Source organism: Lygodium microphyllum, chromosome 27 (assembly GCF_053477565.2).
Source record: "Lygodium microphyllum isolate KBCC chromosome 27, Lygodium_microphyllum_v1.1.10, whole genome shotgun sequence".
NCBI classification, from domain to species: Eukaryota; Viridiplantae; Streptophyta; class Polypodiopsida; order Schizaeales; family Lygodiaceae; genus Lygodium; species Lygodium microphyllum.
The window spans coordinates 116,053,268-116,125,356 of NC_141161.1; the positions used below are offsets into that span (position 1 = coordinate 116,053,268).

The 72,089-nt window shown below is 38.8% G+C and overlaps 1 protein-coding gene across 1 annotated transcript; it reads left to right on the plus strand.

Moving 5' to 3' along the window:
• Positions 1-30,862: 30,862 nt before the first annotated feature.
• LOC148012738 (putative germin-like protein 9-2) lies at positions 30,863-31,579 on the plus strand. The gene has a single exon (XM_087669209.1). It carries the CDS (start codon positions 30,863-30,865, stop codon positions 31,487-31,489), a length of 627 nt encoding a protein of 208 aa, XP_087525335.1. The 3' UTR covers positions 31,490-31,579.
• Positions 31,580-72,089: the final 40,510 nt, after the last annotated feature.

Sequence of the window (72,089 nt, forward strand, 5' to 3'; positions counted from 1 at the left end):
GATCTTTCAATATTGTTTTTGGCGCCCAATACATATTCATTTGGGTTCTTGGCGCTACTTTTTAGTTCATTCACCCCTCTTTGAGCTTCTTTCTCTGCGCTTTCATTCTTTTCATGGCTTTCTCTAGGCGCCCTTCTCGTTTAATACACTCTTGCGCAGTCTATAGCCAGGGAGTAGATGGAAATTTTGAGCCCAAAACCTTTGTTGTAAACGATTGGGTTACCATGTTGCCATCTTGCAAGGGCTCTCATAAGGTGAAAAGAAGAAAACGAGATGATATAAAACATCACTGGAAGGGGCATATCATTGCCTTCAAAATTATGCCCGAAGGCTGGTTTGTCAAGGTGCAACATGTTTACATGGCCAAGGATATGCACTTGCCTCCAAATGAACGTGTTCCCCAACAAACACATTGTAAGTTATAAGTTGAATAACGTATATAATTCTTTTCCATTTATGCAAGTTCTAACAAACGGTTCGTCATTGTAGATATCTTTCCGTCAACAAGTATTGAATGGCAACCTGTGGAAAGCCTAAGTGGGACTTTCCATGCCATTCATAAGGTATTGGCAGACATTATTTATGCCGATCAAACTGTGTCTTTTTTTAGTGAATGCAAGGTCTTTATATATTATGCACAGTATGTGGTTCCCTCTAAAGCGGATAGGAATGGGAATATCGAAGATTTGCCATTGCCAAGTCTTTCATCTCTAAACTGGGAGATTCCTAACAAGGTAACGGTGCAGAGTTTCAAATTCAAAATATCTCAGGATATTAAAAAGTCCATGACAGCTGGAAGGATCTCAAGAAGAATACGTTTATCATGGTTTGTACCCCTCCATATCTTCGTGGCTTGCTTCAAAACAACAAATTTACAAAGAACGAAGGTATCCTGGCTAAGTAGAAACTTTTCGGAAGAGGATTTGGACAACACTATAGGGACGCATTGGAAATCTAGAGAGTGCGACCATAAGGGTGATATCTTGAGGTGCAGTGCATGCCCTCAATCCTTGGCTTTGGCTTACAGTATCCCTCTCCAAACTCTTGCTTTGGGCTTTGATTACAGGAGATACAAACTAAGATTGGGTATTTGGGTTCCCTTGGATTCCAATACAGATTACACACCATATAAACTTGCGGTGCACGTTTTGTCGCATGAAGAAGTAAAGAAGGTGAATGTTACTTCCAATTGGAGTCTGAAAGATGTGAGGGATACCTTGGAATTGCTAGACAATTGGTAAAAGAGGCGAGCGCTCTTTCTCTTGTACGAGTTGTTTGTCTCCCACAATTGTGAGTTTTGAGCCTTGAGAATGAAAACTTGGCAAGTATTTATCTTAATAGAGTGTCCTTAAGATATTTTTTAATGGGAACTCATAAGCTATCATGAAGCAAGTTGCCTTTCGAATGTATATAAATAAAATGTACATTACATTCGATTTATAAGTGAAAATTTTCATTACACAATGAGGTACAAAAATTTCATATAAATGTACAAAGCCAAAATAATAAGGCTCGTGTATGCTTATGTTTGCTATTTTGATTCTTTATCGATTTCTTCAAAGATATTTTTTCTCACAGGGCCTTTCTTTGATTGTTGAAAAAATTTCACATTTACAGGTAGTCTCTTTTCTTGGGGCTTAAGAGGGGATGGATCAAATTTCAGAGGATAGAGCATTGGCATTCCTTTTTTCTTAGACTCTGCAGCAGTGGTCCCATTGCCTTTGCCCTTGCCCTTGCCTTTACCATTGCCATTGTCCTTACCCTTTCCCTTGCCCTTTCCCTTGCTTGTGCCCTTGGCCATTGAAGTTTTGGGAGGAAGAGGGGAGTTAGGATCATATGGTGTGATTGCCTTGTCTAGAATCAGCTCAATGCATCTCTCCCTTATCCACCAAACATATGAATCAGGATAGTCTCTACACTGTAAGAATAAATGTTATAAGTTAGTGAAAAGAAATCATGATAAGGGTTACACAAACATAAAATGAAATTAGCTTACATTCACTCCTATTTGTAACAACTTTGAATCCACTGTTCTGCAAATGTTTGAGATAACTCTCCATCCACAAGAATGCGCATCGCTTTGCAATGGAACTTCTTGTAGAAGAAAAGTATAAGGCCTTTGAGGATCAGCAAGATCCTTGTATGTTGTATCCAAAAATGTAGAAACGAGTCTACCAGCACTGCAAAAGGAAGCTTTGTAAGTTTATAATATTTTTTATAAATAAAATCAAAGTAAGTAATTTTCTTTCAACATACATTTGTGCTTGACCATGAACACCGCTGAGAGAATTCATAAAGATAATTTCTCTTGAAAGACAATTAATGTAGATGAGACTCCAATGCCCTCTGCAAATTCATAAAAGAGGTGAGTAGAAGGGTGAAAGCAAATGGATATAAATTTTCCTCTACCGAAAAAGAAAAATACATTTCTACATAAGGGAAAAAGATGTGGTAATTTGTCACACTATCGAAGCTACGAAAAAACGGTGAAATATTAGAACCAGATTTTGCAAATAGTTCCACAGAGAGAAGTGGATCAACAATATATATGGTTCTTCGGATATCGAGAGTGAGAGAGGAGACCAATGCCCTACAGTCAATAGCAAAAGCTATTCAATACAAATTTCATCCAAAATATACTTGAACCTATAAGACTTAACTTACGAAAAATATATATATATATAAGCCTTACCTTATGCAACAAAAAACCACGGAGTTAGATAGTTGGACATCCCTTTTTTCCAATATGGGCTTGTCCTTCGGAGATATACTAAGATATTCCTCCTCAGGTTCCACAGAAACATTCACAAGAATCTGACCATATACTTTGCCCATCCTCTCGCTGTTGACGGGAGCAAGTGATGCGGCTTTCCTCTTGTAAACATCGTTTTCAGTTTCAAACACCTCCTGATTTTTTTCACTCAAGAAAGACTCCTGTTGGGTGGCACCCCTTGTAGAGTAAAGGTGAGTAACATCCTCAACCTTTAGCTTTTTCTCTTTCGTGGACAATTTTGGGGGAATGTTAAGGATTTCAAGGGCTTTTTGATCGTTGGAAGACAAGGGCCTCAGCACTTTGTCAAACCTATACCTGACTCTGCTGATAATGCTGAAATCTTTATTCATAAGGGTGATTCTATGAGCATGGGCGGTAGCAATGTAAGCATCGTTCATGAAATCAATAACAAAATCTTCTGCGGCCTCTTGCAGGGCAAGAATGGCTGAGAGTTGCCACTTCTTATTTAGACCAGAGACAGTTGCCACTTGAGACAATCTATCAGAGATCTCTTTAACGACCCTTATAAAAGCAGTTTTCAGAATGACATGTTGTGTAGCTCTCTGGGCTTTCCTGATCTCATTGAAACATCTCTGCATATAGAAGAATCTGGACTTCCTCTTTCTCTTTTGTGGCTTGGGAGGTTCAGTGGCTTCAGCAGATGTAGGCTCAGGTGCAATTGTAGGGGATGAATTTTTCATAGGGAAAGCCTCACCCTTTGCTTTCTCAACTTCAGGAGAAGAAACATTCACAACACTCAAATTCTTTAACTCCATGGAAGATGTTAGGCCAACACCTGGTGTAGGGGGGATTTCTGTTGTAAAATGCTCTGGGGCCTGTGATGGCCTAGCTTCAAGAAACTTGGAAGAGGGCTCCTTCTCAGATTCATCAAATTGTAACTTTCTTCTACCCCCACTGTCCTTCCCATCCAGATACATTCTTCTTGCAGTTTGCTTTGTCCTTGCCATCCAGAAAAGCAAATACAACAACCAGAAGGACAATAACTAAAATAACAAAACTCTGTAAACCCAACAGGCTAATTGGCGCGAAAAGGGACGAAATGAGCAATTCCGATACGGCGCGATATGAACAAAATGATGAGAATGGAACAGCGCCCTTGCTCCGTATTGGAGATTACAAGAGGAGAGATGCCGAAATGGCGCGATAGGAGGAATGCGTAGACGGAGGAACCACTCCCTCGCTCCGTATTGGAGATGACAATGCTGATACGGTGCGATATGGAGGGAACGAAGACAGCGTAGAGACGCCCTCGCTCCGTATTGGCAACGACACAAGGCCGATATGACGCGAGGGGAAGGTTACGAAAGCCTCGAACGATCGTATTCGCTCCATATCGGCACACCTCGTTTTGACCAGCGAAGCAAGGACTCAGCCAAAAGACCACCGATACAACACGAGAGATTAGAAACGGAGAAGACGCAAGACTTGTATCGCACCGTATCGGCAAGCAAGGCGGGAGAGCTCGAGAAATGAAAAGTGTACACGTAGGAAAAAGAACCCCTTATATACCCACGTCAATCATGACATGTGTCGGACACGTGTCCGACGTCGATTGTGCCACGTGTCTATATATATGGTCCGTATGCTACGTAACAACTAACGACCAGTCCACGTGTTTGCCATGTGGTTATCGGCCACGTGTTGGCCAACGGCTACTGCCACGTGTCGAAGACCAACGGATAGTGCCAGGTGGCATAATTCCGTGCCTACATAAGGGTGTGTCCCTAATCCGTACGGCTTTTTTCAGTTTTTTCGGGACCTCTGTCTCTTATCCTAATACGACGCGAGAGCAACTGTTTGCCTTCTTTGCTTTCGTCTCTTCGCATCGTTTTGGAGGTTCTACAGAGTCTTCTTTCAGCTTTCCTCCCAAGCTCATAGTGCCCAAGCTCGTGTGACCACCGTTGTGGCTCTTTCGCTTCTTGCTGGAATCACCGATACGGCGCGAGGGGGCACATCTGTCTGAATCGTTTCTCTCTTATTGCACTGTATCGGCAGAAGCTATAAACATGTCGGAACCCATAGAATTCCTAGGATCCAAGGTTCCTCCAGGAACTGGTAAAAGAAGAAGGCTTTCAAAAGGCTCAAGGGCATCAACATGTGATGATCCTGTGCATTCTTTTTCTTCTCCATCCTCTGCCACCAGTGTGAGAATGCCAAGTACATCTCTAGGGAAGCGAACATCGGTAATGAGAGGTCAAGGAGTATCAGAGCTCACTGATATCACTCCATCAAAGAGGCTATTTGATTTTATCCTTCAGAATGGAATGGATCTCTCATTCTATGGAGTTGTGAAAAATGTGTTTAATCCTGATTGGGACCTTGACAAAGTTCTGAAATCTTGTGAAAAATATATTTTGGAGGACTTTTTGGAGTTTGAAAATCTTGCAGGTCCTTCTGTTGAAGTTGGCACAATTGAATATGTCCATGTTCCCATTGGGTCAACAGGAAATGAAAAGTCAGTATTTACTAAAAAGTGTGGTGCCCACTCTCTGGAGAGGTTTTATTCAAGAGACATATTTTGCTCCACTCATTCCAAAAACTGCAAGATGATGAGAAAATCTACTGCTTTTATTGTTTTCACCCTTGTCAAATACCCTGTGAAAACTGAGGAGCAACAGTTGGAAGGAGCAAAGTCTGCCAGCTTTTGCATGTTAGATGATTTGGTAGATGAAAAGGAAACAGAGGAGGTTGTAGATGCAGATTTTGAGGCTTTTATTGTTGCTGAGAATTTGGATGTTGCTCACTTCAAAGCTGAGACTATCATTGAGGAGAGCCAAGGAGATACAAACCCTCAACCTGATGAGAGTTCTCACCATATTGTTCCTTCTCTACCATCTATACCTTTCAAGGACAAGGAGTATATTTTACAGTCAGATATTCAAAAACTTTTTAATCTTAGGGAAGATTATTGTCTAGCAATTATTGCAGAGGCTTTTGATGCTGCAAATGGGATAATTGACACAGAAAATGAATCAAAGAAAGAGATTCTCAAACTTGATAAAGAAACTCTAGACGATAAGTTTATTGATGCTGGTGAGGCCCTCTCTCTTTGTTTTGAAAAGGCCAAAGAAGCTGAGAAAGAGTTGAGTATTACTGATGAGGACTACGATCGCATTCAAAGCAAACTTGGGATTTCCAATTTTGGAAGAGAGGAGTCTGAATATGTTAAAGAATTGACTAACACCAATGAGACAGCATCATCAATTAATTTATGGAATCCATTTAAATTGGAGTACGATGAAAATCAAGTGGTAAGATAATTTTGAATTTGCTTTTACACATTGGTAGGTTTACATTTCATGCTCATTCAGTATGGGTTTTATTTGCAGTTGGAGATTGCTGATACAGATAACTTCTTGGGGCATGGCAAAGGATTGAGAGCTGCTAGTAACACATTCAAAGGCATTGCACTCGGCCACTACTTGGCTAGGATTGAGCCTGATTCCTTTTTTGTACTTCATAGTAGTTTCTCAGAGGATGCAGCATGGCCCATACTTTGTATTAAAGCTCTTACAAGGCTTCTAGGTTTCTCAGGATTACAATATAATATCCACAAAGTAATATTTTTGGAAAAGAATGCAGCAATTAGGATTTTTGGCTACGGTCCAGGTTACTCTGCTTCTAGAGCAGGATACTTTTTGGCGTTTTCATCCTACGCCTTAGCTACAAACCGAACTGATGTAAAATCTATAGCTGGCTACAAGAGAAAAAAATTTCTACGTTATAGAGGAAAGATTCTTGAGGAGGAAGAGAATGTGAGAGTTTTGGAAAACTAGCTTTGTATATATTCTTTCTTATATATAAAAGTGTGATTACTCATGTGTCATTGCCGTCTTTTATCTGCATTCTTTGAAGTTGTCGTCGAAAAAACCAATTGAATAGCTCCTCCAAAGCATTGCTTTTTGTAACTCCTCCCCCATGCCTTGTGCTTCGAAAATAACTTGTGCATGCTTGATAGTGGGATTTTTCCATGCCTTGGTTACTATAAGTTGCAAAGGGGCCATGCTCCTCCACAAAGAAAGGTCCATGAATATGAAGAATATGCTGCAATAGAAAGTAACACTAATTTTATACCAATTGAAAAACCTATCAAAATAAGCCCATATTAAATAATTATTACTTTACCAGATAAAAAGTGATATCTTTTTCTCTCCATGCCTCTTTTATCACCTGAACAAGCTTTGTGATTGATCTTTTGAACTCTTTCACATATGTATATGTTGTCTTATGCTGCCTGAGGAGTTTCAGAAAAACATCAAGGTGTATCCAGACCTCCATTCTAAGAAACGCAAGCCTCGGCGTGCTTGCAACATTTGTTGTGATCTCGCATAGCTCTCTCCAATACTCCCAAGCCGCATTCACTTGCCTTCCTAAATGGTTTCCTAAGAATCGTCTAGCTTTTGAGCCTCCCATAGAGACATCGGCCAAGATATCTCTTGTTTTTCCTGAAAGTATTGGATCATTTCTCAAGTGAACTTGGCCCCCATGAAATCCCATTTTCGATAGCAATGCCTTGCATTTATCAATACACTCATCTAATAAAGATAATGGCTTAATGGAATATGCGTAGTCAAGATGCAACCTGAGAAGCTTATCGATTATTCTAATCTCTGCATGCAAAGTACAAATATGAACATTCTTAAGAGAGATGGAAAGAATGGGATCCCAGATGTCTTCTATGTTTTTAAATTTACTCAAATCTATAGAGTCTCTATTTGGGGCTCTTCTTATTACTGGTCACAAACTACTCCAATCTTTGGATCCAATACTTTCCATGCAATAAATGCAAGGATATTTTGCATTTGCACCATTACATATTCCAAGCATACATTTGATAGTTTTCAAATCAGCACTCATATACCATTCCACATTAAATTTACCAACCCCATCAACTACCAACATTTCGCCTTCACTTTGAGACTTAATGATATTTGGAATACCTGTATGGTTGAACAACCATTTCAACGTTTGATGATTTTCAATTGGTACCTGGGCTGCACCAATCCACCAAATCTCCATCTCGGATTGGATCTTACGCAATGGAGCTTGGCCCTCACCATTGCCATGGTCCAATGCCATGTTCATGAGGCAAATGCTAATTCTTTCTATCTTCTGTCCCTTTTGAATCTGTGCTTCATCCAACTTCAAGGCAAACTTTAGAACACCATAACTTTCTTCTACTGTGAATTTATACATGTGAACCATTGCAATTTGCACCTTTTTTAGATCAACCCATATATTGTTAAACTCATTGTAATAAAAAATTGCCTGCTTTTTTTGTTTTTCATAGGACATAGACCTTTCGATGTGAATGTAATCTCCAAAAACATGTGGAATCTTGCGATTCATGGAAATTCTTGCAGTCGAAACTGCAAGGGCTTGGGGCAATCCAAATATAGTTACCCTATTGCGTTTAATATTTTTAAACCATAATCCAGAGATAGCACGATAACCTTTTCGACTTATACCCACAGTATCACATCTCTCTAGGATTTCATTTGCTTTCACTGTGCCTTTTAAATCCTTCACTAACTCTCTGAGAGTTGGACCTCTCAAATCCACATTTTCTGGTGACTTAAGAATCCTCAAAATATCTTTCTTATTCATGGTTTCCTTCAAAAGTTTGATTCTTTCCTCATTCTCTCGGATATTTATGCCTAGTATGTTAGAGACATATTTCTTTGTAAGATTTAGTCTCCTTTTCTTTGCTCTCTCACACAAGCTGGTTATATTTTTTAATGGTCTCTTCTTCTCTCTAAATCCTACTAGAGTTTCTCTCAAGCGTGTTAGCTTATCCTGCAATGACTTGTTAACATTTTTCAAAATATCAATCTGACTTGTCAACTCTAAAATATTTGTTTGTGTAGTTTCTAGTGCTTTTTTCATTTCGTGCATTTGAGCTATATATGTGTAAGATGCAGAGTATAACGTCATACAGTAGCCAAGCATTCCATTGTAACCTTTTCCAGCATATCTTATATAGTCATGGACATTCAAAAAAGGAGGTGGTTTACCTGTAGAAGGATCCCTGGGATAGATATTTCCATCCACCCACAAATCTATATGCTTCATTCCTTGTGTTCGCAACCTGTTGGCTTCAATCTCATCTATCAATACTCGATGATGTATACTTCTCCAAGATGTGTAAGTCGGATCTAGCTGAATAGATAGCTTGTATTTACGTGTGCTTGCGCCTGTGTTATTTGAAGTAGTATTGCTAAACATTCTAGCAAATGAACCGAGCAAGAATCTCACAGTGATAGGAAGCAAGTGCAACAAAAGGAATGGTAAAAGAGAATAGTGTGTAGAAAGAAAATGCGGGAGCAAACAAATGCGAAGTTCGTACGAAAATCTCGAAAATACAAAATCTCTCGAGTTCCAAGACAATAAACGGCCGAAAAGGTGACCCCTGACCTGGATTAAAAGATGAGGGCAATGAATGGCCGACCTCTTCAATGAACCAAATATTCTCTCATGAATCACATCTGGACAACCAAATTTAGAGGTTTTATTCTTCCTAAACCTCAACTAATTAGCAACTTAATCACTTTCTTACAAGTGCCATTTTTGAAGCGCTTTTGGCCCTAATGTGTAGTCTCGTAGAACTCTATGCATAGCATTCATCATATGAGCAACTAAGTTGGTGGCACCTTGAGGCAAGGTACACATCCTCACAAGACCAATATGTGTCCGCATAGTAGTAATATCCCTACTTTCCAAGGCAAGCTGAAACTGATCATAACCTGAATACAAGTCACCTAGAGAATAGATGGCTCGTCCTGCAAAAGCCTCAGCAAATTCATCCACAACTAGACCTGCTCCCACATTCCTGATTGTCACTTTGTTCACCGGCTGCATATCCTGAATAAATCTCAAAGTACCATTCTTCTTTGGTACAGTAAACCACCTGTTAGAATAGGGAGCAGAAGAGGGTTCCAAAATCCCCATCTTAATCTTCTCATTCAGCAACTCTATCAGGTTTGGCAAGTGTGCTTTAGGCACAGGTATAGGACGTATATTCCATGGTACATGAGGGACAGTGAAGATGACCATAGGCGCAACCAATTCGAGACTAATGCAGCCAATTTCATGAGGAAAGAAAGAAAATGCCTTACCATGACGTCCAAGCATCTCTCTAAAACATTCTTTTTCCACTGGAAGCAAGAAATCATCATTTCCAATCTTCAATTCTGCAAGAGTTTCAGCTATAAATTTATGTCCAATATTTGCAGGATCTCTCAACATAGGCTGCTTCATAGCTTTTTCTATCTGCTCATCACTATCAAGAGGAAGCGGCCCTACAACCGGATTAACCTTCTTATCAACTGTTTTATACTTCCTGTCAACCTTGGCATCAGTCATGCACTCTTTTCTTTGCTGCAATTTCTGCAAATTTTCAGTAACTCTCAACTTTGTTGGCTGAAAGATTTCAGCTCTTTACTCTATGGACTGCATGGGTGCAGCCTGAAACTCTGTATGCTGAAATTTTTCAGCATTAAACTCTGTTGGCTGAATGGATTAAGCCCTCGGCTCTATGGACTGCATGGGTGCAGCCTCATACTCCATATGCTGAATTTTTCTAGCATTTAACTCTGCTGGCTGAAAGGTTTCAGCCCTCTGCAATTCTGTAAGCTGATCAAGATCAGCCATAAATTCAGTTTGCTGAGTTTTCTCAGCCTCTAACTCTGTTTTCAGCATAAAATCAGAAATTTCCTGAAACATATCCAAGGTTTGCACAGGTATGATCTTTGAACCCTTACATACATCAGTTTTCAGCATTGTTCCCATCTCAAACAATGTATCTGCATAAGACATCCCTTCATACAATCCATCTACATGCTCTTCTGCTTGCAAAATACCTGCAATCTTCAATTCTTTCTCCTTACGACCAATGTACTGCCTGGCAGCTCTGGGAAAATCTGAAATTCTCTGATAACTCACTGAACTATCTGAAGAAAAACCAACAAAATTAGTGGAGAAAGACTGACTGCCAAGAGGCGAGATCTCCTCTTTTCTCCGCTCCATACCACTGGCGTCTCGCAAGACAGCGGTACCTAATGAAAATCCAACTCCTTCGCAGGTAATGGTGCCTCATGCAAGGAGTCCCTGTTTCTCGGATGATTTACCCCAACAGTCATAAACTGAACAGCTCGCATACCATCCTTACTGCGTATCCGTGCATAAGCTAAGCCAGCATCCATCACTTTCATTTCCATTCTTGCTTCTGTAATGAAAGGCTGTCCAAGAATAATCGGATAAGAGCAAAAATCCTGAACAAAGCAATGATAATCCTCTTCAACATTACCAATAGAAATTCTGATGCTTGGACAAGCAGCATACATATCACCAGAAGTATTATTGGCGGCTCTCATGCGCCAGCCATGCTCTGCATCCATAGGCCACTTGCCACTTTCATAAACTCCTCGAGCAATAAGATTAATCTCGGAACCATGATAGACTAAAGCGAACAAAGAAATCTGTTTCTCTCCAATCCTTACCACCGTCTCAGTGGTTGCTCTAGCCCAATGACTACGTGAAAAATGGCTGCGAGGAATGAGAATAGGGGTATCATCATCTTCATACTGCTTAGGCTGAACTATTTTCTCCAATTGCAGATTGACAGAAGCATTCTCAACCATCACTGCATCATCGTGCTCTTTCCCAAGAGCTTCATGCCATAATCCCTGTAAAGCAGGTCCTTCCATCGCATGTCATTTCCTCTGCAAAAGATCCTGCATCTGATCCTGTGTTTCTCTTCTAGCAATCCCAAGAGCTTCTCCAACAGTAAAAGTGACTTCACTATTCAAAATTCTTTCATGAAAAATCTTATTCATATCCGTCTGCATATCAAGGTCTGAGAAGAGCTTGAATCGTGGCTCCTTTCTTGGTTGCCTCTTCTCTTTCATGTGCTTGTCTCCCATAGGTTGTTCAGGACTTGATTGAGCTAGAGAACTTGTCATAGGTGGAGCTGTAATAGGTGGTGAAACAAAGTCACCCCCTCTAGTCTTTTTGGAGGTGCTGAGACCCTCCTCATCTCTTCTTCTCTTTTCCTCAACCATGGCATCTAAACCCTGTGTTTTCGCCATATAGGCAAAAATAGAATACCTGTCAACAGGAGAATCCCATCCCGTTTCTCCTCGAATGCTGGAGCCCACACAAGTCATAGTAGATGACTAAACTTTCCCTCTTCTCGCTATCTCCAAGGCAGAGGACCATAAAGCAGAGTCTCCATCTGATTTCTGCTCAAGCTGGACTTCATAAGCTGAAGCATCTCCTCTAACACTCACATAAGCTGATCGCGCAGCCATATCATCAACGAGCTTCTTCATGCCTCCCTTACCAAAGTTCGTGTCAAGAGGAGCACTAGTCTCTGTCAGCCATATCTTCCCATCTTGTCCCCAGAACACTACATTCTTCTTACGCGCTTCCTAAAAAGCATCACAATCTCTGCAGTGTTGGTGCTCTGTACTATCGCACCAAATACATTGTCTCCCTTTTCTTTGGCTAGCTGGAAAAGCAGTCGCTGGAGCAGGTGCTACAGCAGGTACTGACATAAGTTGCTCTTTTAACTTACCAACTTCAGCTTTGACTACTTCAATCGTCAAATCTGCCAAGCCTTTAATAACATCATCTACAGATAAGGGCACTGGAGTAGCAGGAACTGGTGGATTTACAATAGGAGGAGTAGGCTTAGGCATAGAACTTGCAGCAGGGGTAGAGAGAAGAGGTCTCCAAGGATTTTTCAGAAGCAGATCCTGTATTACGATGCAATCGTACTCTCCTGCGCTGCTTCTTAACAAGAGCATTCACAGCATCAATGACATGTCTCCACTCGGTCTTTAAACTTGAATCGGTAGCTTGATCTTCCAAAAGATCATCTAGCTTTTCCTGTAAATCAGCATCAGCGGCTTGTAAAAATAATTCCACTTTCTGCATCTCCAAAGCTTGCTGCTCAGTCCCATCCAACTGATCATAGCGGCTCTCAAACTCTCACAGAAGGGCGGTAACTGAAAATCCCTTATTAGGCATAGAAACCCATGCTAAGAAATTACTGCGGTTCATAAGACCTGTATCCTCCCGGAAATATTCATCTTTTAATGCCTTCTTAAACTCTGTCCAACCAGCATGTGTTTCTTGAATTTCTAAAATTTGGACTTCAAGAGCGCGCACCATGATCCGCAAGAAGTAGCGGCTCCAAACATCTTGAGAAACCCCAAAAAACTTCATCTTTTCTTCATACAAATGCAGGTAAGTTGGCACTTGTTGGCCGTTAAACTGCTTCATCTCCTGTTGGACAGCTTTCAAGGCATCCATGGCATCACTATCACGTTTCGCGTGAGCTTGCTACTGCATATAGGTTGTAAATGATTGAAACAGGTTCTTCATGACATTGTCATCTGTCATCTCTTCTTGCGAGTCTCCCATCTTGCTGAAAATTGACGCAGCACTTTCACGTCCGGCTCACGAGAAATGTCATAGATTTCGTGTAAGGGCTGCTGAACACAGAGTTCAAGTTGCAACAAGGAAAGAGACTAACAAGAAGAAATCGAATTTTTGATGCCAAAGTTCACTATATTCCTTGTCAAGTTAATTACATGAGGTCCATGTTCAGAAAAATCTGAAGTATCTCATAAACTGTTTTGCATTCAGGTGTATGATGACAGTTACATTGAACAGAATAATGGGCATTATCTAATAATCCAATCAAGCATGTCCCTTAGTGCACTGATAATGAGAGAACCAGCTGTTGTACAACACATCTGATTTCTGATGCTCTCTGAGTTTCCTATCATATACGAAAAACCAGTAATATATGGGATCTCAAAGCAGTGCAACCCCATTCTTAAACAGGTACCAGGAGGTTGGAAGAACCAATCAAAAGCCGTCAGCTGATTAGTACTATTTCAAAAATGATTAGATCTTATCAACAGTACCTCAAGAAGGCTCTAGCACCACAGAATTTCCTGGTACAAAAACTTTATGCTCTTTGTAGATAGTAACAAGACTTTTCACTCCTCACTTTTGAGGGGAAGAGATGAGTGGCTCAAATTTTGAACTTGCCCATTAAGGCTGCTAGCCCCATGGTTTTGAGACTGTATTTCATCTGCACTCAGTGTTGGGGAATCTGCAGTGAACAAATGGAAGCATCCTTACTCTGCAACTGGTTATAAGCTCTGTAAACTATATCCGAAATTTCTTTGCCAATTCCATCTTTCGAGAGTATCAGCTCCCATGCAGCTTTCTAGACCTTGAAGGTTTGTTTCCTCCCAGGAAAACTGTAACAGCAACAGAGTAAACCTATCCATGCTACCCAAGTCTTACTGACATTGTTGATAATTTTACCATTAGCACGCCTCTACCACACATATTGCTCCAATCGAAAGTCGCAATTCTTGGAGCTAAGATGCACATCGACGGTGAACATTAGCTGGATGTCGGATTCTTTCTGAGAGAGCACCATGGGCTACTAGCAGTCATGACAGCATCTTACAATCAATCTCGATTTTTCAAAGAAATGATCTGCGCTCTAGCTCCTGCCCTCTTTACTTCAAATCCCACGGCCCGTGCCTCTGTCATGCCACAGACGGCCGCATAACACAGACAACAGCACTATCATAGTGTTCTCGAAGGTGGAGTTTCTCCTCTCTTTCAGCTCTTGGCTATCTTCCCAAAGGTTGAAAGGTGTCGATGCAACCTATATCCAGCAGTCTTCCATACCAGCAGCAGGTAGACATTTGCTTGTTTGACACAGCTCCCGTATCAGAAAACCCGCAAGAGGAAACAGCCTGTTGTACTACGATTCAGCCGCAAGGACCCGGCCCCTGTACTTGACGAGGGTGATAGTATGTAGAACATGCGGTTTACGATACAGTTCATGTCGATCAGGAAGCTATGGGTGCACTCGACTCCACTCATCCAGCTCCACATTGTAAGCAAAGGCGATGCGATTCGCAGACATCGGATTCAGCCACAGCAAGTCAGCTACCTTCAAGTTAGCTACAAAATGTTGGGCATAAGGAATCCTTTGATTTTGTCTAACGTCTGATAATGATGAAGATGCAAAAGAAGAACAGTCATTCTCCTTTACCACCATCGATGGCTCTCTGCAGTACCCAAATAGAACCAATGCTCCCAATGCAGCAGATTCCCCATCGCCAATTGTCAAAAAAATATCAGTTTTCTTCACCAGATAAAGAGCAGGATCTACAATTGTAGGCTTAACTCATTGAAATTCCTTCCAGCCAATGTCACTGGTGTGTTCAATAAAATTGAGATCCCTGGGGATATACAACAAAGCATCCCATCCATCTAGAAACAGTTTGAATGCTTGAAGTACGGGATGCCCCTGAGTTTCCCAAAATGGACCAGTCCATATTAGTCTTTCCCTTCTCCTCTTTTAGCTGAGCGAAAAAAAAAACTCCTCTTTGATAAGAATAGCTCTAGTTTCTTTACACCAACAGGAGATCTACGCACAAACTTTGATTTTGACCTTGAGGACTATCGTAGGGTATTTTGGGAGTCATCAATTGCCCCATTAACAGTCAGCTTTGTGGATGTCGTGCTGCTGCACATCCGAGCCGTAAACACCTCCATTTTTTTTGTTGTGCATTTTTGTTATTTTTCTGCCTGTGATTCATTGTGTGGGATTGATGCATTACGATAATCCGTCCTTTCAGTACCCACATCCAATGTATATATTCCGCTAGTGTGTGTGTGTGTTTCTGTTTGGATGCATGATGTGTGTGTGTTAGAAAAATATGAAAAACTGATGCCAAAGGACATTATCAAGTTGATAATTTCAATGATGATCTCTAAGAAAAGTGCAGGGAATTATGGAATCAAAGGAAGCTTTGTGGAAGTCGATCATCTAAGTTCAATAGTTCCCATGAAATAGAGTTGAAGGAAGTCTCTCAAAAGCTGCTTAAGCAAGTAAAGCACTAGTGAAGCACCGAGAGAGCATTTTGCCACCCAGTTCTCAAGGCCGAAGTCAAAGTTTGTGTGCATCTAGATCACCCATCACAAAGCTGACTATTAATGGGGCAATTGATGACTCCAAAGATACCCTACGTCAGTCCTCAAGGTCAAAATCAAAGTTTGTGCGTAGATCTCCTGTTGGTGTAAAGAAACTAGAGCTATTCTAGTCAAAGAGGAGTTTTTTTTTTCACTTAACTAAAAGAGGAGAAGGGGAAGACTAATATGGACTGGTCCGTTTTGGGCAACTCAGGGGCGTCCCGTACTTCAAGCATTCAAACTGTTTCTAGATGGACGGGATGCTTTGTCGTATATCCCCAGGGATCTCAACTTCATTGGCACACCAGTGACATTGGCTGGAAGGAATTTCAATGAGTTAAGCCTATAATTGTAGATCCTGCTCTTTATCTGGTGAAGAAAACTGATATTTTTTTGGCAATTGGCGATGGGGAATTTGCTGCATTGGGAGCATTGGTTCTATTTGGGTACTGCAGAGAGCCATCGATGGTGGTAAAGGAGAACGACTATTCTTCTTCTGCATCTTCATCATTATCAGACGTTAGACAAAATCAAAGGATTCCTTATGCCCAACATTTTGTAGCTAACTTGAAGGTAGCTGACTTGCTGTGGCTGAATCCGACGTCTGCGAATCGCATCGCCTTTGCTTACAATGTGGAGCTGGATGAGTGGAGTCGAGTGCACTCATAGCTTCCTGATCGACATGAACTGTATCATAAACCACGTGTTCTACATACTATCACCCTCGTCAAGTACAGGGGCCGGGTCCTTGCGGGTGAATCGCAGTACAACAAGCTGTCTCCTCTTGCCGGTTTTGTGATACGGGAGCTGTGTCAAACAAGCAAATGTCTACCTGCTGCTGGTATGGAAGGCTGCTTGATACAGGTTGCATCGACACCTTTCAACCTTTGGGAAGATAGCCAGGAGCTGAAAGAGAGGAGAAACTCCACCTTCGAGAACACTATGATGGTGCTGTTGTCTGTGTTATGTGGCCTCTGTGGCATGACAGAGGCACGGGCCATGGGATTTGAAGTAAAGAGGGCAGGAGCTAGAGCGCAGATCGTTTCTTTGACAAACCGAGATTGATTGTAAGATGCTGTCATGATTGCTAGTAGCCCATGGTGCTCTCTCAGAAAGAATTCGACATCCAACTAATGTTCGCCGTTGATGTGCATCTTAGCTCCAAGAATTGGGACTTTCAGTTGGAGCAATATGTGTGGTAGAGGCGTGCTAATGGTAAAATTATCAACAACGTCGGTAAGACTTGGGTAGCATGGATAGGTTTACTATGCTGCTGTTACAGTTTTCCTGGGAGGAAACAAACCTTCAAGGTCTGGAAAGCTGCATGGGAGCTGATACTCTCGAAAGATGGAATTGGCAAAGAAATTTCGGATACAGTTTACAGAGCTTATAACTAGTTGCAGAGTAAGGATGCTTCCATTTGTTCACCTGTAGATTCCCCAGCACTGAGTGCAGATGAAACACAGTCTCAAAACCATGGGGCTAGCAGCCTTAATGGGCAAGTTCACAATTTGAGCCACTCATCTCTTCCCCTCAGAAGTGAGGAGTGAACAGTCCTGTTACTATCTACAAAGAGCAGAAAGTTTTTGTACCAGGAAATTCTGTGGTGCTGGAGTCTTCTGGAGGTACTGTTGATAAGATCTAATCATTTTTGAAATAGTACTGATCAGCTGACGGTCTTTGATTTGTTCTTCCAACCTCCTGGTACCTGTTTAAGAATAGGGATGCATTGCTTTGAGATCCCATATATTACTGGGTTTTCATATATGATAGAAAACTCTGAGAGCATTAGAAATCAGATGTGTTGTACAACAGCTGGTTCTCTCATTGTCAGTGCACTAAGGGACATGCTTGACTAGATTATTAGATAATGCCCATTATTCTGTTCAATGTAACTGTCATCATACACCTGAATGCAAAACAGTTTATGAGATACTTCAAATTTTTCTGAACATGGACCTCATGTAATTTACTTGACAAGGAATATAGTGAACTTTGGCATCAAAGATTCAATTTCTTCTTGTTAGTCTCTTTCCTTGTTGCAACTTGAACTCTCTGCCTTTGATTCCACAATTCCCTGCACTTTTCTTAGAGATCATCATTGAAATTATCAACTTGATAATGTCCTTTGGCATCAGTTTTTCATATTTTTCTAACACACACACATCATGCATCCAAACAGAAACACACACACACACTAGCGGAATATATACATTGGATGCGGGTACTGAAAGGACGGATTATCGTAATGCATCAATCACACACGATGAATCACACGCAGAAAAATAACACAAATGCACAACAAAAAAAATGGAGGTGTTTACGGCTCGGATGCGCAGCAGCATGACACCGCGCATCCCATTAGCCCCCTAGTTGCCCATCATCCTCCCCTCCCCATTAAGCCCCATTTTTCCCATTCCCTTTACCCCCTCGTAAAGCCCCCTTCCACAACCCCCATAGAGCCCCTATACATAGCCCCCATAAATCCCCCCCATGTACCTCTCGTAAACCTCCACCGCTAAACTCCCCCACCCCCTAGTAAACCCCCTAATAAGCCCAAGTGGCCTTCCTTGCCCTCGTTGCCCTCTCACCTCCTAGCCACCGTCCTCAATACAAGTGTTCTTTTGGCAAGAATTTCATATGCCTTGTTTACCCCCACTCGCCATTCCATCGGTCCTCTGTAAGAGAGGGGGATTTAATAATGGGGAAATACTAGCTACACTGGCTAGTATATAAGGTGTTAGGGACTTGATTTTTTGGCATCAAATAATAATACAAGTCTCCTTTCATCTTCACCTCTCTCTCTCCAAGCTTTCATGGCTTCTTCCTCTCTCTTTCAGTCTTTCTCTCTCATTTTCTAGTCTTCCTCTCTCCTCATCACTCTCTTTCTCTCTCTTCCCGCAGTCTTTCTCTCTCTTCTACACACACTCTCACTCTCTTCTATCCTCTTCATGATAAGTGGTATCAAAGCTCTAGTTCTGATCCATTTAGTTACCTTACATGCTTAATTACCATCCTTTTCAGTTTAAAAATCCAAGAAGCTTCAGGTACATAGGGACAAGCACTAAAATGGAGGAGCACTCAAGGACCTAGAGGTCAAGGACTAGGAGGACAGCATTTAGGAGCATTAATGGAGTCCTTGGACCAAGTTTGGAGACTGGAAGACTGGATTTGGTAGCTCGTGGGTCATTTTGAGCCAAATTTGAAGGTAAATCTCTAAGAAAAGTGGTCATAGGAGTTAGAAAGAGTTTGATCTTGGTTACTTTTCACATGGATTCTTCTCTCTCCTCATTCTCAAGCTCCTACAAAGCTTTCATGGAGGTGAAACATCTTCCTAGAAGCACTGTATTGATTGTCTAGGTTGCTTTCATAGACAAGCACTTAGTCATTTTCTTGAATTCCTCTTGGCTGAAGTCCATGTCACTTATCAAATCTTCTTTTATTCTTTAGTCTTGCGGTTTCTAGCTTCTCAATAGCTGCTTGAACATCTTTAGGCCTTCTTTCTAGCTGCCATATGCGCAAAGTCAACAACTCTTCTCTACTGATGCCTTCCTCCCAAGGTAGAAGACTCCATGTGAGAATAAATTCTTCAATTGGCATAATTGGTTGTTGTCCATGCATAAGTTCAACTGTCATATAGCTAGTCACTGTAATATGAGTAGTCCGGTCAGCCCATAATGCAAAGGGTAGCATTTTAGGCCATTCTTTTATCTTTCCTTTACAATACTTTTCTAGAGCTTTGAGAATAGGCTGGTGCCCTCTCTCACTTTTCCCATTGCCTTTAGGGTTGTAGGTTGATGTAAAAGCCAATTTAATACCCAATTGAGCAAAGAAGTTACGTGCCTCATCATCATCCAACTCTCCTCTATCTGCAGTTACTTTACCCACACAACCATATCCACAAAACACTTCTTTAAGAAAAAAATGACAAACAACTTGAGTGGATTTGGTTGTTAAGACTTTTTCCTAAACTTGATTGGTTAGATCCTCTCTTGTAAGCACTAAATATCACATATTCCATATTCTTGTAGGCATGGTTACAAGATCAATAACCCATTTATAATGTATAGATAAGGGATAAGTCGATTGTACCCATCTCGACGCTTGACCATAGAATACATCTGACACACATAACATGTTTCAACAAAATGTGCTATGTTTCGATATACGTTTTGCCACCAATATTTTTCTTTGACTTTTATAAAGGTTCCCCATATGCCTCTTTGTCTTGCCCACAAGCTTTCATAAAATTCCTTCATTATCTGTTGTTGCAACCTTTTGTTACCTACAACTCAGATAGGTGCACCTTTTTTCTTCTTTGCATGCTTCCATAGATGTCCTTCTTTAAGAAAAAAACCATAAGCTTTCCTCTTGATATGCTTGAACTCCTCATCAATCCAAGTCTCCTTCTTCTTTATTGTGCTCAAATATTGGCTGATCTTCAGTCAATCTTCTTCAAGGAAATGAACTAGAACTTGAGCAACACAATGAGCATGCTGGCTTCTAGTTGACCACCCTGTTGTTTTCAGCTTTAGACCAGTATATGCTGTAACTGAAAATGTATTTTTAGTAGCCATGAAATGAAATTCAACAAGGATAGATTCTTCAACTTCACTTTTTCCATCAGCTATTCTTTATTGTCATGTCTTGCACGTGATAGCATGTCAGCAACTGGATTTTCCTTTCATGCAATATGCTTTAATTCGGGATTGAGAGATTTAATATATGCAATCCATCTTAGCATAGCAATGTCGGGTGTAGAGCCGTTGGTAATCATGCCCAAGAGTGAAAGACAATCAATTTCTACCACTACGGAAGCACCTATAAAGTATTCACGATCACACTTTAATGCTGTTACAACTCCCCACAATTGCCTTTTTACTTATACATACTTTCTTTGACGTTCATTAAGAACTTTTTCTCCAAAATGAATTATATACATGTTACCTTCAAGATCCTCTTGGCCAATAGCCCATCCTATCCCAATGGGACTTGTATCCACAGTAAGGATAATGGGTTGACCATTTGAATAATCAGCCCTTTTGAGAGTGGGGGCTAAAATTAAGAGTTTCTTTAATTTACACATAGTGAGAGTATGCTAATTACCCCAAGAGAATCTTTGGCATTTTCTTAATAATTGATAAAGATTTTCGACTACATGAGTAAAATGTGGTATCCATATGAGATAGAATACACATGCACCAAGCAATCTTCTCACCTCTGAGATATTTGTGCATTTTTCTTGCATTTTGATAATGGCATCTATCTTGATTGGTGAAGGTTTGCGTCCATAGGGGCGACATAGATGACTGACCATTAGGACTTCTTCTACTCCAAAAATCGACTTAGCTCTAGAAAGAGTAAGATGTACCTCTTCTAGCCTTGTCAAAATCATGTCACAATCATGAATATGGTTAACTACAAATGTCATGCAACCATCTTTGTCAAGCTCCTCATTCTTTTCATTGACTTCACATCCCTTGATAGGTACATCATCAAGAAATGGAAGAGTAAGTTGTGGAATAAAGTCCCTTAACACTTTGTGCATGGCATTCATCATATGGGCTACAGAGTTTGTCGCACCTTGTGGTAGAGTGCACATGCGGACCAATCCAAGAGGTGCCTTCATTGTGGTAATGTCTCGGCTTTCTAATGAAAGCTAAAATTGGTCATATCTTGAATATAGGGCACCCATAGAATAAATTGCTCTACCTACAAAAGCTTCAGCAAACTCATCAACAATTGGACCTGAACCAAACATTCGAATTATGATCACGATTGACAGGCTGTAGATCATGAATGAATTGTAAAGATCCATTTTTCTTAGACACACTAAACCATCAGTTTGAGTAAGGTGTTAAAGAAGGTTCCAAAATCTTCATTCTGATCTTTTCATTTAGAAGTTCCAGTAATTTGGGCAAATGCACCCTTGGAACAGGAATAGGTTTGAGGTTCCAAGGTACATGTGGAACTATAAAAATGTTGATAAGAGCCACAATATTTGGATCCACATAGCCTATTTCACTTGGCTGAAATGCAAAAGCTTTTCCATGTTTCATTAGCATTTGCATAAAAGAGTGTTTTTCAACCAGCGAAAGGAAAATATTTTCACCTATTTTTAGCTCATTTATACTTTTAGATGTGAACTTGTGACCAATGTTTGAAGGATCACGAAGACTTGGTTGATTTGCTGCCCTATCAGCTAACCCTTCCCTTTCAGGAGGCAGTGGGACTGCCATATGCTTGACTTTCTTATCTACCATCTTGTATTTTGTCTCCACTTGCGCTTCAACCTTGTTGACTAAACCAATGTCTTCCTACTCAACAAATTCTTGAATTGTTTGATATAAAAATCCAATGTACATACTTCTATGGACTGATTTTTTGTGTGATTTTCTGCATGAGCAGTAGTAATCAGTCCAAAAAAAAAAGCTCGAAATATCTTCATTTTCAACCATCATTTCATAAGTTCTCAGCTCCCTTTTTACATGACATAAATATTTTATTTCAGCTTTAGTCATGGCTGGAAGAGACTTATAATAGCCCATACTATTGGCTGTACATACATACAAATTTGTTAGAGACACAATTTTTGTATCATAAGGAGGTTCAATCTTTTTATATGGCGCACTACCATAGTCTCATTTTATAGTAGTGCATCTCAAAAACCCTTGAATTCTCAGGCATTAGGAGGCACAGGATAATCACGCAGTCAATCTCTATCTCGATGATGGTTAACACACACAGTAAGAAATTGGACAGCTTATTCATTATCTTTGCTTTAGATTTGAGCATAGGAAGAATCATCATCGAGAGCTTTTGTTTCCAAGTGGGCTTCAGAAATGTAAGGTTGCCCAAGAATGATAGGGTAACTACAAGAGTCTTGAAGAAAAAAGTGACTTTTTAAAAAATGTCTTCAATAGTTACCTGCACATTAGAACATGCAACATATAACTCTCCAAAAGAGTTATTTGCATGTCTCATTCACCATCCTAGATCAACATCTATGGGCCATACGTCACTTTCATAGAGACTCTTAGCCATGACGTTTATCTCTGAGGCATGGTCTAAGAGTGCAATACATGGTATTTCTTTTTCTCCAATTTTGACAACTGTCTCCGTTGTTGCTCTTGCCCAATGTGTACGACAGTAGTGACTACTTGGAATGAATCGAGTCTCTTTCTCCTCATGCATGTGCTATAGATGGCCTTCTTTTTGAGAGGTGGACTTCCCAACTGGTTTGAACCAGCCGACCATTACATTTTCAACTTTTACTTCTTTAGTTTTTGCATTCATGCTTTCTTTATCTTCAGTTTCAATTGCTGCAATTAATTCTTTAACTGCTTCAAGATGAATGCCTTGTGAAGTTAGCTTCTCTTCAACCTACATAAAAACTCGAAGAACTTGCAAAAACGCATGCACTGTTTCTTTAGCTTCATCACCAACATATTGTCTTTTCCTTTTAATTACATTAATAATTACATCATGGAATCCACGTTTGGCAATTCTGAGAATTTCGCCTAAGGTGAATTCAATTTTGCTTCCTAGAATTCGTTCTTCTAGGACTCGTTTGAGATCGGTTTGCAGATTCTGTGTTAGACTGCAATTTGTAGTTTGGTTGATTGCCATTCTTTTTTCCTTTGGTCTTCTTTGTTTGTCCTGCATCTTCCATCTCTTGATCTCGGGTTATATTTTTAGCAAGCTTTGGTTGTTCAGGCGTTCTTTTAGTTACCCGTTTTGGAGGGCTAGAAGAGGAAGGCCCTAGTTCAGGGTCCTGGTTCATCTTCTCTTTCTCTCTTTTCTTCAATCAAGACTTATTTATGATCGATGTTAGTTAAATGTGCAAAGGCGAAAAAAGAATCTATCGGTTCTTTTCAACGAGTAATGCCTTGAATGCAGTGATTGGCATTAGCCAAATATTCTTTGGCGGCTACTTTACCACGTTCCATTTGATCTAGTGCATGCATCCATACTTTAGATTGCACATTAGCTTTACATGCTTTCAAACTTGATTTAGTTGGCTCAATTTGCAGCCCATAGGTAGCTGCATCAATTGCTACGTAGGCATTCATTACAGTTAAATCTTCTATTCTTTTCTTCATTCCACCATTGCCAAATTTTAGCTCCAGTGGAAGACTAGTTTTAGCTGCATGAATTTTTTCGTCTTTCCAAAAGACGAGCTTCTATGCTTCAGCCTCACGGAAGGCAGAACACTCCCTCCTGTCATGTTGTTGGCTGTCGCACCAAATACAATGCCTCTTAAAGCCTTCTCTCATGAGTCTTTGAGTTGATGATCATCCTCGTTCTTCAACTTTGACATCCAGATTCTCCACCTTGGAACTAATTTCTGTAAGATTCAGATGAAGGTCATGCATGCTTTTAATGAGTTCATCCATTACATCATTTTTAGAAGGAATAGAAGAAGAAAGAGTTGGTTGATTAGTCAAAGGAATAGGGGATTTTGAAGGTGGAAGAAGGTCCATCAATGGAGTTGTTGAAGTTGAAGTAGATCCCAATCTTAGTCACATCTTCTCTCTTCGAGCAATCATGTTAACTACATTAGTAACATATGTCCATATAGTCTTGACTCCTGATTCGGAGGTAGCATCTTCTAGCCGATCATCAAGCTTTTCTTGTAGAATGAGATCTGTAGCCTTAAGGAATAATTCAATCTTCTGACCTTCCATACTTTGTTGGTCTTCATTATCAAGTTGTCCAAATTTACTTTCAAACTCATGGTATAGAGCTGTTGCAGCTAAACCTTTGTTGGTTTTTCAACCCATTCAGTGAAACTTGTCTTCGTCATAAGGCTAGAGTCTTCTAAGAAGAATTCTTCGCATAGGGATTTTTTGAGTGCAGCCCAATCTACATCTTGCTGAAAAAGACCCTAGATTCTCTCTTGAAGACCATGCTTGGCTAGTCTTGCAAAATAGCGATCCATGCATGTTGTGGTACACCAAGGAAGAGCATTTTTTCAACATACAAGTGAATAAAAGTAGATACATTTTAACCATTAAGTTGTTTTAATTTCCACCCAACTTCCTTTACGGCCTTGATAGCTGTGGAATCAATCTTCTCTTCATCTTGCCTTTGTTGTTGTTGTTGTAACATTTGGATTTGTTGTTGCTGAGTCTATTGTAGTATGCGTACCAATTGTTGTAGAGTATCTCCAGAAGAATCCCCCATCTTGGAGTTTCCTTACACTGGGTTGAAGGTCACCACAGGGGTTTGCCAAGAGAAGAATGTATGGGGGTTCAAGAGCTTTTACTCTGGAGATGGTAGAGATAAGAGGATGATTGAAGGTTTCAAGCCAAGTTCTTGAAGATAAGAGACATCAGGGTGAAGGTAGATTTAGGGAGAATAGTAGACGGAAGAGAAGGGGTTTGAAGAGATTCAAGATGTAGAAGAATACTCCCAAAAAGAATTGGAAAATATAGAAGAATAATAATAGAGATGAAGCCTGTTAGTTTCTTGCAGCATTATGAGAAATCATAACTCTAATAGACAAAAACATAAACAAAGCAATACCTTCCTCTATGCTAGTCAGATCACCAATCCGATGCCCCGGGGCCATTAGCTCCAAAAGAGGGGTTAAATACCAAGACACCTGGCCAAAATTCAGCCAGATCACTCCTTCATCTCCAACTTCGGAGTGTTGTTCACTGCCTGAAAACAGTGATCGTGCATTGCACGATTTTATCAATCTCTCTTTTTACATAAAATCCTCTCGAATATGCTGAAAGCTACATGCTTTCTTTTACATGTCATCCTAATCTAGAAGTTGTCTATAGTTTTATGGATTTTTTTACAAGAGATAATACCTAGAATATAAAAAATTAACTAAAAGCTTGTCTAAAAAAATCTAATATTTTGAACCATGTATACTAACACTAATGCCTAAAGTGGCATTGGCTCTCTAAATCTAAAAGGAAGGCACACTCTAGATTTTTTTACATGGTGTGCGCGTAGCGGCATGACAACGTTGCATGAACAATAATTACAAGTTTGAAAAGCTAACCTAATTTGGTTGGAAACTTGTCATACAAATTGAAATCTTGTATTGATGAAGAGTAACTTGTAAAATATAAATTAATGGAAGACAAAAAATTTGCTTGATCAAAGTTTGAGATCTAGTTGTTTTTATCTTTTGAAAAATAACATGTTTTTGCCTAAGAGTGAGCTTATAGCTTTGTTATAATATAAAGTAATAACAAAGATGAACACATAAACATGCTATACAAGAACTATGTAGAAGAGGTGCCACATGTCTCTTCATTATTTTATAATGATGGGGGAAGGTGCCATTCTCCCATCTTTGGAGAACATGATTGAGAAGCAAGTGTGACACAAGATTGGGTATAATCTATCTCCATGTATGGGTGGAAACCTCCCTCGTGCATGTATTTATAACATTTAATTAAGCTTTTGTACTCAAAATATATTGAAACCATCATTTTTGAGTTTTTACTTTTTCTCTCCTTCCACTACTTGCTTTTGTGCAAATGAAGCAAACGCAACCTATTCTAAATAGGTTTATGACTAATAATAATAATTTATCTCTTCTAAAATATATATAAAAAATAAATGGATTATGTATGTGCACATGCAAAGTTCTTATGGTTATAGATGCATACAAAAAGTACCATTTTTATATTATTTTTCCACACTATGAAGCAGATAAGTTCTATGGATTAAAATTTGCATTTCAAAATAATAATTCCACCTAACGTCCTCTAATTATTTGCTCACCATAACACAATACATTAGTATCCTCTCGTCTATCTACCATGTATAATGTGACTAGTATCACATCTATGCCCTCATATAATAAGTCACAAATCATTGGAAATTTTAAAAAACTACAATAAATAATAACAACTTATTTTCATAGTAAATTTTGATAAAATATTGTGATAAATATAATTACATAACATTTCTTAGCGGTCGAAAAATTATTGTCTCTAATGATAACACAATGAAACATGCAAGGGTGGCCAATCATATGCAAACGCTGCCTCTTGTGCGGAATTTGCATCATATATTAATGCTACCTCCTCTGGTAAATCTACTCTCTAAAATTTAAACTACTATTATCTTCTACGACCTCTACACTGTAAAGTTCCATTGATTTTACATGAAATACTACCTCTTGCAATGAATCTAAGCTCCTTAGCTAATTTATGTGACTCTAAGTGGTAAGCATCAATTAGATTATCATATGTCAAAGTTAGCATTGTTTTTTTAGTCTATTGTGATTCTTTCACATAATTATTTCTATAATTGACTAACTACTAGTTCCAATATATATTCGAGTTGCTACCCAGATATCCCTAGTAGTGGAAGCTTTGCATTTTGATCTTTTGTCCGTGGTTATATACTCTTTTACTATAGCTTTATCGACATCCATCCTAAAATTCATTTTTGAGTAGCTTCTTTGAGTACCTCGTGTGGATACTAGCCTATCGGCTCAGTGTTTCTTCTAATGTATCATTTTTTTTGAGTTTTGGAACTAATTTACTATTATTACAGTCCATACTTGCTTTTCTTCATAGACATAATGGCAGGTATTTCAAATCCTTTCAATGACAAAGCTACTAGAAGACACAAATTTGGCACGTATTGGTGCAAAATAGAACCCAATTTTTTGTTCTAATAGGGGTCTACTCATGGTCAAGGATTACTTAAGGAGCTAAAATTTTAGTACTGACCTCAAGGAGAATCATCAACTATAGAAGCAATTGGAGGTGTACCTTTGTATGGTTTGGATAAATTAATGTGAAAAGAATTGTGAATTTACAAGTAAATTTTGAATGTAAATTGAACTTTGGATGCCTCTTAATTTTTTTAAATCTTCTCTTTTCAATAGAATCATAATGCAACTATCTTCATTATACTAATTCTATAAGTGGACTATAGTGAATAATCCCAACATAAAAGGTCAATCATTCAAACAAATACAAACCATGTACTCTTGTATAAATTGCTAGATGTTAGATTATAAAGTTTTAGTAACAAATACTCATATTCATAAACATGCACTATTCATCAAAACGTTGGCTAAAGTAGGCAAACAAAACCAAAAATACACATTTAGAGTGTAATGACCACTTAGTCGCAATCACAATGCTCAATACAAGTTTGTAGTAATTGTTATGAAATTCAAACTTATTAAATGCAAAAATGAGAGTTTCTCATAAAGGTCAATAAAAAAAACTTTTGAAGGTTCCTTTTCTTCGGCTAATGGATTCTAGCAATACCTAAAAGTTGAATTTGAACTTGGAATGCAACATCTAGAGTTCCACCTGTTTTCATGTATTCGTTCACGTTTGGGATTGCTCTATATTTTCCAGTCAAAAGTCTAAAAGTATTATCTCATATCTATGGATCTATAGTAAGCATGGATGTTCTTGTCGAGGTGATTGGCTAGAAGAGCTATTGATATCTTGGAATGTTATTGCAAATGCTAAGTTTTTCCATGTGCTTTTGTAGAGCCATTACATTCTTGGGATTTGTCAACCCATTGTCCTATTATCTCTAGAGGCTTGCATGCTATTAACTTGATATTAATAGTGCTCGTATCACATTAGGAAAAACATGCCATGTAAACATGGGTTAAAGTTTGCAAAGTATAGTCTTAGTAGGTTTAATAGGCTGCTATAATCAATATATTAGCCTTACTTGTTTTTATAGAACCATTTGGAGAATTAAAAAAAGGGTGATGTGTGATGAATTGAGGCTCTTTCTTTTAAGGGTTTAGAAATGATAAGCTTTAATGATGGATTAGCATGGTGGATTGCCGCTATGGTTTTGTAGAAATCAATTAAAGAGGTCTATTGATGTGGTTAGTTGGGGGGTGGACGTGGTAGTGTTCCACGCTCTAGAGTTGATAACAAGAGCCAATGCTAGTGGCAATCAAAGCTTTCTAATAAACCTTTAAAGCTTACCATTAGGAGCTTAATGCTATAAGAATGTGATTAAATTAAGAAATGGGCGTAGCATCTCTCACTCTATCATGACACCAAACGATTTCTTTCTCACATCATTGATTATAAAGATGTGGCAAAATGGAATTCCAATGCCAATTGAAGGTGGTTTTGAATGACAACCCTTTAGTGCCATCGTTTGTTTGATGCTATAGCAATTAGAGCTTTGTCACATCATCTTTAGTGAGTTTGAGCAAAGTTTCGATGGCCGGAAGTAGGCATATGTGTATGATGGAAGAGGTGATTATTAAGGAGCTCCCCCCCCCCTTCTGGCGACTTTAGTAAAAATGGCTTCCCTAACAAAAGATAAATCAATGCTCTATGCTATTCAAAAGTTGACTATGAGGGCGGAGATGATGGAAGAGAGCATTGTGACATCATGGATGTTACTGAGGCTGCAGTTGATGTTTAAGAGTGTGCCTCATTAGCCTTGAAGAAATTCCAAGGTAGGTCTTTGTAAGACTTAACCTTTAAGTCTTAATGGCTAAGGGTAGGATAAGCACCACAAGAGAGAGAGAGAGAGAGAGAGAGTTCTTTGATTTCTACTAGAAAAGTGAGAAATAAGGAGGACATAATTTCTTGATATTGATGAAGGTGATTTGGCAAGGCACTTAAAGAAAAGAGAGAGAACTTTTTATTTTTGAACTAAAGAATGGAAATTGTCTAACAGACAAAGAGATACTGCTTGATGTTGTTGATGATGATGCCTTCTTTAATAGATGCATATGCCATCGCTTTGATGTTGACATCTCCACCAATAAACTTGCTCTAATACTCCTTGGTGTTGTTTGATGATGATGCCTTCTTGGGTAGACGTATGCCTTCACTTTGATATTGACATATCCACCAATAACCTTGCTTTGATACAAATGTTGAGGGCCTTCACCATGCAATAACAAATTATTAACCACTTTCGATAATATTTTTCCACGCTATGAAGTACATAAATTTCACGTATCAAAATGTGCATTTTAAAATAATAATTCTGTCTAACTCCACCTCATTATCTGGCCACCACAATACAAAACACATTAGTATCCTCATGTCTATTTGCTAGGCATAATGGAAATCAAGAAAGAAATAAGAAAAGTCCATAATAAATAACATCAACTTATTTTCATAGTAAATTTTAGTAAAATACCTTGATAAATATACTTCCCTAATATTCTAACCCGTATTAATCAAAATTAGGCTAATTAATACTAATCAAATTAATATACTAGCGCTTATAATTGAATAATTGAATCAATACTAACTAACTAATCAACTACTAATGAAATTAGCTAACTACTAAATTACTAAACAATCAAATTTTTATCAAATTAATACTAATTTAAATAATTAAGCTCTTACTATACTTGAGTAATCGACTAATCGTATTGATTCAAGAATTAAATGAATAATCACTCATCATATGAATTAATTCAATTGCAATTGAACTAACTACAATTAGTTGAACTAACTACTATAATCGATATATCTACTTGAAGTAACTAATTGAACTAATAATCAATAACTAACTAACTATAATTGATAATCTAACTCAATATTAACCTAACTAAATATAAATCAATACTTAAGCATAATCGATAATGTAACTAACTAGCTAAACTCATACTCGATAACTAAGTATAAACTACTAACTATGATCGATGGTAGCCAGATGATTAGACCATCCTTCGTATGTAATTTTCTAGGAAAAATAGTACAAAGGTAGGCTGATGATAAATATTATTACTATTAGGCCGGGAAAAACGCGTGGTACCTATCAGGCCGCCACGTGGCATCCCGTTAACTCGGCCCGGTTAACCTATTCGTCCGGCGCGCTGAGAGGTTCGTCCGGGGAAGGTGCCCTTCGCGGCAGTGGAGGTGCCCTTCGCGTAGTATATATTGTCGATGAAACAAGATAGTTCCTATCCCTCTCTGTAGCAGGACCTGCAGCTGCTGAAAGACATATTCAGCAAGCAATAACAATTGGCCGCCTGTCCTGCACGCAATCAGCATCGCTCATCACACAATTAATATAGCAAAGCTAGACTAGACTACTGCTCCGCGGCTGTTATTGCTGTATGCTATGGCCAGCTGTAGATTCAGTTTGCTGATGCTCACAATCTGCGTAGCGACAACATGGGTGGGGTTGGCGGTAGGCTCCGATCCAGAGGCCACGACGGACTTCGTGTTGCCAGCTGGCACCAGCCAATCCGACATAGATGGCAGCTTCTTCACGTTCAAGGGCTTCCAAGGTGGTGCCAACGCGTCGGCGGGCATGTTTAAGCCGGTGAAGGCCTTCCAGGACCAGTTCCCGGCAGTGACGGGGCTGGGCATCTCCGCCGCCTTCCTGGAGTTCCCGGCGGGCTCCCTGAACCCGCCGCATACGCACCCACGCGCCACGGAGCTCCTGTTCGTGCTAGACGGCACCCTGCTGGTGGGCCTGGTGGACACCTCCAACAAGATGTACAACCAGACTTTGCAGAAGGGCGACCTGTTCGTGTTCCCCAAGGGCCTCGTCCACTTCCAGATGAACCCTGCCAGCTACGGCCCCTCCGCCCATGCCCTGGCTTCCTTCAGTTCTGCTAACCCTGGCACCAACTCCCTCCCCGGCATCCTCTTCGGCTCCGGCATTTCCTCCTCCATTCTCGCGCAGGCATTTCAGGTCTCCTACTCCACCGTCTCCATGCTCCAGAGCCCCTTTCACAAGTGACTGATCGATTGGTATGTGCACTTACCAAATTGATTGCTCGGCCCACCGTGCTCAATACTGGTACTGATACTTAAATAGATATTGATTTCATACGGAATAATCCACACCCAGATCGATAATTTGTTGCTCCTGGGCGACTGGTGTAGTTCCGACTGATCATACTCTGAAGCAACAACGCGACATTGTTCTGTCCGTCACACGATGCTATTGTTTCTTTGTAAATTTAGTAAGAAATGGGTAAGCTTCCTGAGTACGTCTTGGGTACGGACTATCTGCTTTACACGATCATCAACATCAGTGCGTACAACTTACTTACACTTTCTAGAATTTTGTTCAGTTCAGTCTAATAGATAGTGCTTACGATGGGCAAGCTGTCGAGCAATGAAATGACCGCGGTCGAGTCTCGACGTGTTATATGTTTGGAGAGAGAGAGAGAGAGCGAGAGAGAATTATCGAACCTCGTACAAACAACACTTGACAAACAGGCTGATAATTGCCAACATAGTGTAACCCAGATGATACGTTAGTACGGGAAAAAAAGATTTGTGAGAGAGCTAGAAGAGCAAGATGACCTCGTTTCACAAATTGTTTGAAATAACAATATCGAATGTCAATATGGTTGGAAGAGAGCCGAAGACAGGCGCGAAAGGAAATACGTGAAGAGCCTCTGAGAGTGAGGCTGATGGCAATCATAGAGCTTTAGAACTTAGCTAGCGCTGTACAAAAAACTATTACATCTCTTTAGGCTCCTAAGCACCACCAAAATTTCAGCATTAAACTTAGACCACGTGTCTTTGGGAACAAGTGGACGCTGGAAGGCGTCCTAATAACATGTCATTCCTCAACTTCCAATTTTCTTGCATAGAGACAACTCTAAACACATTAGATAGACCCAAAGTCTATACATCAAACTTACCCATGTCCCCAAATAAAACAAGCTTGCAATCCATGGTCTCTTTAAAACCTACCTTCCTCACCCACTGTTGGTGTTACTTCTACAAAGGCTTCACCTCTTTGCATTCCCAAAACAAATGTCTCACTATTTCTATTTTTAAAAGACTAGAATGGTCCCAAATCTCTTCCCAAAGGCACACACCTTTCTTCATTATGTTTTTGGCTAGCCTAAATTGCTTCAACCCAAGTATATCTCAAGGATTGAAAGCATGCTTTAAGAACGAGATGGCTTGCTTTAAAGATGAGTCTCCTCTTTTGTCCCATGAACCTCTTCGTGAGGCATCTCCTAATATTGATTGCCATGCTTGGGACAAATTTTTAGCTACTGGAGAATGGGGAATGCTGATCTTTCTCCTAGTGAGAAGAGTATTATACCAAACATAGCTAGGGAGGCCAAGATTCTTTTTGTCAAACTCCTCCAGCGACACCTTAAGAGTGAATGTCCATGATTGAGAAGCATTAAACCTTTTAAGCACACCAAAGATAAGTGAAATAGCTTTAGTGCTAAGTTTAGGGACCCCTGCTCCACCTTCCTATTCATTGCTAGTAACGTGATCACAAGGAATAGACCTTCGTCCTTTTTGTCCCTCTTTCTTATTCTAGAGAAAGCTAGAAAACAACCTCTCAAGCTGACACCATGTTCGTTGACTAAAGTTTAGTATCATTGCGAGAAAGGTGGTAGAAGAAGCCATCATGACCTTTATAACTAATATTTTACCAAGAAAGGAGTAGGGTTTTCCTCTATAAGCATCAACCTTGCTCTTAACCTCTGAGATCATCCACTTTGTGCTTTGCTTCTTCATAGTGATACCAATCCCCAAAGGGTAGCCCAAGTACCTAAATGGTTGTCCCTACTTGATGATCTTGAAGCCAAGATCTAATATCCACTTGGGAGGCTCATCAAAGCTCAAGGGCACTAATTCTATTTTGGCAGTGTTGATAATAAACTTGGATAGTTCACAAAAATTATCATATAGATTTAGGAATTCCTTCATAAACGGATCTTTTGTTTTCACTAGATTAGAATTATTATCTACAAAGAGTTTAGTGATAAATTGATCCCTCCTATGGATAGGGAGGCCTTTAATAAGCCCTTGTTTAATCTTTAAGTTCAAATTCCTTAAGTCAAGTTCAATGATAATTGAAAATAATAGGGGGCCAAGGGGCACCCCTTCTTGTTGATAGATCTCCTTATCCTCACAAAGTGATTTGAGCAACCCCATTCACCCGCAGAACAATAGAAGCATTTGCAAATATACGCGTCACCATCTTTCTAAATTCTAGACCAAATCCCATAGATTCCATTACCTCCACAATGAACTGTCATTTGATCCTATCATATGCTTTATCAAAGTCCATATTTATCAAGATGAGAACTTCGACTTGGATGATAGTGCAATATCGATGGATAGCATCAAGTTTAGTACATCATCATGAATCTTGTGACCCTATGCAAAACTAGGTTGTTGAGCATGCAACACTATGCTCTTGTTCGTGCAACACTCTAGAAAGATGGATTTTGATCCTCTTAGCAAGACCCTTCGCATAAATCTTAGAAGCCACATTGAGCATAGTTAGGGATCTTGAGTTATCCAATGTGACCATGTAAGTAACTTAGAAATGAGCTTTACAAGTCCCTATTTGGGCTCTGTAGCACGAATTCACCGACCCTTCTAATATGATTGAAAAGATAGTACGTGCCATTTGCATATTCATTCCAAAGATCCTAAAAAACTTCAGCTTGTATTCCAAAAATCTCGAGTGACTTGGCTTTAGCCATTTTATTTACCGAAGACTTCAACTTCTCCACTCAAAATGGACTACTCATAAGAGTAGCTTCAGCAATGTTGATTAAATTATCACTTCCCTTCAAAACCTCTCTTATCTTTCTTTGATCATTCTTAGGCCACTAATGCTTTACACCAACAATCACAAGACTATATCTCGTGAATGATCATGCAATGTCCATGTCATTTCTCAGCCTTTGTCTTTTACCATCATCAATCGTAGTGGATCTCTCTTTCTATTTCTTGACTCTCAAAGCCTTAGGAAACACACTAGTTTGTGCATCCCCAACAAGATATGAGGACCGTCAGCTAAAGCTTGGCAGCCTACAAGTGATAGTAGAGGAGGCCTTCCAAGAAGGCTTCAACAAATTTAAATAACGATTGTAGTATGGTGTGTCTTAAGGGGCCACTTTGAGTGCTTGTAGGATTTCATCTTTAAATGCTTTTGAAGCATTAACATTACTCCTTCTTTGCTGTGCTTGAGAGTTGTCAAAGAATATTGCTACATCAACAATAGCATTCATGCAGTCAAGCCAACACCTAATTGGGTGAACTAATGCTTTGTTGCAACTTGAACATGCCTCCAATATTTAACATAAGCTTTCTTTCCTAAAAAATGAGAAATTAAATCTGAACAAAGGAGAGCCATTCCCGATAGCCAAAACAACATTAGGCTTGAAAGACCGAAGGACATGAACATGGCTAGAGATGGATGCTAAGAAAGACGAGTGATTTTAGCATTAGGGCATAAATGCTCTTATCAAGAAGTGGTTTGCTTATCCAAGTTCTTAAGTTATTCTCTCTTTTTCTTGGGTTTAGCCCCCTTAGACATTATGAGAAGGATATTTTCGTTATCATGCACCACATGCTTACTAACACTCAAGGGGTAAGTGAAAGACTCTGCATGATGGGCTTTCTGAATCTCAACACTATCAAATTTGGATTCTCCCTTAGCATCAAGTGACCCCTTAGGGTCTCTCAAGAGCTCAGGAACATCACAGTTAGCTTAGCCTTTTCTTTTGGTGGTCACTGTAGCACTCTTCATCTTCCCTTATTCTATAGTGAGCAGAGTTTTCTTCTCAATGGCATCAGAGAGTTATTGACTTGAGTCTTCTTCTCTTTAGGCGTAGCTTTACTCGGGCACTCTTTTACATGGTGACCAAGACCTCTACAAATAAAGTTTGGATCTAGGAAAGAATAAAATTTGACCTTGACCACTAGTTCTAGGCCATTATGGTTGTCAACCTCCAAACACATCAGGGATTTCTTTTGCTTGTCCCAAAGTATTGATGCATGCTTCTTGGCCTTCATAGCTCCATTACTAGATGCAACAGATGCAACATTAAGTGTTGTTTAGTGAGAAGTAATCTTAGACAAGCCTCTTTCACAACCCAAAAATGAGACGTCAAGGAGTGCTAGTTAGGGAATTGACTTTGTTGAAAGATGACTCACAAAAAAAAATTTCAACGTTTCTGAAACACAACACAATTCACAGATGAACACAAACCAATAACTATGTCTCTTGTAACCTAAATAAAACTCAAGGTAACGCATTGACAAGATCAAAACATTTAAACTTGAGTTTGAAATAACAATCACATTCATACATCTTTGAAATTTGTTACAACACCCTCTACATCTGAGTTTCCACAAAGTTGATTCAAAACAAATAAGTCCCCAAAGATTTGTTTGTGACCCTCCACTCACTTCTCTCCAAGACACAAAGTTCAGTAACAAGGGAAGAGCAAGGGCCCCTCCTTCATCACTCTCATACACTTATATAGGATTTTGTTCAAGCACATTTAATTGTGCTTTAAACGTTTTGCTCTCTTATAAAGCTTGTAACACTTTTAACACTGAGAAAAAACAAATGGCTCTATGGCTTCTTTAGGCTTAGAGATTTTCAAAAGCTTTTATTTAAGCTTTTCACATTTCGACATCGCCAACTTTCATCTTCATTTCCTTTCATGTTAATGACTTAGCATATCAATTCAAGGTTATCATGTCCCCCAACTCTCTTCTGAACTACACACACAATTCTCAAATATAACACCCTATCTCCACATAGATTGTCTGCACTTGAGCTACTTTCAACTCAATGTACCTCTTGTTTATATTTCGAGGCACTTGCTATGTGTTGCTACCATTTGTGGCAAAAAGGTAGAGATATTGATTTGCACATATTGAAGATAAAGCTTACATATTGCAGTAGAGTCATGACAAGTTACAATTAGAAATACTCTTCCACATACTCTCTTCAAAATAGGTCTTATTCCCTTTTTTATTGCATCTTTAAGCTCCCTATCTTTAGCGCAACCTCAGTTAATCCATCGAGAGATCTCTCTTTCATTATCCTCACCTTGTCTTCCCATCCATTTGGAAATAATATCTTATCTCACTAAAACAAACTTTAATCCGCTTCAATTGCATTTGTTGAATCCTAGGAAGTGAAAAGCAAGCTGTCATATCTCCTCTTCGTCTCCTTCTAAATCTTTGCTGCCATGATCCTTAATATCACCATGTGTTCACTTCTGATCCTTTGATTTCATCATTTTTCAAACCATCACAATAGTAAACATACTCAATTGGAATGTTCATCACCTTTTGCTCCATTTAATGCATTCGACTTAGTATGGTAGAAAATGTAAACTATCATGACTGCTTCTCATGCTCTCGTTCAAAAACTGCTCTCTCCTCTAGTGTCCATTGTTTGGACAATTGAATTTTTTCTACTATAGCTTGGCTAATGCCATCCAATCACACAGTAACGACAATGACATTGACCAGATCTAGTTGGCCATTCTGATCCTTATTGTGTTTTTACTATGACTAAATCCTATTGGTCTCATCAATGCTAAGTATGACGAAGTGATCTCCCTCGTAGTTTCGGGAAAGGACTAAGGTAACTATATCTACAACATCATGAACTTGCTTGATAACCACACTCTCTAGTCGCTGTGAAACATCTGACCGTAGCTTATTTACCCCTTGTCCAATAACATAGTAAACACTTTCATGAAGATGTTGATCAAAACTCTGCAACATCCTCACAGCACCATTGTAATTGAATGGTCCACCAAATGTTGTACTAACTAAAAGATTTAACTTTCCTTGGGTCTTAGCACTTGTAAAAAGCTGTTAAAAAAACCTGGCAAGCTCCAACAATGCAACAACACCACTTGCATTGTTGTCACTACCTTCTGAAAGCATCTGAAATGTGAAGAGCATGGCCTTGTTGTTCATCTGCCAATGCTGATACTCTAGTCTTTTGTCGCTCAACTGACTCACCATTTTTTTCTTGAAACTCTACAAAGGCTGGTTCTTTGCTAATTATTCTCATCACCATTGTCATTGCCTTTGTTGTCATCTTCATCATCATATTCTTCTTTCTCTTTCTTCGCATTATAATAATCATCCACCTCAAAAAGAGATTTCCATAAATCACACAAAGTCAACTTCGAATATGGTAACTAATGTCACTAGCACCTGCCTTTACTTCACGATCAATAGCTCTAGCTTATGGTAATTGCCTCCTTTTGAGTCTTCAAACACTAATATTTTCTTCATATGTACTTGATTTTGTTCATGCAACATGTCCTAAAGAACATGCTTTAGAAAATGTACCTCATGCTCAATAAAACATGATTTGAAAAAAGATGCAACATTGGATCCATGCTATGCAATCAAACAAATGATGTTCCACACAAAAAGATGAATGCACTAGAAAAATAATGCCTAGCCTATGTACATGTGCTCGTGCATCATGCAAAATGCAAACAATGTTTGTTGATTTAAATTACAATGATTAACCTCACCTCTCAATACTCGATAAGGAAATATTGAGTAGCCTCCCTCAATATCTCACAATCACTCAAAAAAATATGGTCCTTGATATGTTAACTAAGAAAACAACCCATCTAACAAGTGGTAGCATCCTATGTGATCCTCAAACTCACCCAGCCACCTTTCCCACTCAACCAGAGATTCCTTACTCGGTGATGAACAATCCAACTCTCATGCATGCAAGAAACAGTGTGTACTCAATGAAGGTGCTCTCTCAAGTGCATGTGTATCTAAATTTTATTGCATATAGCTGGAGCGGGCCTCATGATGTGCTAGTGCTCAATGATGGTACAAAACATGCATCAATCTGTGTAACGTGTCCACTAGAATCATCCAGGACACGTCTTAGCAGTCCATCAGAAAGGATGTCTAGAAAACTCCGCCCGGCACTCCCATGGAATGTTACGGGTTTTGCAATCTAGGTATTCCCGTGTCTGCCACGTAGCGGAAGTATCCTGGCCATTTCCCACTTAGGATCGACCGGAATTTGGGTTTTCCCGTTTGGTCATTAACTAACAGCAACTAGCGTCAGACCCAAGCGAACTACTTTACGCAGAAACGCCAGGTCCGAAGCGGATTCACGATGCACTTGGTTCAAGGAGAATGGGAAACGAGAGGGATGCAAGGCTCAACCTCTCTACCATAAGGCATAGTCCCATTCCGTTCCCCTAAAACAACGTAAATTGGGTAAGATGTAACTCTAGGTCATCGTTCTCGTTATTCGTTTTGATAATGATGATCATTCCGCTGTTCTTCGAGATTTTTGAGAAAAGTTCCCGGCTAACCGGGACAACCCATCCGTAGGACGGACCCATGGTCCATCCTCCGCACTTTTCTCAGTTTGTTTTAGTTATGTAATTATCTAACACATTCATTTGACATATAACAATCAGCTTCTTTAATTATCCCTGTTAAGCACTGGTTCCTTCACGTAATCTTATCACGTGACATAGAAAAACAATATCAAACAACTTCTTTATTATCATTTCATCATTTTATCTTTGAAATACAAGGAGTTCCGCCCGTAGGCTTGTCCATAATCCGCCCGAAGGCTATCCAGTAATCCGCCAGGGATCACTATTCCAAGCTTCTGCTCATAGACTAGTATGCGGGCCTCGAGATCCAATCCCGAGTCACGTTAGCCTCTTGCGCAGGACCCGGAAGGTGAGGGATTTACGGCCAGAGCACCCCCTGGCACCCAAGCGTCCTCCTGGTCCAAGTAGAGCTCAACGGAAAGACCTCTCACGGCGGGTTCGGTCCACGTTCCCGGTACGGTCAACAACCCCCTTGGTTAGGGTCAGGCAGGCAGTCGGGGGTAACTGAAGCTACCTCTCCCTTGAGGTCTTCAACCTGAAGCATTTAGATATCTTTTCATCCTTTAGTTCCTTGCGCAAACAATGCAAACAGTGCTTTCTAAACTATTACAAGCACAATCAATTTCAGTGCTCGTTTATTTGGCCAACTGTTAAGGAGTGAATCTTTCTCTCGGAATACATCCAGCATTCGATCTGGGATCAATTGCGACTTGGCAAGATCCCCAAGGGTTTGTTTGTTCACCCTTTTGTCCTTGGGTTAGGACCATACCTTGTTAACCCAACTTAACCAATACCTTAGGTTTTATTAATAGTAAAACCTGGCGACCATGTCGCTTCAATTTATTGATTGGTCATTTTCTTCCAGGCAAATACCTAACTCCCCTTTTTCTTGGCAATTATTCCCCAAGAAAGGTGATGTAACAGGATGATTACTCATCCTCTTGTAAGTTAAATTTGCGCAAGAACTTACCAACCTTATTTCAAGAAATGGCAAAACTCTCTTGTGAACAAATCACAAGTCTATGCGATGTTGCAACTTTTTGCACATGTGTTGCATCTATTCCACGGGATCATTTCACCCATTGAATGGCGTTTTCTGGTCACGAAATTATCTCCAGCCGAGAAGCAGGGTTTAGGGTGTCTTCTTACCCAACCCATTCCTATTTATATTAGATCGACAACGTTTGGTCCTAGGGGTTCCAACTCAATTTCAAGTTTCATCATTTGAACGAGTGATCCTTAGGGTAGAAACCCTAGATCGTTTCTTGCAAGCCCGTCCAATTGACTCAACATTTCGTGAATGTGGGTATGATCTTTGGGTTTGAGGGTTTTGACTTGGCAACAAGTGTAAAACTAGGTCGAATCCTTAACGCGCTAAACCCTAGTTAGCACTTGGGATATTTATCATATCGACTGAATCATACCTATATGAATCCCTTGTGGGTTAGGTGATTTAGACAATTCAATATACTTGTCTCGCGACAAGGATGAACCTTTCCTAGAGATAATAAACTAGATCTAAAGGAGGAAAAATAGTTACAACTACACCAATACATGTAAACATGCGTTTCATTGCTTCTACGCATCACATAGTTCACAATAACCCTATCTTTCCTTGGTAAAGTAAAAATGCATGATAATCTGGATACTAACTTTCCTAGGACCTACTAGGACTTACATCAAATAATCATGCCTACTACCTTGTTATCTACACTTTAGAATCTCATGCTTTGTTAAACCATGCAACCTTTCCTAAATACGGTTCCTAATGAATGGAATTTTTTTGCATGACGACTATGCAACTTTCTCCTAGCTACAATGAAGTTAATGAAGTTCATACAAAACTAAAGCTAGTGTTCATTTTTCATACCACTTGCAAGTCCATAATATTAATTTTGTGCTCTTCTATTTCTTTTCGGATAACATCTTATGGGTGTTAACTTTTCCTCATGAATCATTACAAGGAAGATGTTACCTATAAATGCAACATACTCTTAATCTTTCCATGTCTAGTCAATGGTGCACTTTAACAATTCCAACCTTATAATGATAGGCAATAGGTATTCTAGGCTCGTCACTTTGAAAAAAACATGACAAGGTGACATACTATTAAGGTCGTAAGATGGATGGACAATTTGCGTTTATATTGAAAATACCAATTTTCCCAATTGCATTTAACTAGGCTAGGTGAATTTGAACATGCACGGGTGCTTCCTAATCCATGGAGTTGTCATGCTTAATGCATTACTTTTGTATGAAATCACAATAGTAAAAACCTGGGTTTGTGGGCTCGGAGAGATGTCCACGTGAATGCTAGGAGAAGAACCTCCCGCAGGCATGCCTTGCGACTTCTTGTATAAATCTGCTCCAGGATGTTCATCATTTCAACTCTTTGTCTATAATGCGGAGAATGCATTGCAGTCATAAACATGATCGGGAACACCAAAAACTTGTTCCACGCTTCATAGTTCTACAAGACAGTAATGAAGATGAGGAAATGTTTGGATAGCAACAAATTTTTTACTTCCTTTTATTGAGATCTCATAAAAACAATTCTGTTGTTGGTCGGCTCTGATACCAACTGTAACGTGTCCACTAGAATCATCCAGGACACGTCTTAGCAGTCCATCAAAAAGGATGTCTAGAAAACTCTGCCTGGCACTCCCATGGAATGTTATGGGTATTCCAATGTAGGTATTCCCGTGTCTGCCACATAGCGGAAGTATCCTGGCCATTTCCCACTTAGGATCCACCGGAATTTGGGTTTTCATGTTTGGTCATTAACTAACAGCAACTAGCGTCAGACCCAAGCGAACTACTTTACGCAGAAACGCCAGGTCCGAAGCGGATTCACGCTGCACTTGGTTCAAGGAGAATGGGAAACGAGAGGGATGCAAGGCTCAACCTCTCTACCATAAGGCATAGTCCCATTCCGTCCCCCTAAAACAACGTAAATTGGGTAAGATGTAACTCTAGGTCATCGTTCTCGTTATTCGTTTTGATAATGATGATCATTCCGCTGTTCTTCGAGATTTTTGAGAAAAGTTCCCGGCTAACCGGGACCACCCATCCGTAGGACGGACCCATGGTCCATCCTCTGCACTTTTCTCAGCTTGTTTTAGTTATGTAATTATCTAACACATTAATTTGACATATAACAATCAGCTTCTTTAATTATCCCTGTTAAGCACTGGTTCCTTCACGTAATCTTATCACGTGACATAGAAAAACAATATCAAACAACTTCTTTATTATCATTTCATCATTTTATCTTTGAAATACAAGGAGTTCCGCCCGTAGGCTTGTCCATAATCCGCCCGAAGGCTATCCAGTAGTCCGCCAGGGATCACTATTCCAAGCTTCTGCCCGTAGACTAGTATGCGGGCCTCGAGATCCAATCCTGAGTCACGTTAGCCTCTTGCGCAGGACCCGGAAGGGGAGGGATTTACGGCCAGAGCACCCCCTGGCACCCAAGCGTCCTCCTGGTCCAAGTAGAGCTCAACGGAAAGACCTCTCACGGCGGGTTCGGTCCACGTTCCCGGCGCGGTCAACAATCCCCTTGGTTAGGGTCAGGCAGGCAGTCGGGGGTAACTGAAGCTGCCTCTCCCTTCAGGTCTTCAACCTGAAGCATTTAGATATCTTTTCATCCTTTAGTTCCTTGAGAAAACAATGCAAACAGTGCTTTCTAAACTATTACAAGCACAATCAATTTCAGTGCTCGTTTATTTGGCCAACTGTTAAGGAGTGAATCTTTCTCTCCGAATACATCCAGCATTCGATCTGGGATCAATTGCGACTTGGCAAGATCCCCAAGGGTTTGTTTGTTCACCCTTTTGTCCTTGGGTTAGGACCATACCTTGTTAACCCAACTTAACCAATACCTTAGGTTTTATTAATAGTAAAACCTGGCGACCATGTCGCTTCAATTTATTGATTGGTCATTTTCTTCCAGGCAAATACCTAACTCCCCTTTTTCTTGGCAATTATTCCCCAAGAAAGGTGATGTAACAGGATGATTACTCATCCTCTTGTAAGTTAAATTTGCGCAAGAACTTACCAACCTTATTTCAAGAAATGGCAAAACTCTCTTGTGAACAAATCACAAGTCTATGCGATGTTGCAACTTTTTGCACATGTGTTGCATCTATTCCACGGGATCATTTCACCCATTGAATGGCGTTTTCTAGTCACGAAATTATCTCCAGCCGAGAAGCAGGGTCTAGGGTGTCTTCTTACCCAACCCATTCCTATTTATATTAGATCGACAACGTTTGGTCCTAGGGGTTCCAACTCAATTTCGAGTTTCATCATTTGAACGAGTGATCCTTAGGGTAGAAACCCTAGATCGTTTCTTGCAAGCCCGTCCAATTGACTCAACATTTCGTGAATGTGGGTATGATCTTTGGGTTTGAGGGTTTTGACTTGGCAACAAGTGTAAAACTAGGTCGAATCCTTAACGCGCTAAACCCTAGTTAGCACTTGGGATATTTATCATATCGACTGAATCATACCTATATGAATCCCTTGTGGGTTAGGTGATTTAGACAATTCAATATACTTGTCTCGCGACAAGGATGAACCTTTCCTAGAGATAATAAACTAGATCTAAAGGAGGAAAAATAGTTACAACTACACCAATACATGTAAACATGCGTTTCATTGCTTCTACGCATCACATAGTTCACAATAACCCTATCTTTCCTTGGTAAAGTAAAAATGCATGATAATCTGGATACTAACTTTCCTAGGACCTACTAGGACTTACATCAAATAATCATGCCTACTACCTTGTTATCTACACTTTAGAATCTCATGCTTTGTTAAACCATGCAACCTTTCCTAAATACGGTTCCTAATGAATGGAATTTTTTTGCATGACGACTATGCAACTTTCTCCTAGCTACAATGAAGTTAATGAAGTTCATACAAAACTAAAGCTAGTGTTCATTTTTCATACCACTTGCAAGTCCATAATATTAATTTCGTGCTCTTCTATTTCTTTTCGGATAACATCTTATGGGTGTTAACTTTTCCTCATGAATCATTACAAGGAAGATGTTACCTATAAATGCAACATACTCTTAATCTTTCCATGTCTAGTCAATGGTGCACTTTAACAATTCCAACCTTATAATGATAGGCAATAGGTATTCTAGGCTCGTCACTTTGAAAATAACACGACAAGGCGACATACTATTAAGGTCGTAAGATGGATGGACAATTTGCGTTTATATTGAAAATACCAATTTTCCCAATTGCATTTAACTAGGCTAGGTGAATTTGAACATGCACGGGCGCTTCCTAATCCATGGAGTTGTCATGCTTAATGCATTACTTTTGTATGAAATCACAATAGTAAAAACCTGGGTTTGTGGGCTCGGAGAGATGTCCACGTGAATGCTAGGAGAAGAACCTCCCGCAGGCATGCCTTGCGACTTCTTGGGGCCCATCGTAGGCGTGATCACACTCTCTGTGGATTACCCTCGCTTCTACGCTTTCTCCGAACAGCCTTTAGATGTGCCTTCTCCCTTGTACGCAGGAGATTCCTTCACCGGAAATCGGATCTTTGAAAGGCCGGGGGCTTGTGGACTTTGGGCTTATGGGGAGGCTTGTGGGAAAGGAGCTTTTACAAGAAGGCTTGTAGGATTTGGGCTTTTACGAATAGTCTCATGGGAAGGAACTTTATGAGCTTGGTTTTAAACCCAAGAAGGATGCGTAGGAACAAGGCCCAAAGCCTTATCCTTTGGAAGCTTCTTAGAGAAGCTTCTAAGAAGCTTCTGATTGTCCAGGATCATGTGGAAGGCCCCAATGTTTGGGAAGAGTTAAAAGGATTGATGTCCGGGGGGGGGGAAGCAATGATTAATGGCGCTGCTGGCGAGGAGCATGGGAGGTAGTTCAGGCTGGGCGCAGTAGGGGCGGGCTATGGCAGCTACAGCACGACAGGCGGCGTCTTCTCACGGCACGACAGCCTTTCTCCTCCCTCAGCGCAGCAGCCTCCACCTCAATAGCACGTTCCTTATTCCTCACGGCAGCATCTCAGGCTCCTCCTCCTCCGATCCTCCCCTCTTCTCCACTTGACCACAAGGGGGGTCTCGTGTGAGATGATGACGACAGGGTAGAACGTCTGAGCCTCCCTTCATCAGCGCAGTAGCCTCCACCTTCACAGCACGGCCGCCTTTTGTCAGCTCCTCCTCCGATCAACACCTTAGAGGGTGTATTTATAGGACAAGGGGGGGAAGAGGAGAGCTCCACCACGTGGCCACTGCATGGGTTCCCCCCTCCTCATGCAGCCCACGACTCCACCAAGCCCATCCCCCCACACTCCCTCTCCTCCAGCCGTGCATCGGCTGGGGGAAAGGGATAAATATAAAAAAATTTGCTTTAATAATATCCATTTTGCCCCTCCCAAGAGGGTGTTTACGTGTGAATTGTGGATTTGAACCCTCGGGCTTGCTTTGCCAATGCGGAGGGTCTCGATTTCTCGCATGCAGGTTACACATTATAGTGCCGATAATTCCAATATGAAAGATAACCTTTGCACGAGGTTTATGCAGTGTGCGGGAAGTCAATATTCACGAGTGGGAATATTACAATCTGACCCACGGTATGGAAGTATTTGATAAGATCAAGAGACCATCACTGAGTACAGTATAATCAACAAGTGGAACATGAATTATTTGTGAATCAACAATCCTTGTTGTGTGCAAGAGTCTAGGGAAGAAAATATACATGTGTCATTATGTTCCACAGCTGCTAAATAAATTCTAACTCCAATATATCTACAAAACTCTAATCCCAACCAAGGCTATCAAGTTTCCACACTCAAAGAATCTTTCAAAAATAACAAAAAAAATTCTAAGCTAGACAAACTCAGAAAATCTAACTACAAAATGTCAAAACAAACAACCACACAAACAATTAAGCTAACAAAAATCTAGCATATCTATAGTTTTTCTAGGGGTTTTTAGTTTTCATAAAAAGCGTTTGAAAACTTCCTACCAAGCATACCCACGAGAGTAATAATCTCACCATCAAGCCATATTAGAAGGCCATGCTAAACCATACTAGGCACTCAGAAGGGAGAACCTCATCAAGGTTAAACTTTGCCTTCCATGGCATAAAATAAACAAGGTCTCCATTGAAACTCACTAGAGATCCAAAAATAATGTCCCTTTTGACATTTGAAGAGATGATGGTAAGTAGAGAACCCCAACAAACAATTATGTACTCCATAAGAGACACCCTAGACTGAAGGTAGGCTCAAACCACCTTGCAAACTCATCTTTCATGAGTAGCTTATTCATGAAATACAAATAGATCCCACATAATGCATATTATGCATATCATTGACAAATCTGATAAATACAAAAAGGTATACAAGCTTGCAACACATTCTTACAAGTCTCAATGGATTCCTTCCTCTTCTCATTGGGGAATGTGTGATCTTCTCACATCTCATTCTTGATTTTTGTAGCATCATCACCTACAGATATAGCTACAACATAATCCATGTCCATCCTCTCGTCATGCTTTTGCTGCTTGTTAAGGCTTAATCAATGAGGTTGAATGCACTTTAATGCATTTAATTCCAAGTTGACTAGTAAAATTTCATCCTGTATAAAAGTATTGTATGTTGGCTATGCCCTGTCCCTTCAACATACTTGATGGTTGTTGACCTTGTGGTGTCATTCTAAGATGCCTAGTTGGGAAGTTCAAATGGGGATAGAGTTGGAGTTTTCCACCATATTGGAGGTAGGTCCTACATAATTTGTGACATGTGGGATGCATTAGTGTACTACACTTTTAATACCTTTTGCAATGCACCATGCTAGTGTATTGCAGATCCAAAATATTTCTCTTGCATGGGGTTAGTCTCATACACTTTTAATACCTTTTGCAATGCACCACCGTAGGGTATTGCATAATTCTCAAAAGAATGTGACTTGAAAGAACTATCTCTTGTATCTTCAACTAACTAGATATATAATATTACCAATAATATGTTCATATGGGGGTGGGAGAAAATCCACAAGTTGACATAAGTGTAGAACAGTGAAGACTAACATGGACTACTTTGGTTTGATTGATAAGGGTAGGTGTTGCATGAATATTACAAGTTGAAGGACAAGGCAATAATAAAAATATTTGTTATCCATGTTGGGAATTGAAGATCATGTTTAACTTTAGTGGGCTAAATGAGATTAAGAGAATGCTTCGTTTGATCCGTGTACTAAATGGTCAAAATGAAAGAGTCATCCTAGTTTTAATACATAAATTTGGAAACATTCAAAAATTTGATAGAGTCATTTAAAAATGCAAGCAATAATAAGAGGACCTTGTTATATTTGCTTTAACTCTAAACTTCCATTAGATAGTACATGCATCTAGTTATAATGAGAGAATATATAGGATTATTAGAGGTAGAAATATTGGCTATACCAAGTCAACCTTCTCTCACAGATTTTGAAACACAATGATATCAAAATATCAAAATGATTGGACTTTTGACTAACATGGGTAGTAGAGGAGAGTTGAAAATAAGACATAGTATTTAACTGGACAAGAAATTGACATGCCAAAGAAAATACCTAAAGTTGTTGGAGAAGCTTTGAAGACAAATGATTTCTTTGGGATACCAATGATCATGTCATGCATTAGGCTTCTATACTTTCAATTTCATCTATTCAAAAAGTTTCAATGCTTGCTTACCATACCCATTGTGTACATCTTCTATATGAATATTCCATGAGACTAGAGTCCAAACTATGCTTCTCAAATGCCTCTTACACTTTTGCAAGCAATCTACTTTTTGCATACATGTCTCACAATGCATTGCCAGCTAAGTTACATTTTCCTCAAAACCATTGTTTACCAATCTCAAAATGTATTTATTGTCCCTCAACTATAGCTCATACACTATCAGTATTTGGAAAGATGCCCTCATTTCACATTCTTTCTTGACAATTTAGTACTTTCTTATCATGCCCATGTGGCACATATATTGGTATTAGGGAACTCCACAAAACCACCTCTTGCACTAGAAGTTGGTCAAAAACTTATTGTGCCACTACAAGTAAAGCACATTTCTCATACCTATTAACCAATGCAATGCCATCAACAATATCCTTTTCCTAGCACCACAAGATTTTAAGGCACAAGCAAAGGTGAACAGACCCTAAAGTTGCATCTATTCATAATACGTGTCTTACATGTCAATTCTTTGGTAATGAATTCGTAGCAAAATGTGTTCTTCACTGAAATATTTCAGAAAAATGATTTATAGAGTGTTGATTTACAGCACTAGGCAAAACAAAGGATTTACAACTGAAGTGTTGGGTTGTTTATATGCAGTGTGAAAAAGATATGGCTGATTTTTGTGAATCAAAAGAGTTGGGTATTATTAATACACATCAAAATTTTATCAGAGAGAGAACTAGGGAGAGAGAAAGAGGAGAGAGAAGACTGCAGAAGAGAGAGAAAGACTGCAAGAAGAGAGAAGAAGAGTGACGAGGAGAGAGAAATACTAGATTTAGAGAGAGAAAGACAGGAAAGAGGGAGAGGCCATAGAAGCTGTGAGCAAGATGGGAGAGAAAGACTGTAATTGTATTAATGTGTCAAAAAGATGTGTAAAATTACATGTCCTCTCCTTTTATACCAATGTTAGTGTGACATGGCATAATATCAATGTTATTTACACTAAATCCTTATTCCCAGCTTCTTACAATCCATCCCTTTCCAAAAGTTTTTGTCCTAAAAAATAAACCTGAAAAGACTAGAAAAAGATGGATAGAACAAAGTACTACTCTGTTTTTACAGCTTTACAAATGGGAAATGAATGAAGTATGACCAACTACATGAGCTAAAATTAAAGAATAGAAGTAAGCCCCAGCTATATACATGATTTGGAATACTTTAGAAGCATATGGAGCCATAAAGTCTTCAACAAATTATCTCAAAACAAAGTAGACAGCTTGTTGTGTAAACAGACCATGCTGGACCAAATCTGCCATAACTTCTAATAGAAGTGTCCAAATGGGACATACCATATATCAAAATGAAGCTTTTGAATAGTACTTTAAGCCCATGTAGATAGCTTAATTCTGAAAATTAGACACGATAAAAACTGTTCTAAAACAGCATGCTGTCCTGAACTATTCTACATCATTACGAGCTCCATAAGCAATAGGCTTCAGCCACCAATGTACCCCTCAAGAAAGGATACTCATCCAATATAGAGTCAGGTATCCAAGAAGCTTCTTCAGGTGATAAACCCCTCCATTTAATCAAATATTCCACAATAGAACGTGATTGAAGTTTCTTTTCACGCTGACCTATAATAGCCTCTGGGATGTATTGAATAAGACCGTCTTCATCAATAAGTGGCAGCTCATCAACTATATCCACTGGATCACCATAATAGGGCTTGAGCTTACTAACATGGAAGATATTATGAATCTTTGTAGAAGATGGAAGCTCTAGTCTGTATGCCGAATCTCCAATTCACTTAAGGATCCGGTAAGGGCCATAAAACCTGTGGAGCAAGCTTATTACTAGATCCATCTTTTAACGTAGAGTACTTGGATTTGGGCACCTTCAACAAAACTAGCTCTCCTTCTTGGAACTCTAAGGGCCTCCTTTTCTCATCAGCATACATCTTCATTTGATCTTGAGCCTTCCTTAGATTCACCTTACATTGCTGAAGAAGGGTCTGCATTCTTTCAAACTCTTCCTTCCCATGAGGATTGATCTTTTCATTAAAGATGACTGTGGGTAAGGGCACCTTGTAACCATACAAAGCCTCAAAGGGTGAAACTCCTATTCTTGCATGAGTAGAATTGTTATAAGCAAACTCAGCCAAGTGTAACCAGAATCCCATGAGGTTCCACTATAAGAGAAAGGCCCTATAGACGCGCACTATACATGCGAAAAAGTGAGCGTGTTTATAAGCGTGTGTATCAAAGCGTCTATTTACGCTAGTATACAGAACGCGTCTATATAACCACGTTTATAAACGCGCATATAGATGCGAAAATAAACGCACATATTTTTCATTTCTCATAAAGTCCCTAAATATGACCAAACCTCTTAACAGCTAGTATTTGTTTGAATACATTCCTAACTTTACTTCTTTTTGAGTATTACAAATATACATCTAATCATTCAAAGCTAATTATATATATGTGATTTCATGCCCTATATACATCCAATCATGCCCTATACAAATGTGATTGGATAGGGCATGATTGGATATATATACGACATAATTACACCTGGATCACATGTAGCCAATGTGCACATGTCCTCTTTTCATCATCTTTAGCCAGTGTGTCCACTTGTTGGTGACTAAAATAGATCATTGTTATGGGAATTTGCTGAAGTCAATAGGGAATCCTAAAAATGAGGCATCCTAAAAATGTGAGTGAGAGAGGAGGGTTAGCCCATCCTGGCTCTTTAGAATCTATGTATATAATTCACGAACATGTCATAGTTGGCATCTTAGAAGGAAAAACTAAGGTAAAACACGCATGTTGATGCGCATACAAAAGCTGGGAAGCTAACCGGGGTACAAACCAAATGCTAACCGAGGTACTTCCTCCTCAAGATCTTCATTTTCAGCATTAAGTGCCATTGCATTAGCTTCATCTATGTCATCTTCAAAATCCTCAAAAACCAACATACTCTGAAGCTTGGGTTTGACATTTTTGTATACACACTTTGAGGCATGATCAAGTGTATACTTTTTCCCACACTTGAAACATAAGTCTGTGTCCTTCCTTTCTTTATAAAGATCCATAGGAATAGATTTAGGATTTGTATTGGCTGAGATGGACTTAGGCTTGCTATCCTCCTGTTTGAAATCAACTCTTGGACTATTTGCTATCCTGAAATTACTTTGAGGCCTAGAAGTATTGAATGGAGGATAGGTTGGTATCCGTAAGCTCCCATTTGGCATATGATTACTGCCATAAGTGTTACCAACTTGCCCCTACTTTAAAACAGTCTTTGGTTGTCCAAAGCCAAGCTAAAATGAATATTCTTTTCTATACTTTCTTCCATAGCGCTCCGCAAGCTCAATAGCCTTAAAGAGTGAAATAGGATTTTGTGCCATAACATCAACTGATAAAGATAGCTCCAAACCATACATAAACTTGTGAAGCTTAGCCTCATCACTGATGCTTTCCACATACATGGTCAGGTTGAGGAATTGGTTAGCGTACTCTCTTACACTTAGGCCTCTTTGTTCCAAACCATACCATCTCCGTGCTAATTTCTCTTTCTCAAGAGGAGAAACAAATACTTCAGCCATAAGTGCCTTGAAAGCTTCCCAATTCTCTACAAGTATGTTTTCTTTTTTAATATACCTCCACCAAGTATGGGCAAATCCCTCCAAATGCAAGGAAGCAAAGTGAATCTTCATGTCATCAGTTTTAGGGAATATGTCAAAGTAGGACTCCATCTTAGAGGTCCACTCCTCTAAATCAGACGGTGAAGATGACTGTCCATTAAATTTGGCTAGAACAATTTTGTCCTTAAGCTCTCTTTCATGAAAGGGTTGCTATCCCAAGATTGGCTGATCATGATTACCATGTACAGAACCTCTAGATGGAAATCTTCCAACAGGTGGTTGAGAATTACTATGCAATCTTCCTGTTGGTAGAGCACCCCTAGAATTTTGAGTATTCAATCCAAAAGCTTGAGGATTGGCTCCATTCAAACTATCCAAATAGTCATCATGCCTCTGTGAAGCCTCTCCTACTTCATACCGACTATTTGGAATGCCTATTCTTCCAATAATCCCATATCCATGACCATTTTGGTTAGATGGCTGAACTGGGACTGAAGGGCCACTGTTTGAACAAGCCTTCTCATTAGCTTCTTTTGATCCCATTTGCAATTGCATCAATCGAGAAAATTGTGCCATAAGTTGAGCATTAGATTCCACCAACTTATCAATAGAAGCCTTGGTTTGAGTCATTGAATCCACCAACTTATGAATGGAAGACTTCGTTTGATCACTAGATAAAACTATTTGCTCCATTCTTGACAAAATGGCCTCATGTCGTTCCCTATGTCTTTGTTCATGGGGCACACAAAGTATCATTGAGTATACTGAATTCTTCTTATTGTTGAAGCTCTTCAGGGCTCTCTTGAAGTGTGTTATCCAGCATGGAATCCCTGATTTGCTGAGCATAATATTCTTAGACCTTATTTTTACCTTTATGTCCTACCATAATAGTGTAGTCCTGTAGTACCCCCTGTCAGAAAAATGGCTATAACTTTTGCTAGGGAACTCCGATTTCGGAATTTTTAGTTCAAATCGAAGTTAAAAATGACCTCTTTGAGATGAGCTATAGCACTCTATAACAGGTTTAGGAGAGGAAATTCTCTAGCTGGATTTCTAAGTCTAAACTGTCCAGTCCTGCACCCTGTCTAGACCTATAAGTGCCCTATTTTGACCCTATAGTGCAAGATAGTAACCCCAAATGGTTACCAAACCCTGTAAAAGGGTGTATAGGACCTGTGGATACCCTGTCCTTAGAAGTACCATGATCTTTCTCACTCAAAACAATATCCTCTAACTCTTCAAAAGCCTGTCCATCAATTTCCTTATCCCCATGCTCCAAAATACCTGGAGTAAAATTTTGAGCAACCTCTTCAAGTTGTTGCACCTCACCTACATTAGATACTATACCTTGAGAACCCTTGGATTCTGCAAAATCTTCAACTCCAGGTTTTGTTCCACATACATTGCTGTGGAGTTCCTTCAAAGCATCAAATGTCTCTTGGTCAAGACCAAACTGCAAACCTTCTGCCTTCCTTTCATCCAACTTTATCTGCCAAAAACTCAATTTATCAGGAGACCTATTTTTTCTCAGTCTGCATGCGGCAGTAGAGGTGGAGGGCATGCTGGGGTTTTTTTAGCATCGACGTATGCCAAGATGAGGGCGGTCTAGGAGCGCTCATCAGAGCGGCACGAGAGGCGATCGAATGCGAGCTGGGCGGCATGGAGGCTGCCGCAGTCAGCAAGGAGCAGGATGAGGTAGTTGCCAAGGACGGGGTGGAGTGAGGCAGTGGCGGCGCTGGTGGGCCTGCAGGTGCTGGGCGTGGAGCAGGTCCTTCTTTGCCCTGCACTTCCTGAGGAGGCCCACCAAGGTTCTGATCACCACAGGCAACTTCGCCTCCATCTCAGACCCCTCTTCTCACTCTGATTTGTACTAACAACAAACTGGTATGACATTTTGCTCAGCTCAATCATTGCACTACCAGGAGCAGGATCCTTGCAGCCACGAATCAAAAATATGTGCTCGAGAACAGATTCAAAAGAATAGGAAATAGGACATATCTTGCATAAAGCATCTTCTTCCGGTGTATCAATCACGCAACAACAAGCACTAAAGATAGAAAAGAATAAACGTTCTTTTCTCTATCTCATTGCTGGTAAGCTTTCAGTGTTTTTGAAAAGCACTAAAGATAGAAAAGAATAAACGTTCTTTTCTCTATCTCATCGCTGCTAAGCTTTCAGTGTTTTCCGTCCATTATTTTAGATAGGGCTTAATAATTTTGGACTGGCTATCATCCAACATGGAAAAGAAAGCAAAGTTAATCCTAAAGACATTACACCACTTGCTCTAATACCATGTTGAACAGTGCGTGAGGGAGACGAGGAATGGAGGAAGAGAGAGGAGAAGAGAGACACGAGACATCGAAAGTGGAACCCTAGAAGTGTGTCAACTGAGCACACATGATAGGAATATATACAGGGGACATGGGGTGCTATATATAGACAGACTATATATAGCTAACTATATATAGCTAACAACATACATCACAACTAAGTTCATACCTAGGAAATTGTCAATCACGCAATTAATGTAATGAATGTGAATATGATTTTTCACCATGATAATTATAGCCTATGATTTAATAATAGAACAACTTGGGTTTGGAGTGATGTCTTGATTCCAGCGGTATTAATGTTTGATGAACCATTCGCAGTTGCGGAGCCGCCTTCTTTCGAACCTCCATCCACATTTGTAGGGTTTCTGGCCATCTTTGTGGAACTACGCTTCGGGGCCATACTCGAAGACACGTGTACAAGTGATAGAGTTCTCGCACTCTCCTATGCAAGATTCACCACCTCTCCTTGAGTGGAGGAAGAGATTGAAGGGGGAGGGGTGTATTTCCGAAAATGATAAGAGGGATGTGTGACCTCTCTTTGAGGAGGGGGGAGAAGAAGCTTCTAGAAGCTTCTCTCTCTCTCTCTTCTCTCTCTCTCCCTCCCTCTCTCTTTTCTCTCTCTCTCCCTCTCTATCTTCTCTCTCTTCTCTCTCTCTCTCTCTTCTTCTTCTTCTTCTTCTCTTCTTCTCCTTCTCTCTCTCCCTCTTCTTCTTCTTCTTCTTCTTCTTCTTCTTCTCTTCTTCCTCTCTCTCTCTCTCTCTTCTTCTTCTTCTTCTTCTTCTCTTCTTCTCCTTCTCTGTCTCCCTCTTCTTCTTCTTCTTCTTCTCTGTCTCTCCTTGAGTGGAGGAAGAGATTGAAGGGGGAGGGGTGTATTTCCGGAAATGATAAGAGGGATGTGTGACCTCTCTTTGAGGAGGGGGAGAAGAAGCTTCTAGAAGCTTCTCTCTCTCTCTCTCTCCTCTCTCTCTCTCCCTCCCTCTCTCTCTTCTCTCTCTTCTTTCTCTCTCCCTCTCTATCTTCTCTCTCTTCTCTCTCTCTCTCTCTTCTTCTTCTTCTTCTTCTCTTCTTCTCCTTCTCTCTCTCCCTCTTCTTCTTCTTCTTCTTCTTCTTCTTCTTCTTCTTCTTCTTCTTATTCTCTTCTTCCTCTCTCTCTCTCTCTCTTCTTCTTCTTCTTCTTCTTCTCTTCTTGTCCTTCTCTATCTCCCTCTTCTTCTTCTTCTTCTTCTTCTTCTTCTTCTTCTCCTTCTCTCTCTCCCTCTTCTTCTTCTCTTCTTCTCCTCTCTCTCCCCCTTCTTCTTCTTCTTCTCTTCTTCTCTTCTTCTCCTTCTCTCTCTCCCTCTTCTTCTTCTCTTCTTCTCCTCTCTCTCTCCCTTATTCTTATTCGTATTCTTCTTATTCTTCTTCTCTGTCTCTCTCTCACTCACAACCAGAGGGGGGGACGCCTTGCTAGAGACCACAGGGGGGCTTTCTGATGACGAGAGGGGGGGGGGGCTTCCTGTCGATGGCCATAGGGGGGCATTGCTGATGATGAGGGAGGAGGGGCTGCTGAAGGCGATGTCCACCAGGGGGGAGGGGGAGTTGCCTTATAAGGTGGGAGGGAGGTGGTAAGGGGGGGAGACGGCTGTTCACAGCTGCCACCCTCCACCTAGGGGGCTGCATGTCCCCCCTCTCTACCTCTTACTCACTCTCTCCCTCTTTCTCCCCGCAATGCAGTCGAAAGGGGGAGAGAGAGGGAGAGTAAAAAAAATTATGTAAATTTTAAAAATTTAAGAAGGGGTTGTTATGGGGAAGGTATGGGGGGCACCGGGGATATAACATCCTCCTCCCCTTAGAGGAATCAAGATGTCCTCATCTCAAGAAGACCTGGGGGTATTGTTAGTTGAGAGTATTTTCGTCCATCCAGGTTGCATCCTCTTCAGGATAATCTTTCCACTGGATGAGGTATTCTCTCAAGGTCCTTCATCTCAAATGCCTCTCCCTAACATCTAGGATTCTATCAAGCTGTAGCTTAAGGACTCCTTGGCTAGGCATTACAATTTGCTGATTATCAAGTACATGATTCAGATTAGGTAGATAAAATTTCAATAGGCTAACGTGGAATACATTATGAATCTTTAGAGTTGCGGGCAGCTATAGTCTGTAAGCATTAGGCCCTAGGCACTTGGTGATCTTATAAGGTCCACAATACCTCGAACATAGCTTCTTGTACTCTCCCAAGGACAGTGAACTCTTTTTAGGGCGTACACGGATGAAGACCATATCACCTTGGACGAAGGATCTGCCTTGCCTTTTCAAGTCACCGTAGGCCTTCTTTCTATCCTTGGCAGCCTGAATATCTTGTCTTATTGATTTGATTTGATCATCCATGTCTTCCAACATTTGTCTTGAAGCTTCTACCCTCAAAGTTGGATCCGAGAAGTTTAAAGGGGTATAACAATCATGCCCATACAATGCTTGGAAAGGGGTCATCTGAATACTCTGTTGGTAAGAAGCATTGTAGGCAAACTCAACCAGTGGTGGTAAGTATTGAATCCACTTTTTGGGTTCGCGACAGCAGTATGCCCTAATAAGCATATCTTCAATGACTTGATTGACTCGTTCTGTTTGACCATCAGTTTGGGGATGGTAAGTTGTACTGAAACAGAGTTGAGTTCCAATAGCCTCAAAGATAGACCTCCGGAAGTGTGATGTGAAAAGAGAATCACAATCATAATGATTTGTCTAGTTAACCCATGAAGTGTGATGACGAGAGGGGGACGCTTCCTGTCGATGGCCAGATGGGGAGGCGCTGCTGACCATAAGGGGAGAGGGGGGGCGTCCTTATAAGGTTGGGGGAGGTGGTAAGGGCGGGAGACGACTATTCACAGCCGCCACCCTCTACCCTCCACCTGGGGAGGCTGCATGCCCCCCCTCTCTACCTCTTACGCACTCTCTCCCTCTCTCTCCTCGCCATGCAGTCGGCAGGGGGAGAGAGAGGGAGAGTAATTTTTTTTTGTAAATGTTAAAAATTTAAGGGGGGGTTCTTATGGGGAAGGTGCGGGGGGCACGGGGGATATTACATTGCCTCTACTAAATAGAAATGATGATGGTCAAACAGAAGCAAATGAGTAATAAATTTTAAGTAAAATAATTATTAGTTTAATCATGGAAAACAACAACAAGTAATCATAAATGATATGGTTATATCTAGCTAATTATTGAAAACTAACCCATAATAATTGATTTAATACTATAATAAATCGAATTCTATATGAAGGGCCTCTACCATACAAGAATAAATTATAGTAAAATTGAAAGGAGCATAAACACAAGGAGAAATAAAATGGAAGCAAGAGAGAGAAATTTTTGAGAAAGCATATATGACACAAGATTGGGTACAATCTCTCTCCATGCATGGGTGGAAACCTCCCCCGTGCATGTATTTATAACATTTAATTAAGCTTTTGTACTCAAAATACATTGAAAGAATTATTTTTGAGTTTTTGGGTTTTCTTCTCCTTGCAGCACTAGCTTTTGTGCAAAGGAATCAAATACACCCTATTCTAAAAAGGTTTTAAAATAATAATAATAATAATTTATCTCTTCTAATAAATACATAAAAATAAATGTATTATGTATGTGTGCGTGCAAAGCTCTTATGGTTATAGATGCATACAAAATGACTATTATCTGATATTATTTTTCCACATTATGAAGCACATAAATTACATCCATTAATATGTGCATTTAAAAATAATAATTCCACCTCACTTTGTCTAGTTATTTGCTCACGATGACACAAAATACATTACTATCCTTCTTTCTATCTTCCATGCATAATATGACTAGTATCACATGTGTGCACTCATATAATAAGTTGCGAATCATTACCAAATAAATAAAAACTACAATAAATAACATCAACTTATTTTCATAGTAAATTTTGATAAATTATTGTGATAAACATAATTGCATAAGATTTATTAGGGGTCCAATAATAATTGTCTCCAATTGATAACACAATAAAAAATGAAAGCGTGGCCAACCATATGCAAACAATGCCTCTTGTGGGGAATGTGCATCATATATTAGCGATACCTCCTCTAGAAAATCTACTCTATAAAATTTAAACTAGTGTTACCTTCTGCAGTCTCTACACTGTAAAGTTTCATAGATTTTACATGAAATACTACCTCTTGTATTGAATCTATGCTCTTGGGCTAATTAATGTGATTATGAGTGGTAAGCATCGTTTAGATTATCATATGTCAAAGTACTTAGCATTGACTTTTGAGTCTATTAACATTCTTTCATGGAATGATTTCTATAATCGATTAACTATTAGTTGCAATATACATCTTGGTTGCTACCCAGATATCCCTAGTAGTGAAAGCTTTGCACTTTGATATTTTCTCTATAGTTATATACTATTTTACTATAGCTTTATGGACATCCATTCTAAAATTAATTTTTGAGTAGCTTCTTTGAGTAGCTTGTGGATACTAGCCTATTGGCTCAGTGTTTCTTCTAATGTATCCTTTTTGCTTAGTTTTGGAACTAATTTACTACTATTACAGTCCGTACTTGCTTTTCTTCATAGACCTAATGGCAAGTATTTCAAATGCTTTCACTAACAAAGCTACTCGAAGACACAAAATTGGCATGTATTGTTGCAAAATAGAACCTGATTTCTTGCTCTAGTAAGGGTCTACTCATGGTCAAGGATTACTTAAGGAGCTAAAATTTTAGTACTAACCTCGAGAAGAATCATCAACTATAGAAGCAACTAGAGGTGTACCTTTGTATGGTTTTGACAAATTAATGTGAAAAGAATTGTCAATTTACGAGAAAATTTTGAATCTAAATTGAACTTTTGTTGCCTCTTAATTTTTGTAATCTTCTCTTTTCAATAGAATCATAATGCAACTATCTTCATTATACTACTTCTATAAGTGGACTATAGTAAATAATCCCAACATAAAATGTCAATCTTTCAAACAAACACAAACCATGTACTCTTGTATAAATTGCTATATGTTAGATTATAAAGTTCTAGTAACAAATACTCATATTCACAAACGTGCACTATTCATCAAAACATTGTATAAAGTAGGCGAATAAAACCAAAAATACACATTGAGAGTGCAAAGACCACTTAGTCATAGAATCACAATGCTCAATAGAAGTTTGTAGTAATTATTATGAAATTCAAACTTATTAAATGAAAAAATGAGCTTTGCTCATAAAGGTCAATCAAAAAAACTTTTGAAGGTTCCTTTTCTTAGCCTAATGGATTCTAGCAATACCTCAAAGTTGAATTTGAATTTGGAAAGCCACATCTAGAGCTCCACATGTTTTCATGTGTTTGTTCATGTTTGGGATTGCTCTATATTGATATCTTGGAATGTTATTGCAAATGCTAAGTTTCTCAATGGGCTTTTGTAGAGCAATTACATTCTTAGGCTTTGTCAACCCGTTGTCCTATTATCCCTAGAGGCTTGCATGTTTATAACTGTATATTAATAGTGCTCATAGTGGAATAGGAAAAACATGCCATGTAAAAAGGGTTATAGTTTGCAAAGTATAGTCTTAGTAGGTTTAATAGGCCACTATAACCAATATATTAGCCTTAGTCATTTTTATGGAACCATTGGGAGAATAAAAACAAGGGTACTGATGAACTGAGGCTCTTTCTTTTAAAAGTTTTAAAAATGATAAGCTTTAGTGATGGATAAACATGGTGGATCGCCGCTATGGTTTTGTAGCAATTGATTAAGGAAGTCTATTGATGTGGTTAGTTGGGGGTTAAACATGGCAATGTTCCAGGCTCTAGAGTCGAGAACAAGAGCCAATGCTAGTGGCAATCAAAGCTTTATAGTAAACCTTTAAATCTTACAGTTTAGAGCTTAATGCTATAATCATGTGATTAATTTAAGAAATGGGTGTGGCAACTCTTAATCTGTCTGGCACCAAATGATTTCTTTCTCACATCATTGATTATAAAGATGTGGAAAAATCAAATCCCAATGCCAATTCAAGGTGGTTTTGAAGGATAAGCCTCTAGTGCCATCATTTTTTGGATGGTACAACAATTAGAGCTTTGTCACATAATCGTTGGTGAGTTTAAGCAAAGGTGCAATGGTCGAAAATATGCACAAATGTATGAAGAAAGAGGTGATTATTAAGGGGCACTCCCCTCGCCCCCCCCCCAATAGTTTAGTAAAACTAGCTCCCTAACAAAAGATAAATCAATGCTCTATGCTAGTCATTTGTTGACTATGAAGGCAGAGATGATAGAGGAGAGCATTGCGACATCCATGGATGTTACCAAGGCTACAATTGATGTTTAAGAGCGTGCCTCCTTAGCCTTGAAGAATTTCAAGGTAGGTCTTTGCAAGACTTAACCTTTAAGCCTTAATGCCTAAGGGTAGGATAAGCGTCACAAGAGAGAGAGTTCTTTGATTTCTACTAAAAAAGTGAGAAATAATGAGGACATAATTTCTTGATATTGATGAAGGTGATTTGACAATGCACTTATTTAAATCAAATCACATATTTAACTAGGTTGACACATTTACCCACATGCTTGAAACAACTACAAAATATTTTCAAACCATATCTAGGAAAAATGAAACATCGTCTCTTTTAAATTGTGCATTACATGAACAATAATTACAAGTTTGAAGAGCTAACCAAATTTGGTTGGGGAAACTTGTCATACAACTTGAAACATTTTGTTGAAGAAGAATTCATTGCAAAATATAAGTGAATGGAAAACCAAAAATTTGCTTGATCGAAGTCTGAGATCTAGTTGTTTTTATATTTTTTTTAAAAACATGTCTTTGCTTGTCTTTACTTTTCTTTACTACTCTTTACTATTATTTATTGTTGATGATGACAAAAAGAAAAAAAGCTAGACTCGAATCTTTTGAAAGATTGTAGTTGCCTCTGCTAAATAGAAATGACGATGGTCAAATAGAAGTAAATGAGTAATAAATTTCAAGTAAAATAATTATTAGTTTCATCATGGAAAACAATAACAACTAATCATGCATTATATAGTGATATCTAGCTACTTGTTGAAAACTAACCCATAATAATTGATTTAATACTATAATGAATCGAATTCTATATGAAGGGCCTTTACCATACAAGAATAAATTATAATAAAATTGAAAGGAGCATAAACACAATGAGAAATAAAATAGAAGAAAGAGAGACAAAATTTTGAGAAAGCATGTATGACACAAGATTGGGTACAATCTCTCTTCATGCATGGGTGGAAACCTCCCCATGCATGTATTTATAACATTTAATTAAGATTTTGTACTCAAAATTTGAGTTTTTGGTTTTTTTCCTCCTTGCAGCACTAGCTTTTGTGCAAAGGAATCAAACACACCCTATTCTAAATAGGATTACAAAAAAAACTCTTCTAATAAATATATAAAAATAAATGTATTATATATGTGTGCATGCAAAGTTGTTATGGTTTGGTTATAGATGCATACAAAATGACTATCATCTAATATTATTTTTCCACACTATGAAGCACATAAATTACATACATTAAGATGTGCATTTAAAAATAATAATTCCACCTCACTTCGTCTAGTTTCCTACAGCACACTTTTAGCTTCTAACTCCTTTGATCGCTTTCCCTTTTTCTCCCTTAATGTAATGAAGAAGACCTCACTGTCCTAACTAAGGGGAAAGAGAGAGAGAAGGACTGCAGAAGAAGAGGGAGAGGAGAGAGAAAGGCAAGAAGAAGAGAGAGAAAGAGGGAGAGAGGAAGAAGAAGAGGAAGCCATGGAAGCTTGAGAAGGTGAAAAGAGAGTTTCTTGATAATTTCTGTGATGCCTTAAAATACCCTCTTACACCTTATATACCGTCAGTGTGACTGCTATGTTCCCATGCCATATTCCAAGAGCAAAGGAAACCCTAAGATCTACCAAAGCTCTTCACGAAGTTCAAAAAGGGTAATAGGGTGATGATCTTGCTAGGAGCTAAGAGGCAAGGACATGCAAGTGAACCAATAAAGGGGCCTACCAAGGTCAAGGAAGCCAATTTAGCGAGGGAAGGTAAAAAGCCTTGACTCGTATTCATAGTCGATAACCTAACTAAAGAAGAGGAGGCTAATCTCGTTACTCTCCTATGAGAGTACATAGATGTGTTTGCTTGGTTCCTTAGATGAACTAAAAGGAGTAGATGCAAGGGTCGTGACTCATAATATCCCCATGACTCCTGATGCAATGTCAATCAAGTAGTGACCCTACCCAATGAATCCAAAGCATGCACATGTTGTTAAGGAAGAGATATATAAGCTATTGAATATCAAATTCATCTACGAGATTGAGCACATAGACTAGTTGTCACCTATAGTGGTTGTCCTAAAGAAGAAATGAAGATTCGAGTGTGTGTGAATTATAAAAAGGTCAATGCTGCAATGAAGAGGGACAATTGTCCACTACCTTACACGGAGCACATGCTCGAAAGAGTAGGGGAAGGAAGCCTACAGTTTCTTTGGCAGCTTCTCAGGTTACAATCAAGTGCAAGTGCACCCTGACGACAAACATAAGATAGCATTCACGATCCCATGGGGCGTATCTGCCTACATAGTCATACCATTTGGGCTAACAAACGCACAAGCTACCTTTCAACACCTCATATATGCCATCTTCAAGGACATGCTTTAGTGAGAATTGGAGGTATTCATTGACGATATATGTGTCCACTCTAGTTGCATGGAACACCTACATAAACTTCATGTAGTCTTTGAGCATTGTAGGCTATATAATCTTTCCTTGAACCCCCTAAAGTGCTAGTTCTAGGTAAAACATGGATGTATCCTAGGGAACGTAGTGTTTAAGAACAACGTTGTCACCAACTTCTCTAAAGTTAGGGTCATCGTCGATTTACCACCACCCATAAACTATAAGGGAGCTCAATGCTTCATGGGGCACACATGGTACTATTGATGATTAATCCTAAACCATGCATTGATTGCTAGACTACAAATTTCTATTTGTATTTGAGTGGACCAAGGAATGCCAGCATGCTTACGAGGGCTCACGTAACACAAAATACATTAGTATCCTTCTTTCTATCTACCATGCATAATGTGACTAATATCACATGTGTGCACTCATATAATAAGTCGCGAATCATTGCCAAATAAATAAAAACTACAATAAATAATATCAACTTTTTTTCATAGTAAATTTTGATAAAATATTGTGATAAATATAATTTCATAACATTTCCTAGGGACCAAAAACCACTTGGAAATGCTACCTCTTGTGGGGAATCTACATCATATATTAGTGCTACTTCCTACGGTAAATCTACTTTATAAAATTTGAACCTGTTACCTTCTACAGCCTCTATACTGTAAAATTCCATAGATTTTACAAAAAATACTACCTCTTGCAATGAATCTATGCTCCTTGACTATTTAATGTGATAATGAGTGGTAAACATCAATTAGATTATCATATGTCAAAGTTAGCATTGAATGGGGTCTATCCTATGGTGGCTCTTTTTCCATGAGCTTGTTGTCCTAGTCATTGCAAGAAGTAGATACTACCTTTGTTAGGACATTCACCAAGATCTTATTTGTGAATTCAGCTTGGCCGTTAACTTGAGGACAATATGGTGAGGACTTCCTGTGGATTATCAAAAAGGTGGATAGCAAGTGAGCAATCACTTCATTGATGAGGTGTCTGCCTTTATCTTGCATGGTAAAAGCATTCCAACCACTATTGCACACACGTATGTTGACTTTGTACCTTAAGGCACATAGACAGAGTGCACATAGACATATTGCACATAGGCGGGGCACAACTTTCTACACAAAATCTTTCTTTATCAAGCTCTATGACTCCCATCCACACGAGTTTGGGCCCTTGAAAGATGACCCTCCTGCAAATTAATAGCCTTCTATTAGCATTAGGCTTTAGAAAGCTAATATTTTTGTCCTTTCACACTATATATCCATATTTTTCCTTTTCATTTAAAAAAACTTTTAATACATGACTTAGGCCTTGATATGCATTAGTGCTCATTTATATTCAATAGTGGAGCATCCACCGAAGATAAACTCCTAGTCAAAATCTACCTCACATTCAACATCCAATGCCTTCTACGTTAAAATCAATGCCATAACTGCTAGTAAACTCTTAGCCATGTGAATAAAAATTGTTAATATCCACTATGTGCTTATACATGATAAAATAGAATAAAGGGTTCCTTATGCACTATTTGCATACCTATTTGTGCCAACTTCACTTCACCTATGGAAAATTTTCAACTTATTTAGGAAAAATCAAGCTTTCACAAAATGCATGACGTAATAAGTTCTCAATGTAATTTTGTATCCCAATAGGCATGTATAAACCAATGAGCACTACTGCTTTCTTTGATATCATTGCCATTAAGTAATGGGTGTTGATCACACCCACATCAAAACACAAGAAACATCAAGACCCACTTCACAAAACAAAGAATCCAAACAAATATCATCATCATTATACAAAGCAATTATAATTCCTATACCATCACAACATGAAAGGAATTTTGGAAGCTACCTTCTCTTCTATATCACTACAAATAACAATATTACCAGCATTAAGATAAGCTTTACCCATAGCAAAAGAATAATTCAATGATGTACATTCTTTCCCTCTTGTTTACATACAAGTATATATAGTTTTCCATTGACTCAACACTACTACTTTCATATATCCCATATGCAAGGTCTTGTACTTTCCACCACATCGAATACAAAACATCTTTGTAATCCTCATAATAGCATCCCATCTCCTTGATCTTATTAAGATAAATTTGGTACAAACCTTAAAACCTCCTATATGACTAATCACTCATATGAGAACCTATAGGGGGAATAGAGGAGAAACTTCGTAAAAACTATAATAAGCTTTCCCAACTTTTAATAATATCATCTAGCACATAGTTGATAACTTTCCATGCATAGGCATGTAATCCCTGTAAAGAAAAATCTAGCTTTCCTGCTTCACTATCCACAACCTAGAATATTTGCTATGCATTTCAATATCATATGTAATCATGCATTGAAATGTATAGAGATTACATGATGTAATAGAATTTGAGCAAGCAATAGAGAATACACAATAAATATGAGAACAAATGAAACTCCTTTAATTTCAATGAAACTAATATAAAGACAACTTTTTCCACCCATGCGCTTCCACCATGAGCTAGAACTAGTGATAAGTCAAGTTGTCTTGATTGGGATTATCACTCTTAGACTTCAAATTTCTTGTGTTAGTGTTTCTTTTAGAAATTATTTGGCAAATTGACAACACACAATACAAGTCGACTACACAATAATCGAAACTTTTCTCTCTTGAATGTATACCTTATAGTATGCCTTCAACTTTAAAAGTTGTCACCTTCATGATACTTTACAACTATGTAAAGATGAATAAACATTAACTTCTCACATCACATATATACTACTATCCTCAACTTCCTTGAAGCCAGCTAGTCTTTACAAGTACAAAAGCACCAATCTAGTGCACAACATGGCCTTTCAATTGCAAGGTGGATCCAATACAGACTGTGAGACACAAGTGCACCAGAGTTGTTGAAATCAACAATGGCATGATCCAAGAAGGCTACCTTCAAATAAATCCTATTGAAATATTCATTATCAAAGATGCTCTCATGTCCCTCTACTATCAAGTACATATCATTTGCCAACTGTGCAATCCACCAATCTCTTAGTTTTATCATTGGGTTTTTACTTCAACATCCTCCATTGATAGATTATTACCATCTTTTGATCTAATTGAGAGGAAATTATACTAATAGTCACTTTGACTATCCATTAGACATTTGTCCGAAAGCACACTAAATGTTTTTGGCATCAATCTTTTTAATTTCTTTAGATTACAACTATAAGGATTGCACTAGGTCGCCATGGATGCTTTGATTGCCATGCCCAAAATATAGTACAGGGCAAAATTCTTCTCAAAAATACAAGTTTGGCCCCCCGAAAGACAATCCTTGTCAAAAACACAAGTTTGGCCCTCAAAAAACACAAGTTTCACCTCCCAAAAGACAACCCTGCTCCATGTTAATAACCTTCTACTAGCACTAGGTTCTAGAAAGCTAAGCTCTTTTCAATTTCACAATGGATAGCTAGCTTTTTTCTTTCCATCTTAAAAAACTATTGATACATGCCTTTAAAGGCCTTGATACACATTGGTGCCACCCATTAATCTTCAATACCTTGAAGCATGCATGCAAGATAAAATCCTAGTCAAAATTTACCTAAAATTCAATATACAATGTCTTCTAAAGTAGTGTCCAATACATTCTAAAAGAAATCTCATAGCTGCTAAACTCTTACCCATGCCAATGCAAATTGTTAACATCCACTATCAATTTATCCGTGACAACATTGAATAAAGGATCCTTTATGCACTTTTTAAATACTTGTTTGCGCTAGCTTCACTTCACGTAGGAAATTTTTTTGACTTATTTAGGAAAAATCAAGCTTTCACAAAAATGTGTGACAATGTTACAGTTCGACTTCACTTATTCCACCCATCGGGTTATGGGATATCTATCTAGTCATATTTTTAGTTAGCATGTTCACTCTATGGAACATTTGTATATTATGTATGTCTTGCTCTCATTACTCCTCGTAGATTGATACAGTGGAAAAAAATAAGTAGAAGAAAAACTAGGGTTTTTAGCTTCCTATCTTATGTGCATTCTTTGCATTTTTTTTAACTTATAAGAGCTCTCTCTCTCTCTCTCTCTCTCTCTCTCTCTCTCTCTCTCCCTGCCTCCCATATTTTCACGCTTCATATGAAATATGATCTCATCTCTACATGAGGCTAATTTCTTCTATTCATACCCACAGAAAGTTGATCAAACTCTCACATGGATTTTTTTAAAATATTCAAATGATTAATATGAGAGGAAATCGAGGATATATTCTTGAACTATCTTTCCCCACAGCCATCAACTTGGTGGCTCAAAGAATTCCTTCATAATTTGTAATATGCTCATGTTGACCCCTTATATGGTGGTCCATAACTTTGATATCTATGAGGTAGATTTCATTGATCACCTCACACTATTCTCTTCTTGATTCTAAGATAAGATACCACATGAGTTCAAAAGAAAGGGTATTATAGTAAGTAAAGTTTATAGGAATATATTTACAAAAGGGGTTTTTAAATTAAAATTTGAAAACAACCATAAGTTTAGTAAAGTAAAAGGGATCGTTTAGTAAAGTTTACAAGAATATATTTACAAAAGGGGTTTTTTAATTAAAATTTTTAAAAAACCGTAATTTTAGTAAAGTAAAAGGGATCATTTAAAGGTCTTCTAGCATATAAAGAAATGGTATTTCTTGGTATCATTTGAACACACATTATATAAATTATTTCTTATAGGTGGACCCCTTGGGGTCAATGGATTACTAATCTGTTCTTACTTTTTGTCATACACAAAGATTTAGCACCTCAACAACATGTGGGACATGATGTTTAATCAATGACCTTGTCTCATCCTCTAATATTGTGCATTTATCAAGAAAGAGGTGTATTACATTGGCAAAAGCTAGTCTAGCATTGATTGCAACCTTGCTATCATAGAAGAAGGCCACCCTATAGACAATTTGAAGCAACATTGATATCTCATTAGAAAGATTTCGTATCCTAAAGGAGATGATGAGCTTTCAAAAACCCATGTAGACATCAAGTAACATGGTGAGATTGATCACATCCATCAATTACTTTCACGATTTCCTCTACAGTTATCATATTTGGACCATTCCTTTTAATCCTTTGCTTTTGTGGATGTTATCATCTCTTTGCTCTACCACATGGATACTTATTCTTGATATGCATCTACATTTCTCTCCTTCCAAGCTTCTACCCAATGTCCAACCTATCCTTCTTTATCTCTCACTTCCACAAAACCTCCATTGGAATCCAACCCATTTTTCCCTTGGGCCACTTCTTTGCAATCATCCTTGAGCTCAAAATATGATCCAAAGCATATCGTGAGTAGCAACAAATAGTTATCTTTTCAAAGATTCAATCTTCTATAGTTCCAAGCACGTTATCACATGTGGCTTTTGAGATTGCATTTACAAGGCTATTTTACAAGTAAGGGAAATATAGATGAATGGATCTTTACAAATAAAAATCCTGATCAAGGAGTATGGAAATGCGATAGATATCCTTGAGTAAATATTCAAGTATGATGAGGTTTTTGATATAAGATGATGATTATAAAAAGAGATTCCATTAGTCAAAGGATTTCCATGAAATTACTTCAATACATGGGTACCCATAAAGTATCACACTAGAGAGACTAGGAGAAAAGGCCCAATAAAATAAAGAGTCATTCTTTTGTATTTATTAGTTAGAAAACTCACAAGAAAAAACTATATTGATACAACATCCTAGAATCCATTCATCCCTCTGTAATAAAGTATTACATCAATGATTTGTGTTTGTAGGATAACAGGGATTACAAATGGAAATGCAATTGCAAGGTTTTTAAGACTACAAAGTGCTTATACAATGAGTTTGTTTCATATACAATTTGAACGTGAAACCCCTCAACATGGATAGAACAAACTCAAGGTTCAAGAGAAATGGTCAAATTTATAGGTTATTAGTATATTTTACAACATTTCTTAAGAGAAGACCTCATGACAAGCACAATGAATTACTGTAAAAGCAAGATGCTTTAGTTGACATGTTAAGGACTTGAAGGACTCAACTTTAATTTACTTACATGCAAGATCTACTCAATGAAAATCCCCTCTAATAGTACATTACTTTAAGAGGAGTATCCTCATATACACACTCTTTCCAACTAAACACCATCCACCTTCTTTGAAAGTGCTCATTAATGGATTATGTTGTTCATGAAGCTCTTTCTCTCAATCAATCAATTTAGAAATGTGTGTCTCAAACTCCAACTTGTCTACAACTACAATCCATGCCTAACTAATATCCAACTCAAATTGACTCTCAAAGTTGTCATTTTAGGCTGCTAGGATGCATGAAGATGTAAGCACAATCATTCACATCAGTAGTTTACTAAATTTCCTACAAATGGCCATTACAAAAAATTATTTAATAGTTTTTTTTGGAAACTTAACTCCCATCCTTATGCTACCAGGATTAAGCACTTTTAAAGCCTCAAAAAAGTTGTGGTTGAGACTTAACTCTCATCCTCATACTACAAGGATTATTGTGTAGTAATGTCAATATCCTTATGAATTCTTGAAATTGTTTGTCATGAACTACCTTTTACACACTTTCCAACAACTTATTTGAGTACCTTGGAGTCCTTCATATGTCAACTTTCCAAGAAGGGACCAAATAGTTATCATTATCATTGCATGGGGCTTTCATGACATTAAGAGCTATAGGAAGATAGTTACAAGACAAATACCAACACCAAATATTACACATTTTTTTGATAGATGATAGCAATGCCTATTTGTGTGCTTCCTAGCTATTTTTTTTAGGTAACACTAGTGAAAAACCATATGCATCATTTATAAGGGCATTTTTCAAGCTGGCAAAAAGAGCCCAACAATGCAATAAAAATTTGAACTCAATACTCAACAATGGGACATCCAACATAATTTAGATACTTTCAATAGATTATTATGAGTAAGAGTAAGGAATTGATCAATGAAAAGCTCATCATTATCATCATCTTATTCTTATTCTTATTCATCTTATCCATAAGAAGTAACTTTCAATTGTACATTGCAAAACATTACAGATGCATTGTGTGAAATATAATGAAGAAATAGGGCCAAATATAACACATTGAGGTCCAAAAATTAATCCTTCTCCAAAAAGGAATTCCAATAATATATGTGATTAGAAAAAAAGGTTAAAGAAGTGTTGTGACCAAGAATTGGTCTTGCTTAAATAGAGCTATGCACTAGTTCATTTTGTTCTAGTTATGTCCACGATGTAAAGACTGCCTATTCCTTTTAGGACAATTACTTCAATGTTTTCTCAAAATTCAAAATCAATAGCTATACTCATAAAATCTTACAAATTAAAATGGTGTAATAATTAATAAATATTTACAATGTCTTCAACATTAACTGCAAAACACTTCAACATAAACAAAATACCAAACCACATATTTAGCTAGGTTGACACATTACCCACATGCTTTAAAAAACTACAAAATATTTTTAACCATATCCAATCAAAATGAAACATCGTCTCTTTTAAACTATACGTTGTCATAGCGCATAGGGTTGAAGGTCACCAAGGGGGTTGGCAAGAGAACAATGTATGGGGGTTTAAGAGCACCAAAACTCAATCCTTTATCTAGAATAGGATCTCCCAACATGCCCAGATGTTGGGGGCCACGGAGGTCTTCAACTCCATTCTTGACCTAGCAAGGGGTGTCCAGAGCTCCAACTAGCCCACAAGCTGTCTAGGAGCGAAACATCATTCCCGTGGTTGGCCTTTTCACCACTCGACCTTCGGCCCGTGAATCGAGCAGTGCCCTTTCGGGTTAATACGCAGTGCGACCATGGAGGTGATCCACCCGTACAATATATCCTTCCTTAATTAAATCCTTTAAGAATCAAGCACAAACAAGGCAATTAGCCTAATATCATTTTCCAAGAAAACATTCCTTTAATCCCATGGCAACTTGTCATCACAGACCCTTGCCATGCATTTACCATAAATCACAAGCACTTGGAATAATCATCCAAACAATAACTAATAACCAATTGAATGTAAAAACATTTAGGATGTTGTTCGATCAATTAACAAAACCAATTGCATTCTTTCTAAACAATGCAAGAATAGACGATATAACATTTCCATCGTATATTTGCTCTCTCCCTTGGGATCTAAGAGCAATACCATGCAAACGTGTTCTTAACACTTCCTTCCTTCCGCTAGGGCATATGTTAAGGGTTCAAACACTATTCATGATGTAAGTTCTATAGGTCACTTACCTTGATCGATAACCCAACCCTGAATTTGGATTGGCAAAAGTCATCGTTATCCAACGGATCTCAAGACATTCTAATTTTAACCCTTATGATCAATTTCTTGTACTAGCTCTTAGTCAAGTCATGAGGCAATAAAAATTTATCATCATATATCAAACATGTTATAGGCATAACATATAAATACTTGATAAGATAAGATGATCTCAAGTAATTAGACTCCAATAGGCCTCGCATTGACCTAGAATCTAGTTTTTCTTAGTATTTGGCCTGTTAAGCTAAGTACTTTTGAAGTATCTAAACTTTAAACTAGTACTTCTCCATTCATGATTCTTAATGTCATATTCTTTTAGCAATTATACTATCTATAACCCTTGATTATACTTTAATCTAGCATTTCTATGTCCAATCTTTTAATGTCGTTCTTTTGACGACTATGCCATTCATAACGCTTGACTAATTCTTCCTTGTAATTGCTCTACTAGCAAATAAGTTATATGTAACTAGGTGCAATTATCTTCCCTTGATATGTGCACTTCACAAACCCCATCTTCCGAGTAAGCGAGATGAATTTATCATTTCCCATTACCTATACTCGTGCAATAGTATAGGGCCTAACGTATCTCATACAAGAATCAAAGCAAACATCAATCAATTTGAAAATACATTACTTACGACCGGAACCGCAGTTGGATTGACGGTGATGCCTTTGCCCGAAGCCTTGTTGTTGGTTACAAGATTGTCATCCACACGCAACATTCTTTGCTTGCAGGCCATCGTCCGCAAATAGACTCAAGAGATTAAGAAGGTAGAATAGATTCAAGATTGAAGATCGTAAGAGAAGATGGTTAAATCGAGGATCGAGATAGAGGGAATTGAGCTAATTCTCTTCCTTGCAACCTCTCGGGGTGACTATTCTCTCTCTCTCTCTCTCTCTCTCTCTCAAGCTCTCTTTCAAGCTCTTCCTCACAATCTCTTGGAGGGGTATCCTTCTCTCTACTTCTCTCTCGCAGCCTCTCGGTGTCTCCTTATGCTCCCTTATGCCTCTCTCATGCCTCATATTTATAGTGAATTAGAGAAGAGGGCTTGTGGTTGAGGAGTGGAGCTCTTTGTGGAGAGGGATCTTGAAAAGATCAGTGATCTGATGCTCAGATCATAAATTTGATGATTCCATAGGCTCCGAAAGGGGGGTAAAACTCCAAGACACTTGTTTAGAAAGCTCTCTGTTCACTCCTTCTTCTTTTCTCTGTTCGAAGTGCTGTCTACTGCCTGTAAACTGCGATCGCGGTGCGCGCGATTTGGCCAGTCACTTTTCTTTATTTTTCTTTTTATAAAATCTTCAAACTAACTAAAATATCACTTGTCTTTTCTTTTAAATGACATCCAGTTCCATATCGTTTTTTTAGGATAATATCTAAAATATCTAAAATATACTAGCTTTGCCCAAAATCTAATATTTTTAGACTATCCAAACTATACACATGAACTTAGTGATTAATATAACTCATAAGTCTCGTTCACGTTATAATTTA

Excerpts from the sequence above, each read along its gene's own strand:
- LOC148012738 (XM_087669209.1), top strand. The coding sequence starts at position 30,863 with ATGGCCAGCTGTAGATTCAGTTTGCTGATGCTCACAATCTGCGTAGCG.